We start from the raw sequence: 72,089 nt of genomic DNA on the forward strand, positions 1-72,089 counted from the left end.
GCCCAAAAAAATCATTTTAAAAATTACGATGAGCGATTTCGAACGTCTCCCTTCAGATGTAGAACTTGCCGCAGTACGTGCCACGGAATCATTATTGCCGGAAAAGTTAATATATTTAGATGTTCGTAGTTGTTTTTCATTATTATAGCAACTAGTTGTGTTATAGATTCATAACACCACTAGTTGTGTTATGAATCTCATAACGTAACTGAAATACTAAAAAAATAGTGATGTAAAAACGTTATAACTGAACGGTTGTAGATAAAATTTATTAATATTTACTAAAGATTTGTGAATTTATAAGAGTAACTGTAAATTTACTATAATAAAATATTTTAATTTTTTAATAAAATATTTTAATTGGTACTCTATAGTACTATTACAAGAAGTTGGCGATTTTAAAAAATAAATTTACAATGAATAAGTTAAATTTACTATGAGATACACATTTTTTAAATAAAAAAAAAATAAAAAAAAATATTTACATACATGCCAAAAATCATCCATACAGCGATTTAACAAACGAGTTGTAAAAATAAAGAACGGATGGTAAATTTACTACGATAATCTGTGGCAAGAAATAACGATCAATATTAGGGAGTTTTCGTTGCCTTAAAAAAATTCAACGGTACGGTTAACGGATACGTAACCATAACCGCTATTTTGACAGATAAAAAAAACAGTTTTCGGACTTTCGGTTCATCGGTTCGGAGCCGATATACGATACGATAACCGAAAACTGACAGCTAAGCACAGCCCGTAGCCTAGTGTTTTGATTTTTGGTTTTTGTATTGTTGTTTGATTTGAAAGTGCTTTATATGACTTTATTGGGTATCGCTATATAGGATGGACAATTTAATTTTATTGGACTCTAGTGATGAATCGGATTTGGAGGATGCTATGATGTTGGAAGGGTTTGAAAACAACATCGAATATCGAGCAGAACTTTATGGGGAGTTCAACCTAGAAATGTTATCTGACCAAGACTGCAAAGCTAACTTCAGCTTTGAAAAAAAAGACATTCCTCGATTAGTTGAAGCACTAAGAATTCCCAACGAGTTTAACACAGATAAAATAAATAATCAAAACATAAACAAAATAGAATGATGTTAGGTTAGATCTGTATTTTTTAGCGATGGGAACTATCGAATGAATTAGACTATCGAATGGTTACTGAATGAATGATTTCAACTATCGAATGGTTTTATTCGAATAAAATCATTCATTCATTTGTATACTAAAGCATAAGTGACAAACCTCGCCGTGCGACTAAATGGTTATCGTTGCGCCACGAGCCACGACTATCGAATGTTTTTGATAAATGAAATTTAGTATTCGTTTGATTTTTGTGTGCGTCAGTACATTATTAGTTCTTCCAAATTTTTATAACTTCGCCTTGTAAATACTATGCTATTTTTGCGTTTATTAAAATATTTAAAATACTAAAATAGTAGTTTTTTTTAATTGACTATTGTGTGCGAAGTGATCAAAATTTTTCCGAAAATTTGTGTGATTTTCCGTAGCCCGATCTTTCAATTATTTCATTTTATATGGTATATTATGGTTAGGTTAGATTGCATTTTTTAATGGGAAATTTTGAGAAGTAACAATTTTTAAGAGATGAACTTACAATTAATTTTAAAAATACATATTTGTATTTTGGATGTTTTAATAATATGAATTAGTTGAACTTAATAATCATATTTAAGTAATGTGGTTAAGTAAATGGTTATTGAACTCAAATTTTGGGGTGAGAAAATTAAATTGAAAGTTTTACACGTGCCAATTTAAAAAAAGTTAACAATGTTTGTATTTTGTTTATGCTAATTCTCTTACATGAAGTTTTTTGCGAAGAAATATTTCATTTATTTTTTAAAGTAAATGCCAGTAAAAGTAAATATTATTTTTAAATAGTAATATAAAGTAATAAAAAGTAATATAAATAATTTTGATTTTTAATTTTTTATTTATATTTTCCTTCCATTACACTGCATGCTTAGAAAATTAATAAATGTTTATATTTTATGATTTTAAAATTTGTTGTTAATATAACAAATTAGTTCTGTAACTATTATTATTAATTAAACCAACGTTGCCATTTAGAGACTATATTATTTTTAAATAGGATCTAATATAAATACTTTTGACTTCTATTTGTTGTTTATATTTTGCTACTACTTAAAAAAAATGTTTATATTATTAAATGATTTTAAATTTTGTTGTTAATAGGTATAACAAATTATTACTGTTATTATTATTTATTAAACCAGTCTTTGCTTAAAAACATTAAAAATCATTTTTCTACATCCAAAATAAAAAGTATTATTGCAGTGTAATAACAGAATATTAATAAAAAAAATACAAAACATTAAACATACTATCCCTAACTAACTAATCCTAAAGAATAATATTCTTTGCTAATACCAACTAATACGAATATATGGCAACAGCGCCCTTCATAATGTATTTTCTGTGTAAATACTAGCACCTCAATAAAAAAAATAATGTGTCCTTATCTTTATTTGACTCCGCAAAAAATCAAAGATGCCGGCTTCTTTCATACCATTGCCACCGACCGCTGTCGGGTTTCTAGGAAAGAAACCTACGTCGCCGGACGACAACTAAAATCCAGTTTATATTTCATTAAAATCGATCCTGACGAATAAATGAATTTCATAAATGAATGAATTTTATAAATGAATGGTTTTTGCTGCCGAATTACTAGAATACAATATTTCAAGGCAGATGACGCATCTATTCGATAATTTTTATTCGAATAGTTTTCGACGAATGTTTTCTTACTAGCTATCGAATTATTCGAATGAATTGCAACTATCGAATGTTTCGATAGTATTCATTCGATAGTTCCCACTACTAGTATTTTTCAATGTTGTGTTTCTACTGCGCTAGTGCGCATGCGTACCGCTATGTTAACGGCTTTGGCTAACGTCCGTAAAATATCGGCAGCTAGCGGTTACGATATACGATAATCGAAATTGAAATGTCAAAGTTGTCAATTAGCGTTAACCGGAATTGCAATTTGTAAGCAACGAAAACTCCCTATTGTTATTAAATTCACAAATTATTTTTTTCAGTGTATTATACTATATAATTTAATATACATAACGGTAATATAATAATAGTAGAATTGTATATAAATGGTAAAATTAATAAATAATGGTTGAAATTATATGAAATTGCGTTTTTTTTTCAAAAATGTCACCAACAACAATAAAGTCGATAAATGATATACTCTTATAAGGGAATAGGTATTAAATCAAAATATCTGTCTAAAGCAGAACATTTTTAAGTGTTGCTATAAACCCAGTCTTTAATATTTTTGTTGACTAGTGCTCAAGTCTAGTTATCAACTAAATGTTAAAACATAATATTTATTAATAAATCTATTCCATTATTTGTCTGTTACAAAATAACTCGATTAACCATAACCATATCGAGACAATTTATTATTTTGTTGTCAAGCCGTAAACTTAGGCTTAAAACATCAATGTGGTACACGTATAGTCTATTAAAATTATGATATTATTGACAATAATAATTAAATTCCAGTTGATCTTTATCAGATCGTTGGGATAAATAATCCCTTATACTCAAGTCAGTCGCTGTAAGCATAGAGTAAATAATCTGGTTATAATTTACACCAACGTGTTAACCTATTGTTAAAAAAATCAACATTTTAGATATCATTTATAAAATGAAATATTTGCACTTAACCAACTAAATGCACATATTTCGAGTTCGTGCGTTGTCGTTGTCGTCGTCTTAATTATATAAAATTAAATATAACAAAAATTTGATTTTCGTTTGGAATCTAATCCACTTATAACTTATAGCGTCATGTAACAGAAATAAGTATTTTTAAATTTCTGTTTCAGTGGCAAAATCTCCCAACGTTTCCCAAAAATGGACGCCCATTGTGACGGCCGTCGTCGTTATGCCGGGTCCAGACCAAGGTGACAAAAAGTAAACACGTTTTTGAGACAAAAACAAGACAACCTTGCGACAAAAAATGGGAAATTCTGGCAAGACAAACTTGAGACAAATTGTCCACACCGCAAGGACAAAAGTACAACAAAGTCAAAAGTTTAGTTGTTGCGAATGAGTTTTATTAACCATGTGTGATTTCACTGGTCTCCTACTGTTGGTAGCACACGCCATTTACACTACGACTACGCCGACAACTTGTCGTAAAATATACGAACAAAACATAGACACTTTGATCTTACCGACTCGAGACGAGACATTGAAAAGTCTCCGAATTTTGAAACAAAACAAAAATGAGACAAAAATGTCACAAAAATGTGTTGGATTTGTCGCAGTTTTGTCGTAAAACATGAATGTTTCTATCTTGTCGTTGTTTTGTATGCTTGGTCTGGACCCGGCATTGGAAAGGTACAAAAAATATTAGTTGCAAAATGATAATTTTGTATTACATAATAATATTATGTGACATGATTAATATATTTTTGATCAGCAGCATTTCCCAAACTTTGCCAAGCTCGCATGATTCACTCAATTGTTTTAATGAAATAAATGTATTTAGTAGAGTGAATCTATGCAAGCAATGCAAAAGACAACAAAAAATACTAACCTAAAAGTCCAGTCGATATAAAATCTTTCATATGCAATACTATGTTTAGAAATTTGGGGTAATTAGATAATTCTAAAATTGAAAAAAGCAAAATTACCAGGACGTAAGAGATACTGCAAATGTAAAGATTTTATTTTTGGTGAAAAATTCGCATTCTCCACCGCAATGCTCCTCTTTTCAGTCTAAGTTCCAATTATTAGTCTAAATATATTTATAGATAAATACATATCTAAATAATTAAATGTCGAATTAAATAATTATTACAATAAAATTCAAAAATATTTCAATATGTATTGAAATTATGTATCATTTATTCAATATGTATTGTCCTCGTCATCGTTAAAAAATATGACAACAATACATAATATAAATAAATACTGGCATTCGACCACCAAAATGCCAATATTTTATTGAAGAAAATTTAAACTATTCAAATATATTACAATTACATAATATGTGTAAAGATTAAAAAAAAAGCAAATACTAATAACTAAAATGAATTCAATGTTAAAAATGCGAGAGCAACAGTAATTATTGTAATATAATTAGTATAATAAATAACAATAATTAACAATATTCACAATAATCATAAAAATGATAATTATAGAGAAAGCAATACATATTGTAGTGATAATAAATGGGTCGCAATCGGGATTAATGTAGATATTAAAAGTCAGTTTGGGATTCGTGATTGTCAAGTTCGGTAATAGAGTCGCAGATGTAGTTGAAAATCTGAAACTAAACGCTTTATCTGAATGTATGTGTATGGAGCAGTAGCAAGAGTGTATAGAGCTTACTTATTAAGGTAATTAGTATAAAAAGGTGTCCTAAAGGTAGCCTAAAAAAAGTATCCAATTGTATAATATAAATATAAAAAAACCAGATATAATATAAAGTTAAGATAAATTGTAAAAAGAAAATATAATTAATTCTCAAGTTATAAAAAAATGTAAATACTTTTTTGATTGGTTTATGTGACCATTGAATTTAATGGATAAAAATACGAATAGGCCACTAAAATTATATCTATTATAGGGGTCACTTGGAAAAAAGTGTTGGAAAGTTAATTATGGTTTTGATTTGTTTAGTTGACATGAAAGATAAGTATCCTAGTTTTGCACGGATCCTCGACCGCCCGCGCCGCTCGCCTAGGAGGACCAGAAGATAAAATTCTTTCATGAATTTTATCCCAGCAGCATCTATCTCATCAACACAAGCATTATTATTATTGAAGATATGCGCAGCATCTTGTAAGTCTATGTGTCTGTCCAAAGTTTTGTCAAACTTCATTTTCCCATGCTGATACAATGATGACGTGGTATCACATCCACTGAAAGCATGCAAGAACGAATGTTTGATTTTGAATTTTTTGAACTCTGAGTATTTGAAGCGTCTGGGATAGTACAAATGATTTTCTTTTGAACCCTTCCCAGGCTTCATTAGCGCAATCTTAGAGATGTTAGGTGCTAATACTGTGAGTAGGACCAACAGATCTGTTCCTCTCCAACAATTATTACTGATGGATAACTCAGTAATAAGTCAATTACAGTCGTAACAATGAGTCTATCAGCATCTTCCTCTGCTAGTTTTACAATAAATCCTTCATCATCTAGCTTTTTATGGAGCATGCTAATTAGTCGTTTCTTATTAAGGTTGTTGGATAAGAAATACTCTTTTGAAGTGACAAAACTGGCAAGAAATAGTAAGAATAACTATTTTTAAGCATCAGTTTATCAAGCTATACTGCTGAACCGAATTGAATGAATTGATACTCATTCTACGCAGAACTGTTGGACGACGGAACGCGAAAATTTTCATTTTCTCGGTATGTATTACTTGATATAAAACTCTAATTTGATGCTCTGTAACTTTTATTGTATGGTTTATTATTTAGAAAGATCGTTTCCTTGTGACGAATATTTGAATATCATTTTAATGCGTTTTTCAGGAAAATTGGTAAATATCACCATTCTTCATGTTTCGATTTCTGCCATACTACTGGACAGAATTAAACGAATTGTTCATTATATGCAGAATTTAATGGTCTTTAATTTTTGTAATAGTGAAATATTGGCTAGAACGCAACGTTTCTGAACTATAGGCGAAAATATGAAAAAAGTCCAAGAATTTTACCATCTTTTGGTCCTCCTGAGTCGAGCAACCGTGCAAAACTAGGATACTTATCTTTCATGTCAACTGAATCAATCAAGACCATGATTAGCTTTCCAGCATTTTTTCAATGTAAAGTAGTAAAGTAGTTTTTTTAAGTAACGTAAAAAGATAATTAGAAATAAAAGAGAAATAAAAATATCAGTGCGAATGTAGTATAAATTTTGTGTGTATTCTTATTCAGATATAACATTTGATCTCAGATTTCTAGGGCAGTAGGGACAAACTACTCGGATACTAAACGTTAGACGAGAATTTAGATTCGTGTAGCAAAACGGCTTGAAATTTGTGAGATAAAACTGAAGTTAATTATGACGATTAATAAATACAGCCCGGTTGACACCGTGCAAGTGTACTTGGGTCAGGCACACCTGGACGTTGCGTGCATCTCATATGGATGCGGTTTGAATCGTATCAACTGATTTAAAATCGTTTGGTACGATCCAAGCGGCGCTGGAGTCCAGGTGTACATGATCCGAGTACACTTGTACGGTCGCGATCTGGCTTAAAAAAAACAAATAAGAAGAAATAAATACATATACAAAAATATCGGCAATTATTTGGTAAAGTTAATTTTAAAAATTTCGCAAATACGATTTATCTGTTGGTAGATAAATATTTTAATATTTGCCACACAAAATAATTCAATAAAAAATCGTACATAAATTAATTTTGAATTCAATAAAATTTAATAAATAAAAGAGCTTTTTTAATCTTGAAATAAATTGCAAATAATATACGTGCACGTATATAATTTAGGGCATAGTCATAGAAATTGCTCTAAAATAATAACAATAATGTCAAATCCTCCATCAACCCACAATTACCTATTGAAAAAGCTATATTCCTACACGCAATAATCAGGAAAAGTGTCAGTGTTTTTTGTCGGTGGCTAAATGCCACGTTAGAACACATACAACAAACCGAAAAATGTAACACGGGATGTGACGCTCATTCTGGGTACGACACCCACTCGTCGTTTGAACGATGAGATCTGGTCAGAATGGGCGTTGCATCCGGTATCGCTTGGTTCGGTTTGCTGTGTGCACTCTAAGGTGCGTATTCATTATCCGAACGAACGAACGAACGAACGAACGAACGAATGAAAGTGCGGTATATTTAGACTGGGATCGAACGCATGCGGCCGTTCGTTCGTTCGTTCGCTCGACCATCCGTTTCGAGTCGGTACATCAAAGGCGTTCGCCAACAAATGCCTCAGGTCTTCTCGTGCGGTCCCCGTCCATACCACTAGCGAACATTCGTTCGTTCGTTCGGATAATGAATACGCACCTCGTGGCTTTATGTTAAGGTGCGTATTCATTATCCGAACGAACGAACGAATGAAAGTGCGGTATATTTAGACGGGGACCGAACGCATGCGGCCGTTCGTTCGTTCGTTCGATCGACCATCCGTTTCGAGTCGGTACATCAAAGGCGTTCGCGTCCGGTCTTCTCGTGCGGTTCTATCGTACGGTCCCCGTCCATACCACTAGCGAACATTCGTTCGTTCGTTCGTTCCTTCGGATAATGAATACGCATCTTTAGATCGGCCCATAATATAATCGAAGATGTCTTTATCGCTGACGAGGTTGAATTTAAATTTAATATGTGTTAAAATATTAAAAAAAAGTAAAATTAGCCCGTTCAGTCATAGAAATGATTTCTAGACGTTCCGGGTCTATCAAAGACCGACACTCGAGCCTCCAATTGATTGATAGACATCCGCGGTAGATCTGGATTGTCTATTGGTGGTCGTTCCGGAGGGGAAGGCGGCGATAGTGTGTATTGTGATTGAGATCGTGTCGGTGGTGTATTGATAATTATGCCGCCGAGATTTGGCCTTCGGCATGATGGTGTATTATTGTGTAGCGATTGTTGTCGTGTTCTTTTTGGGCTTGTCGGTGGAGTTGTTGGTATAGTGTGCCGCTGTAAAGGCTCGACTGTTTCACCTTCGATCATATTATCCGCGTCGAGACCGTTGAAAAGTCTCTCTTCGTAGATGGCGTTAACGGCCTCGGTAATTTCTTGCGCCTCGCGTACGGCAGCTGTTTGAAACATGTCTTTAATGACCACATTTCTCGTTAACTTCGCCCCACCTTGGCGACGGATGTTAAAAGCTCCTTGTACCGTACTGTTGTCAATATTGACACGCATGGCTTCTGGAGCTCCGACCCGAGAAAAAGCCACATATAGTTGCCCGTGGGCAAAGCAGGGCGTAGGCAAGTGCAAACCAACCCGTTTCAATGTCTGGCCCTGACTCTTATTTATGGTCATCGCGAAGGCCAGTCGAACGGGAAATTGCAATCGCTTAATACCTCGGGGTAGTGCTGGCACCGTGGCACGTATTAATACGCGCGGCACCATCACCGTTGTACCGCGACGAACGCCAGTGATGGCCAACAGTTCGAGCACTTCTTTGTGGCAGGCGCTAACGACGAATCGACAGCCGTTACATAATCCGGTGCCCAGATCCAGGTTGCGTAGTAACATGACAACAGCTCCAACTTTCACTTTCAATTCGTGAGGCGGCAAATTGGATGCTTTTACTGAATGTAATAAATCCGCGGGCACGTGAAAATCGTCCCCGTCTTCACCTAGGTATTCGTCACACGAGTAATAGTAGAACGTTTCTCCTCTCAATTTATTCAATAAAATTTCGTTAATATCATCTACGCCACCATTTGTCGGGCACAAAATCGCGTGATTACCTAATTCGAGACGTTCTTCTACGCTGTTGTGTCGACGACTTAGAGCATCCGTGTCGTACACATAGTCTATCAGATGGGCGATATTATTGACAATTATATTGCCGTTAATCATTACCAGATCGTTTGGAGCGTTCGGCGCCCGTATAGACACCGCGGGTAATCGACCCTCGCCCATACTCAACAACCAGTCGGCGTAAGCTTGAGCGCGCTCCGATCCGCTATTAATCGCACGCAAGTTAATTTTCAACGCTTGGCAATGCACCTGCCGCCACAAAGGAGACGCTTTCACCGAATTGTTAAAAACGGATCCGCGTTCGCCCCTTGTGATTATGGGTAAAGTTTGCCTGAAATCGCCCCCGAATAGTACTACTTTGCCCCCGAATGGCAAGTACGACAAATTGGTCAAGTCGTCCGGCAAATCACGCAAATACCTATCGACTGATTGCATGGCATGTTTCGATGCCATACTGATCTCGTCCCACACGATCAATCGCACACGAGAAATCGTGTGCGATTTATCGTGCTCGACGGGCCAGCCAACGGTAGTCGTCCCCTCAATGTTCAAGGGCAAACGGAATGCACGATGGCACGTTTTGCCCTCAATCATTAAGGAAGCGGCGATTCCGGTCCAAGCTACCGCGAGAACCGGAATCGGTACGGGACTGCTTTTAAACTTGGAAATGATGGCATTAAAGAGGAAGGTCTTGCCGGTGCCTCCCGGACCGTCTACGAACAGTAAGTTCTTGTCGACGATTTTGGCCGATAGACGTTGAGTCGGATCTCTGAGATAGGCGAGAACGTGTTCGTTGTTATTAGACGATTGTTCTAGGGACGCGAACAACCGTGTCCACACGTAATCTTCTATCTCAAAATGTGTTAAAATTTCCTGATTATTAAGCCATCCGTTCAAAGCCAGAACACGAAACACCACGTCCTGATACACGGTCAATTGATCCGCGTTTAATTTGGAAATTCCGTATTCTGCTTCGGTACATTGGCGCAAATCTCGCTCGTCTACATCGTTTTCGTTGTCTAAAAGTTGTCGATCCGGTCGCGCAGCGTCAGCTTCGTCTCTGGACGCAGCTTCAATATCGCTTATACCGATTAGATCGAGCGTGAGATCATCTCGGTTGGCTATGATTACACGTTCGATCACATCCATAGCTTTCCGGATTGCTGCGGATCGGGAAAAACCTTGACCTATCAAATCCGCGATCAGATGAGGCTCCCTAAACTCCTGCCACAAAAACGGCAACTGTGCCCCGTACGTGTCGTCAATACATACGAGACACAATAAGCCGAAGAAGCGCCGTAAACGGTATGGAGGCATGTGAAGAGCCGCATCTGACATTGTCGATCGATAAACGGTGCCATCATGCAGTAGTCTCAATTTGCGGCACGCCTCCTGAAATGTCTCACATAGGACACCGTCGACAGACCTTAAGGAATCGAAGCTGATGGCTCCTCGGACGTGCTGCAGTAAGAGCCTTAGGTGAAACTGTTCGACGTTAGTAGGGGACACCTCGCAAATTGCACCAACAACTTTAGTCCGTCTCCCGGTGCGCGCGACCCAAGATGCGTTCCGGGTCTGCCAGACAAAATGTTCCGGAATATCGACATATTTGTACTGACGAGCCTCAACCGATGTCACATTTAGATCGAAATATGCCATCAGTTTAGACCGACGGGCTAAAAATTGTTCGTCGAGTTCATCCAAATCTGGATCAAAAATGATATCCTGTTCCAGAGGCAAATGAACTGGTAGACACACGACCGAATGGGACCTTCGAGTCAATGGGAATTCGAACAGCCTCCAAGCCGCTTCCATTGAGCTCATGTACCTGCAGTCTTGGTAATTGCGGATTTCGTTCCATTCCGCTACGCGACTTCCCCCGTGCACTTTAATGGTGACGCTATCAACTTCTTTATGCACGTATTTAAAGAGGTACTTCATGGAGGATAAAGACCCGCACACTTCAAAGTTGATATGACACCGGTACTTGAGGGCGGCGTATCGGTTGTAAGGCACGATTCGACTGTTATTATAAATTTTGCCGTCGATAGTGGTTGTTCGACCATCGTCCGGTCGCCGATAAATGGGTATCCCGTTTATCGGAAACGAAGAGGTCTCGCAGAGAGCTTTTGGGTAGAATTTCGAACACACGCCCTCCCGCATACAAGTCGCACCTGGATTGTCTCTGCCGCAGATACGATGAATTTGATTGTCAGAGACGACCGCGTATAATATCGGTTCGAGCACCGGATCCGGTATTCGGGCCGATATCACGCGATCGACTTTGGCAATCGTATCCACCTTATCTTCTGGCCGGAAACAGACCATAATGTGGGCATGCGGAAGCCCCCGTTTTTGGAATTCTACGACATAAAAAAAATAGGTAATGATGCCGAAAACTTGTTTATCTACGATGTCGTCGATAAACTCGCGTAATTTATTCTGAAACACTCTCACCACTAAATCCGGTCGGTTTTGCCACTTTTGTTTGTAATCCAGATTTAGACGAATCTCGTCCCAATGTGGATTACATGTAAAAGTGATAAAAAGATCCGGTTTACCGCATCTTGCAACTACGCTCATGGCGTCCAAATACAGTCGGTTTTGACTGCGAGCTGAACCGGAATAGGAGGAAGGTAGAATAACTATCTTCCCCACTCGACAGTTCTCCTCCTGGGCTCGGCGACGGATCATACTTAAAATGGACGCGTACGAGGCCGATCTCTGATATTGTTGATGTGTTACGTAATACCAAAGCCTATTGGCTTCGATTTTAAGCCACACATCAACAATATACTGTTGGAAGAGTTTTCCTGCGTTGTGAATGATCGAAAAATGGTCTCGACACATCATCCTGAATCTGTAAAATTCACTGAAAGTAATCGTCTTCCGAGGATTACTTAATCGCGGCATGCCAGTATTATATCCCCTGTCGCCGTAAGGAAACAGTAAAGGATAAACCATGGGGTCCGCGAAACAGTTGAGATTTTTGATTTCATTTTGATGCGGTACGCCATCGCGACGAGGATAAATCTTCAGATTGACCTCTCTAGGTACCTCACCCACAAAGACAGCCGCGATTTCGGAACTACTTTCAGGTAAAGCGTACTGTCGACGCACTTCATTAATATTGTCCCGAAACCCTATTACCAAGTTATCTAACGGCTCATTTCGTTGTGACATTCTCGAAATCACCTCTCCCATTTTTACGTAAGCCCGGATTAGCTCGTTGTCCCTACGCAGCATGATTTCGACGTTCCTAATAATGTCGTCTGGCACGCGGTTGTCAGTAAACTGACAACGACGTTCAATTGCTTCAGCACAATCGATAAAATAATATTGATTGTGTCTCAGCAATCGATCGGCCGTGATTTCACCGATAGGAATATCGTTGGCGTGATGATAAACCTGACCGCAGACAGTAAAACACCAGTGAGCTTGTTCACCGAGTGGGTTAGCCGTATACGGAACAGACGTTTTAAAAGAGGCCATGGCGAAAAGCGAATTCGCAAGACGGATATTCTCACGAAACTGTGAATAACCCTCTTGGATAAGAAGGTTTTTCAAATATGCCGGACAACGATTTAGAAGTTGAACGCGTATATCTCCCTTGTCGCAACAGTTCAAATACGCGGTATTGAAATGTCCCATGGCTCTCTTCAATTCGCGCGAGAAAAATAGACTTTTGCAAAACGGACATATATGCGAAAAAGTTCCGCATCGATCCATTTGAATAACCTCCTCTGCTTGTTCTTGATTTCCCACGGTATAAGCGATATTGTAGGTGCGTTTTATAGGTATTAAAGCGTGGCGTCGCGCAGCCTGATTTGCAACAGTTTGAATAGCTTGTCGCCCTTCAACTACATTGTCAGTATTTTGTCGATTGTCGTTGATGACATTATTTAAAGCAACCAAGTTCAACCTATCTAATTGGATAATTAGATTCGGTTGAAGTTTTCCGCCAGGACGCAAACTTACATTACTGGCCTCCTCAGTTCGTATTTCCCCGATCAGGTTCACAACCTACAATATTTAAAAACAATATAGTATTATACGTAAATACAGGATTTATCATAGTATCTTCTATTTATATATGTCGTAGTCGCATAGTGTATTCCGTCTTTTCATGAAGAGCCTAGTCACTTAATGAAAAAAACTAACCTAATAACATAACTAGATTGCTAACCTAACCGACGCTTCATGAAGTAACTAGGATCTTCACGAAAAGACGAAATACACTATGTGACTACGACATATACATATTTAAAAAATTAAATGATTATACTTATATAATGACATTATAAAAAGCTACAAATAGATAAATTGCTCGTCATCACATATCATCATCATATAACTCCAAAAAATGCTTTTTCCAAATATGCTAATGAGCCACCTTCGTTCCGTTTGAAAAAATTGAGATATGATTAAAAATACGATTTGGGCATCTTTTAACCGGCCAGGACAAGACACTAAAAACTTTAGACGGTCAAATCTATTTTTCCAAGGCTCCTTGATTAAAAATTAGTGTTTTTAACCCAAATAACATGCATGCTTTTTTTGACAATACAACTTTCACGTTGAATGGCCAGGGAAATCGACAGAATTATCGTTTTGAGCAAACAAAAGCAAACACTGAATAATGGGGGACATACTCAATGAACAGAGAAACGACTTCAACGTTTGAGCGGACTTATTCCAAATAATTTAAAGACTCACATTGCCGTACCAACATTGCAAAGAAATATATCGTTCCAAATTTTTATGCACAGCGAAGTGGGCACGCATCAGCTAGTAATATATGCTTATATAAAATATCTATAAAAATTTTAATTGTAGATATAAGATGATTACATCAATTTTTTTCAGATTTTAGAACAATAACATGCAATTTATACCAACAATGCTCAAACGATTCAAAGAAATATGTCGTTCCAGCTGTTGTTTCAATTAAGTGGGTAATTTTTATTTTTCTGTAATATTTTTAATATTAATAATAATATTTTAATAATATTTATTGTTCCAAAAAAAAAACACCTTACAGTAACAATCGTAAAATCATCTGCAGGAGCAAAAGCTGTGTACAGGGTGGGTCAAATTCGACGCTTTTAAATGGAAACACCCTTTTCTATAGGAGATAGACGAAAACTAATATCGGTGTCTGGAGCCCAATTTGCATCAAAAACATGATGGTGAAATCCACACGTCAATATCTGTTACCGTTTTGGAGTTACGGGGTGTTTTTCAAAAATGTGCATTATTAACAAAACGCTGTAACTTTTTTGCTATGGAAAATTTTGTATTTCTATGCACTGTAACTTTGACATTTCCAAAGCACCTTTTTACGTAGAATTTAATGGTATAAGTATAATTTTTTTAAAATTAATAATTTAAGAGTTATCAACAGAAAAATTGATTTTTTATTTGGGACACCCTATATATTTTTAATTAACTGAAGAGAATTTAAAATTACCTTTTCAAAAATATCATACACTTGATATTTTGTTATAATTCCCTTCGAAATACAGAATTTTTAAAAGCTCGCCACTTTTAACTAGTAGGCTTTGGATCCCTTATCAAATTTTCTGTTGATGCCTTTAATGGAACTCGAAAACATATTTTTCCAGCAAGACGACGCATTGCCTCTGAACGCTGAAGTTATCAGCAAATTTTTGCAGCCAATTTCAAGAATAATTGGATAGCTAACCAAGATCTCAGCCGTTAGCCGTCGAGGCCGCCTGACTTAGTACCCATGGATCTAATCCTATGGATATATTTGCTTAAGAATAAAGGTTCCTTATTCTTCCGTATAATCTAGACAAGAATTAAAAATACTTAGCAGTTATGAGAGGGTATCTTTCACCCCCACTGAGTTAATGAATACCGCGAGAAATGTTCAAAATGCCCCGTCTGCCCATTACAGAACACGGTTGATATGTCAAACAACTGTAGCAAAATCCCATGTCTTGGTTTGCTACTTATTTTTATTGTTATTAGATATAGTTTAAATGTGTTGATGTTGGATAAATATATGTTAAATTCTTATAAAATTCTGCATCTCTCATAGCAAATATTATTTTCGTTTTAATTGATGCTCACAGCTAGACTTTTTTTGCATTACAGCCGGTGCCGTTCAAAGCCTACTTATTTAAAGCGGGCGAATTTTTATATACTCTATATCTCGAAGAGGAATCGAGCAAAATATCAAGTGTGTTATATTTCTGAAAAGACAATTTTAAATTATTTTCAATAAAGTAAAAATATACAGGGTGTCCCATATAAAAAATCAAATTTTCTGTTGATAATTCTTAAATTATTAATTTTAAAAAAATTATACTTAAACCATTAAATTCTACGTAAAAAGGTGCTTTGGAAATGTTTTCATAAAAATACAAAATTTTCCATAGCAAAAAAGTTACAGCGATTTGTTAAAAATGCATATTTTTGAAAAACACCCCGTAACTCCGAAACGGTAACAGATATCGATATGCGGTTTTCACCATCTTGTTTTTGACAAAAATTGAGCTCCAGACACCGATAATAGTTTTTGTCTATCTCCTACAGAAAAGGGTGTTTCCATTTAAAAGCGTCGAATTTGACCCACTCTGTACAGATGGTCTACATCATTCGCATATGTTTCAACAATTCTAAATATTAAATTAATTTCTATAATAATCATATTCAAATATCCTAATCACTAAAACATTTACTTTAGACAACAAAACAGCCTATTAAAATACTCAAACCATAATAATAATTTTATGTAAAAAAACCCTATATAATATATACTTTACAAAATATTTATATACATTTTTTTAAATCAACACAGTAACGTCCACAATAAACAATGAACCAGACCATACATTTAGTTATGAACATTCAAGAGTCTATCAACTGTTTCTCTATTGGATTCTGGCAGAAACAATTTTAGATGCTTTTTGAATAGAGTTCTGGAATTCGAAGTTATTAGAATATTTTTTAATATAAATTATAAATTATATAAATTTATTATATAAATTATATATTTTTTTTAATATTTGTATAACCATTAAATGCTATATAAGTTTTAATATTATTATTACTAATAATTCTAATAATATTCTATGAAGAAGGCCATGTTTAAACAGAGCCCATATCAAAAGAGGGATATTTCAGGGAGACTCCCTCTCCCCACTGCTGTTCTGCATGGCGTTAATTCCGCTTACCAATATGTTAAATAGTCAAAATATAGGATTTAAGCTAGACGATAGTACCGAAATAAGTCACCTGTTCTACATGGACGACCTGAAGTTGTTCACAAAAGATGAAAGCCAATTACGACTAGCACTCTCAACAGTCAAAGAAATCACTGATGACATCAGAATGGCGTTCGGACTCGATAAGTGTGCCACCCCAATATACAGGGTGTCCCACTTAAGATGGATACAAGCCAATATCTTGATTGTTTGTTGAGCGATCTTTTTCATTTTTGGCAGGAGGCTGTATGGCTATAAGACGTACATTTTGCTCAGGGTAAGAAATGCAATACCTCATAGACGTATGTTTTAATGGGGTTTGATATTTTTCGAGTCAAGAGTAAACTATCCTTAGGACAGTATTTACTTCAAATCTGATAAATTATATTGAATCCTCCTTACCCATGATACTTAAGTTCTAATTTTGATAAATATTGATACAGGGTGTGTTATTAAAATAAGACATTTTTATTTTTATTATTATTTTTTTAAGTACTTACGACGCCACTGGATAAACAACTGGTTTATTATCAATAACCAATTATAACCAATTATCAATAATAATCGATTTAAGTTTTCAGATAGCTTCCATAATAATTAAGATACGATACAAAAAAACTAAATATTTTCAATTTATTTTGTTTACTTTTACCCAGTTTTCAATGGAATCTGAAATATAATTTTTATTCGTTTTATTGAGGAATATTTAAAAAAATCCAAACAGTTATTTAAAACAATCACTATTAACTTTGAAAAATATGCTCTAAACAAAGATTTCGACCAAACTTAAATCGATTATTAATTGATAATTGGGTATAATTGGTTATTGATAATAAACCAGTTGTTTATCCAGTCGCGTCGTAAGTACTTAACAAAATAATAATAAAAATAAAAATGTCTTATTTTAGTGAGATACCCTGTATCAATATTTATAAAAATTAGAACTTAAATATCTTAGGTAAGGAGGATTCAATATAATTTATCAAGTTTGAAATAAATACTGTCCTAAGGGTAGTTTACTCTTGACTCGAAAAATATCAAACCCCATTAAAACGTACGTCTATGAGGAATCGCATTTCTTACCCTGGGCAAAATGTACGTCTTATAGCCATACAGCTTCCTGCCAAAAATGAAAAAGATCGCTCAACAAACAATCAAGATATTGGATTGTATCCATCTTAAGTGGGACACCCTGTATAAACGTGGCAAGCCAATTAAGATAGATAATGTAAAATTAGACGAACAGACATCGATAAGAAATCTAGATATTGGTGAGTCTTACAAGTACCTATGTTGAAGAAATGGACGGGATAGATAACAATAAAATCCAAAAAAAAAAAATCAAAAGAGTACCACCAGCGAGTAAGGAAAATATTAGGTACAGAATTAAACGCAAGGAATAAAATAAAAGCGATCAACACAATAGCTGTTCCGCTCATGACTTATAGTTTTGGTTTTATTGATTGGCTAAGAAGCAAACTTGAAAAAGTGGATTGCAAAACTGGGAAGCTTTTCACCATGGGTGCATAGCTTACATCGTCCAAAGGCCGATATACATAGGCTGTATATTAAACGACGAAATGGTGGACCAGGGTTAATAGAAATAATTGAGCCGGCTGTCAACTCTGCTATCACAAGTCTGAGCAACTATGTCGCTCTTAACAGGGATAAATACTGTAAGGCATTAGCAACCCACGACGAAAAGAAGGCCAAATAATCCATTCAAAAAGAAGCTATCAATATCCTAGCCAAATTCTCTAAACAAGAAACAACTACATAAAATATTGAACATTTAAAATCTAGTATAGAACGAAATAAAATAGCGAGTTTCGAGTTTAGAACAAAAGTGTTTGCATGGACAATTCTACCGAAATCTGAATAAACCGACAGTTGATCGGGAAGGAAGCACAGCATGGTTAAGCAGTTCTGGACTTAAAGGAGAAACAGAGAGTCTCATCATCGCTGCACAAGATCAAGCACTTAAGACCAGATATTATCAAAAAAAAGCAATGTAGAATGTGCAATAGAGCAAAAGAACATATCATCCATCTGGTAGTGGTTGCTCAACACTTGCTCCGACAGAATACACTCATATAGACAGGTTGCAGCATACATACATTGGATTATTATATCCAGAGAGTTGGGTGTACAGGTGCAGGACAAGTATTATATACACGTTCCCGAGAAAGTCCTAAATATAAGAGACAAGGTAGTCCTATGGGATTTGCCATAGGACTACAGCTAAGATCAGATTGCTAATATCAGCAAGTATAAAGATCTTAAAATTGAAATCAGCAGAATGTGGAACACGAAGACGAAAATAGTCCCAGTAGTAATTGGTGCACTCGGTATGCTTATTAAAGGGCATAGTAATTTCATCAAATTTATACCTGGCCACCGAAGTACAGAAGAAAGCTTTGCTGGGAACAGCACACATACTCCGAAAGGTGTTAGGGCGAATACCTTAGGTCTTTTCTTGAGATCCGGATTCACCAATTACGGTCAATTAAGAAAGCGAGAAGAGAAGGGAATGAAAATAATAGTAATATTCATTTATTCTTCTTTTAATAATAACGTCAATATTCCAACTCCGAAAACTAGTTATGCAAGGACAGTACAGGGACAGTACAGAAGGTTGTTCTAGTAAAACCAACAGCGGCATGCGACAGCAAGGAAGCAAAATGAATTTTAAAACAGAAGGTAAATCCAGCTGAACTCGGGATAGAAATTGAAAAAATAAGGGAAGATAGAGATGGCGCAGTCGTTATACATTGCAGAAATGAGAATGAAGCAAATAAATTGAAGGATAGTCTGGAACCAAAGATTGCATAAACCAATTTTACAACTGTTCCAAATAAGAAGAACCCTCGAATAAAAATTGTTGATATTGAATATGTATACAACAAGGGAGAACTTTTACAAACTCCGAAGTAGCAAAATTCCGAAGTCTTTACATCAGAGAGTAAAATTAAACTGATTGTTTAAAAAAATGGTTAAATCATATCTTGCTATCCTGGAGTGTGATAATTATACGTTTCAGAGAGTGGGGAATGATTGTAGAGTTTATTTAGGCTGTAGATCATGTAGATGTTACGAATACATTAGTATAATAAGATGCTATAACTGCAACTAGTACAATCATGTTTCAAGAGAATGTAAAAATCCAAGATTATGAGGAAAATGTGGAGAAGCAAATCACGACACCAAAACTTGCAACAAAAATAAAATGGAGAGTGCAGCAACTGTCTATCTTGTAACAAAAATTTTAACCTAAATCTAGATGTAAATCATGGGATATATGATATAAGATGTCAAACATATTTGAAAGTACAGGAAAAAACAAGACAGAAAATAAACTTCTAAATTAAAAAAATCACTCTAATGACAAATAGGTGCAACAGCCTAAAATATTGATTACTAACTGCCTAAATGTTGGTGTATCTATCCTTCATCAAAACACACAATAATTGTGAAATAGTGTCTGAAATCGAGATCATACTTGAACCAAGAGAAAAAATGAAACATGGAGGAGTATGTATATATTGTCAGGAGGCTGGGATGTTTGAGGATGAGAAGGCCCTCTGTGAGTTAAGTGTGTAAGGTACAGTTGAACTGGCGGCTGTAGTAGATAAGACACAAAAATTAGTAGTAGTGTGTTTATATCGACGTGGTATAAGTTCGTTTAATGTCTTTATGGATACACTAGAACAGGTTTGGTTTGGTTGACTTGAATTAATAAATCAACATTATCCTAAATTTAATATAGTAGTAGCAAGTGATTTCAATTTGAACTTTTTTGAAAACAACACAACACTCTTGTTAAAAGACTAATAAACTTATTCTCTAGTTATAACTTAAGCCAGAAAATATACGGAGCAACCCGTGTAGCCAAAAATACGTCAACTTTGTTAGATAATTTTCTTTATGATGCATCTTTGAATGTTCGGAGCTTTGTTAAAGATTTGGCGCTTTCTGACCACTGTGCCCAGATTATAAGTGTACATTGTCATATTAATGTTAACAAAAGGCCTATAGCGTACAATTATAAAAGAATTTTTCCAAAAAGTAAAATACTTTCGTTTAAGAAAGAAATAGAAACTGTTGATTGGTCTATGGTATAGACATGCAGCACAGTGAATGACGCTTATTGTGCTTTTGCTTCTCTATTTCAAAACTATTTTAAATGTATTTTTCCAGTTAAAAATGTATTCAGCACAATAAATCAAAGTCTTGGATAACAAAGGGGATAAGACTGTCGTGTAAGCGAAAACGTGTGCTGAACTCTTACCGAATAAAAAATTTGGTAACTGATAATTTCTATAAGACATATTGTAAACTTACTGGAAGCTAAAAAACTATCAAATAGACAATTTATATGTAACGCTGAAAATAGAGTGGAAGCTGCATGGCATTTGGTAAAAAGTATAACAAGGGTATAACCAACAAAGATAAACAAAATAAAACAACACTGGAAAATTTCAAACTTAAATATAATGATCCTGTCAAAATAGTAAGTTAAATCACTACTTTGCAAACTCATGTTTAAATTTAGAATCTATTGTAATCGAGGAGGACTTTTCTCATATCCATGTCGATCGGACGTTGTTTTTAGGGTTTACAACTGGTCAAGAAATTAGCACAATTATAAAAAAAAAACAAAAAATTTGTTGGTGATGACGAGATACTTGTAAAGATACTGAAAGAAGTTGTTGACTGTAATATCATCGCCAATATCTCATATTATGATTATTTGTTTTTTGACTGGCACATAACCAGATCTCTTGAAGAATGAATCTCTTATTATAGTTCGGAAGTTTTGAAATTTTGCAGGTTTATAGGTTTTGGGGTCCCTAACTAAAATCAATAAAATGCACATTTCCAGACTTGCCGCTGGCACCGCCATCTTGCCAAGATGGCGCCCAAAATCGGTATTCTGTAAATATCTCGAAAACTATGCGTTTTTCGAGTCGAGTGGTTGATTGGTCAGTGATGTTTTTACTGTGGAGTTTTCAATGTATATCTCAAGCCTATTTTTTAATGTAGTTTTTATGAAGGTCTTTTACCACATTGATGTCCTGAGGATGGAATAAATAAATTGCGAAAGCTTGACAATTAACAAAGTGTATTAACTCTAGTCCAAAATCTTCCGACTGCAACCCCACTAGTTCCTAGATTTTCTTTTGTGTTAAAATATACAACAGTTTTTCAGAAAGCGTCAGAAATCTTCCAAAATAAAATGGCAAAGAGCATCGTTCAGAATTATCTATTAAAAAAGGCGTTCTACTCTATTAATGAATTTTTTGATGACTGTGATAGACTTTACATTTGTATGGAATAACTTAATATGATAATTTTTTTTATTTTCATTTTCGATCATCTTTTGCATATATTTTTGTTTTCGAAAATGTTAACATTTTTAAATATTGTAATGTGACCTAGTTTGTTTTTGGGCTGTTTTTTTTTTCAATGTTCCATGCTGCTGTGGCGGCTTACTTTTTTGCATTTGTGTGATTATTTTATATTATACTTCTGTATATTTATATTATATTGCACTGTGTAATTAATTGGAACAAATAAACTATATACTACTACTACTACTACTACTACTACTACTACTACTTCTACTACTATTATAACTTAAATATTAGATTTTTTTTGTAGCGGTGAATTGCTATATAAATATTATGGATATTTTATTTATGGAAATAAAATCATCCAATACTTACTTCAATCGACCGCCCGCTGGCAATTTCCCCCCTCTGTTGTCCTAAATTGTTATCCTCCCCTCTACCATCATCCATCACGTTCCCCTAAAATATATTAAAAATTATTTAGTAAATTTACTAGCTATAATTGTTTTGTTTAATTGCCACCGGCACTTATTCCTGCAAAAAGGAGCATTAGTTACATATTTAATATATTATTTGTTTTATATTTGCTTGTAAATTTAAATTATGAACCTGACGAGGTAAATTATGAAATAATCGGTTAATAAATGATTAAATTTTTATAGAAAGGTACCTACAATTTCCTGAAAAATCGTTACACATTTAGGTACCAATAAAAAAATAATATTTCCGAGTCTTAAAGAAACAAATATAAAGAAATTTACATAAACAAATATTAAGAAATTGCTATACAGGGTCCGGCAATAGTGCGTCGGGCATCTGTAGCTCATAGAATAAAAAAACTTGAGAATTGTGGCTTAAAAAAGTGCGAGTGGATCGGAATTATTTTTTTAAATGGAGCACCCTGTATATTACTGCATTTTTTACTTCCTTTCAGATCACTTTACATAATCCTAAGATATGAGTAAACATATTTCGATAATTTCAAAGATATTAAATAAATAAAAAATATATATTTTTCAACCTTCCTCAAAAAAATTATTACAAATACAAGAACCTGTCTTAAAATCAAAACTACATTATGTATTTACTTTAGATGGTCTATACTTACGTTGTTATAAATATCGTAATGTTAAATCATACAGAGTGTTCAAAATTCTAAGAACCAAAATTTCTAAAATCAAAAATAAATTTTCTTTGTTATTTTAAATGGAACACCCTGAATATTATTTTTTTATTAGATGGAGAGTTAAAAATTAAATATTTTTTGTATTTAAAGTATTTCAAAATTTTTAATGGTTTTTTCAGATACACGGACTATTATTTCGTATGGCTCTTTCAATGGTAAAGTACGAGAGAAAAATCATTGGGTGGCCTTGATAAAAATTTACTATGGGAAATGCCATATCGTCAGTGAAACGTGATAACCTGCTAACTCCATTTTTTACGTTAATATATTTTTATGCCATTAGAAAGAGAAAAAAATACTCTATAAGTAGAGGAAGCAAATACATTTTTTCCCATTAAAGAAAATTTGTTATTTTAATTCAATAATATCTGCTAATTCCCAGTGATCTGAAATAGCCACCGAAATGCGGCTATCTCCGTAATTTTCGTTACGATCACGCTAAAGCCAACACACGGGCTCTTACTCCTATGTTTCTTTAGTACAGTCACAGGTACAGTACGTCGATCCAGGGTCGCACTAGGTCAAAGGGGCCCGGGGGGGAATGTAAGGAGGGCGCGAGTGGATTTTTTTGCGTATTTTTTCGCTTTACGTTTTGGTCAATTTTTCCCTGTTATATACAGGTAGAGCCTTAGATATGTGCAAATATTTTTAGGAGTAGTATATTTCGACCCAGGAAACACGATCATGAGGTTTTTGCGCGAAATTTTTTTTTCATGAAAATTTGGAATTTAAAATAAAATTGGAAATTTTTTTAATTTTTAGTTTAAAAACATACTTTGTAATATGGCAACATAGGTAGTAGATTAAATTTACAAAAAAGAAAATCTAATGATTCTCAAAATTATAGCAAAAAATTGGAAATTTTAAGATAGAAATAACTCGGTTGTTTTGGATTTATTTGACAAAACGGTAAAGAGAAAATATTATGTTTCTTTTATGGAGATTTATCAGCCTTGAAAATATTTGCACTTATTTAAGATTCACCCTGTATAGAAATCAGGGAACTACCCTAATGCAAGGTAAACCAATGCAATGCAAATGCCATAATGCAATGCAAAAGCAAATATTGTTAAGAATAAATAATGAAGTACAAAGGGGGGCCCGCGAAGGCCCCATAAAATATGGCCAGGGTCCATAAAATATGGCAGGGTCGGACTGCGTCGATCCGTTCTGTAAATACGGGGTATCCGTAAAGGGTAAGTACGTTTTTTGTCAATTTTACAAGCTTTTATTTAACTTGCTTTGTATGTAACTACTCGTATGTATGTTTGTTCAGGGTAAATCTTGTAAGCTAAATTAGAACCACTTCCTTTTATTGTAGGAAATTGAAATTTGGCATGTAGGTTCAATCCCAATGACAATACATTTTTTTGCCAGGCATGACCCGAATTTTTGACAGCATTTTTGAGGTTTTTGATTTTTTAAAATTCTATGTATGAATGGATCGGGCTCAAATTATTTTATATTATTATATATATATATATATATATATATATATATATATATATATATATATATAGACAGATGTCCCAGAAATGAGTGCAGATATTTTAACTGGTAGTATAGTTCAAACCCAAAACACGCCTATGAGGTTTTTTTTGCGAAAAAAAAATGTTGAAAATTTTATATTTTTCTTGACATTTTCCGGAAAATGTTGAAAAACTTTTGAGTGCCACTGTTCACTCCCCGGGAAATTCGTTTAACGGGCATAGAGAGTGTCGGAGAGAATGCAACGTTGCCATCTCCTACCATACCCACATTCTGCATGTTTATCTATAAATTCAATTATTTTAAGTTGCTACAGAAAAAAATACGAAAATTAATTTTATTCATATTAGTGTAGATTGCTCTACTAATTCTAGTGAAACGCGCAATATTTTAAATACTTTTTACAGTGGAGTAAACTGAAAAAAATAAATCTTAACAATTATAGCTTCTTTTTTCGCCATATTAGAAAATATTTTCAATCGTTTCAATAAACAAGTATAACCTTTAATGTTTAGTTAGAGCTTACCCTTTTAATGAAAGTGTTTTTATCCAGCACACATATACGCAAACACATACACACCAAATATCTATTAAACTGAAAATCACAAACCTATCACATGCCTATCACTTTTAAAATATTATTTAAATTTTTTCACATGATAATAATCAAACACTAAACTCATAAATACAATAAAAAATGTTAAAAAAAACTTGCTTTAATAACTACTTATATCCGGAGGCTGATGGTAGACAGTCCGGGGTTTTCTTCGACATTTCTTCAAAACCGACGCAACCCCGACAACGATTTCGAAAACACTGAAGGAATTACAAATTTTTAGAGGTGGGTTGTGAAATCGCAGTCCGCTACTTTGTCACAGCTCCACCAACGTCGCAGTATGTGACTGCTCCAGTTCCAAGAAAATCGCAGTGACATTTCGGAGCAGTTTACAAGTTTAGGACATCTGCGCTCGTGAGTAGCAATAGGAGCAATAGCAGGCAATAGTGTAAATTCTGAAAATGCTCCTAGCCCCGTCGCCCGGTCAGACTGTTCCAGTCACAGTCGTCGCAGGTCGCAGTCGACTGGAGCATAGTATATTGAGTATATTCTGTGTACTGGAGCTGTTGGGAGTTTGGGAACGGGAAACGTAGCAGCGTTCGCTTTTTCTTTCATGAATCTAAATAAGATATTTATGTATTATATATTAATCACAAACAGATGTTTTTGACAAAGGTAATTTTTAACTTGTTAGTATGTTTATTTGTTAGTTAATTTTGTATCTGTGTTTTGTTGTATATCCTAAATCTTTTATTTGATCTTATACATTCATATAAGTTTTATTATTTATATCTATTTTTAAGGTCTGATGATGGCTAAATAGCCGAAACCGGTCACTAATAAAGATTTTTTTGACAGTTTCGACTTTGAATTGAATATAACATTAAGTTTTTACCATGGGCCACCACTCTGTGAAAATGAACAGACTCTTTAAGATATTTATAGCAAAGTGCTTGGTACTTAGAAACACTCAAATTCTTCTGAATAGACTAAAAAAATATAGCAACATCTATCAAACTAAGACATCAGTATAGTACCGTACAGCCGCGATTTTAAGAGCTCTAGGGGCCCGTAGTTCGGAAAAGTTCGAATCTTGTTCGCAAGGGCCCGGGAGGCTTGGGGCCCGTCGGTGACTTACCCCGATTGCACAGACGTTAAAATCGCCACTACTGATCGAAATAAAAAACGGCGTCCAGTTGGCTTGGAAATGACAATCGATAACATTCCCCATAAATTTTACATATAAAATGCCAGCAATCTTCATTTCATAGCTATCGCTGACGCCGTTTTTTTCTCGATCATACGATATAAATAAATAAAAACTAGACGATGATGTTGCCTATCATAATCACACCTATAGTCCTGTACTTTTTAGTAAATGCAACGAACGGTGCCGAACAGCCGAACATGAGTGCGATTTTTCGGAGCAATTAACCTATAAAACTACATTTTTAATTTATAGGTTAATTGCTCCGAAAAATCGCTGCTACTTGTCGCAGTGCTTTTATTGGAGCAGTCGCAGAGCGTAGCAGCTCCACAAAAATCGCAGACTGGCCCACCCCTACAAATTTTTATTTAGAAATTTTTTACCTTAGCGTCCTCTACTGGACTGATGTATTACTATTATGGGTCAACGTTTTGGTGGTTGTATAAAGATAGATAAATCAATTTTCTAAATGTTTAATGTACGGAGTAGGGATATCCCAAAAATAAAATAAAAGTACAAGAAAGGGTATACCCAAGAAAGAATTAAGGTAAAATCAAAGAGTATTCTACGTTATCTAAAATATAAAAATATGGGAAGCCCCGACAACAATCTGACACCTGTTATCAAAGTGATAAACAAACATCGGCGCATGCGGCAGCGAGCACTTACACTTAATTTTTCAGTTCATTGCTAGATGGCCTTTTACTAGGGATGCACTGCAAACAAATATTCCAGCAAAACTAAAGTGTTTTTTCTTATTCTAAATTCTAACCAATAAATAAACCTGTAAAACTGTATAAATAAAATCGGTCTTCGATTTAAAAAAAAAGATCGATTATACCAAAAAATCGTTTGATAAAAATCACGTCGATTTGATAATAATCGATTCGAATCGTACATCCCTAGTATGGTGTGTAGTTTAAGGTTATGTTTAAGGTTAATCGTGGGTTATTAAACTCGCACAAAAACAAAACAGAAAACAACAAAAAACAATGCAAACAATGCCAAATAAACCTGTAAAAAAGTACTTTTATTATTCAAAATGAAATATCATATAATTCAGTTGGTATACGAATATTTTTTGATTTATTTATAATGTTTGGTGTCAAAAATATGTGAGAAATGAGGTAAACAGTTTAAATGTCTTAATAAATTCGTTTTTAATTTATTAACCTTTCAGGTATCTACCTAATGGTAGGAAGAAATTAATTATGTAATGGTAGGAAAAATAATTTCACTTTAATTATGTATTAGAAAATCAGTAATCTTAAATTAGGAGCATCAATGGAGAAGAAGGCAATTGTAATCACAATACAATAACAGATCTACAAATACCAAGCAATACATTAAATCAAAAATCTCAGTAACACTGTTGTAATAATGTACTCCCTGTGGTCTTATTAAGTATAAAGTTTTGTTTTACATGAAAATAATTATCCCATTTAATTATTCATTAAATTTTAGTGTCAGCTTATTGATAGCTCGATTACCAGTCAAATAGTTTCGATGTTTTCTATACTATGAAGAAAATTTGATCTGATTAGATTAATTCAGATGTAAATTTATGTTATACGGTAAGATATTTTTAAACAAACCAAGAAAGTTCTCTTCAGACAAGTTCTGGTCTGAAATTGCAAATATTAATGAAAAAGTTATACATGTAGTTTTCTATTCATAAATGATATTATTGATTTTATTCTAGGTGAATGTATCGAGTCATATTATATTCTGCAGAATATATTGAGAAAAATGGTAAACTAACTAAAAGTGCTAACAAAATTTCTTAGGAAGTTATCGATATACCTAATTATTAGAAGCTGTAACAAATGTTCAAAGAGTCAGAGTATACTTTATTAGAAGTGTGTTAGATAGAATTATACACTTTAAAGAAAATATCTTTTATTATTGCAGGTAATGCATATTGTGTAATGCATATAATATGTGAAATCTATTATTACATACAAAGATTGAAAATTATTTAAACAGCTACCTGTATGTTGTCTCACAATCTCATTTAGTGAATGGGTTATTAAAAATTGAACATATTTACACACAGAATATTGTGGATATGGATATCTGGAAAGCATGTTATAACCATTTTTATTTTTAGGATTTATGAAATGATTACATAAATATACTAACAACAAATTGCAATGCATCTGTATATTAGAGACAAAGATGAAAGAGAGTAACAAGAATATATGTATTCAAAAGAAAAATATCAAGACCATTTGTAGTAATTAAAATTAAAGAATAAAATACATAAAATGTACCATATGATCGAAAAAAAAACGGCGTCCAGTTGGCTGGGAAATGACGATCAATGACATTTCCTATATAAATTTACATATAAAATGACAGCGACCTTCATTTCATAGCCATCGTTGACGCCGTTTTTTCTCGATCATACGGTAGTTTATGTGTGAACAAATTCTCATTTCATATAAAAATTGGAGCTCTATCTAGAGTATATTTGAATATAAATGTTTTTATGTATTGGAAGGGGGACTGTAGTTTTCAAATATAATAAAGAAAATAGACTAAAAAAACATGTGTGTAAGTTCTTTTTTAAACTATTCTGTGTTACGTAAATGTGTTTCAAATAGGTTGCTTTTCACAATAAAGTCAATACACAGTAATTATGCTTTACTTTTTCAAAACACACTCTTGTTTTTTATTATCAGAGAGTTATTAATATTAGAAAATTTAGTTACATGAATATAATAGGAGCAAATATTATGTTTCAAGTTTCAAGTAATTAGAATATGATATGAGTCATAATAGCTTAAATATGATTGCTCATAAAATACCTAGTATATACACATTTAGATATATCTCTTTAAATATAAATTAGTATTGCCACCATGCGATTAATGGGAAATACAATATGGTCGTGAAAAAAAAAACGGCGTCAGCGATGGCTATGAAATAAAGATCGCTGTCAATCTATGTGTAAAATTTTATGGAGAATTTCACCGACCGTTATTTTCAAGCCATTCTGGACGCCGTTTTTTCCGACCATACGGTATTTCTAGGTATGGAATTATGTCTCTAATATGTAGTTAGGTAATTTTTTCCATTTGCCTATTGTTAATTATAACGTCGTCAAACTATAAAATTTGCTATATTTTTTAGTTAATTTTTTTTAGTAATATCAAAACATGTTTTGAATAGTTTAATTAGTAATAAAGCTACTAACATATTCAGTTATTCTTTTTTCTATAAAGCTTTTTTGATAAAAAATAAGTATACCTGCTAAGACGTTAAATTGCCTGAGAAATTACGATCGATGCCATTTACCATCCACTTTTACACAATAAAATGCCATCGATCGTAATTTCAAAAGCAGAAAACTTGCCGCCGTTTTTTCCAATGAAATGGGCGGTGGGGAGAAAATTACAGATTCCTGTATTATATTAACGACTAACGACATTATTAATCGCATGTACACAAAGCATGTACACTATTAGAAATCGATCTAATTTCTAATATTATCGAGCTTTTAAAATTCGAGAAAGTGATCGGAGATTGTGTTTAAAGTGTTGTGAAATGTTCGTTAGTGCATATTTTTGTGTCGGTAATCGGTATCGGTATAGGCAAATCACGATGGAGTATAGAAATCCGGAGAAGGTGGATATGCTAAGAGCATAGGTACTTTCTGGCAGGGGAAAGCGCTGTAGAAGCTCGGAGACTTTATTCCGAAGAGTATCCGAATAGATAAATCCCTAATGCTCGAACCTTTGTAAGTATGGTTCAGCATTTGAGGGATTCGGGAAAAGCAACGAAGAATTGCTGCAAAACGTTAAAAATTCCATGCTCAGAAGAAGGAGAGCATGTATTGGAAATGGAGGTCGTCATTTTGAACAATTATTATAATAGCATGCAGTCAAGAAGCAAGGGTATACCGGGTGGTGCATCATCGTTGGAAATATAGGATATCCCATGCAAATTTTGAACTGTCGAGATATTGGATCCCCTTGTGCAAATTTGTAATGTATCTTTAAAAACCATTTACGATTTAGCTCTAAAATTAATAGGGGAGCCAATATTTCCACAGTTGAAAATTTGCATAGTGTTGTTAAGAATTGTAGTGAAGTGATGTTATTAAGTGTAGTGTTATGTGCAGTTTTAAGAGTGGTAAAATGGAAAAAAAGAAAGCTCTGCAGTTGTATCTCTCTGCTATAGGGATATCTTTTTTTATTGTTTGGTAAGTTTTTTTTCTTTTAGTTTATTTTGTGTAATGTGAAAAGTAGGGCTACTGGCGATCACCCACTTAAAAAAAGTAACGCACCTCTGCAGAACCTCTTGGATGGTGTGGGATTTTGCAAGTACTTTTTAAGTCTTTCTAGTCGATGTGGCAACAGCGGGCGGCGAACAAGCTGAGATCCGCGAGATCTCTCCCCCGCGCCGGGGGATCCGCGAGATTCCCCGGCGGCTCTCAAAATGTCGCAATTTTTTTTTTAAACTTTCAAAGTTAAATAACTCGGTTATTTTCAATCTATTTTAAAAATGGTAAAGAGAAAATATGTTTCTTTTGGCCAGATCTACCACCCCTTAAAATATCTGCACTCATTTCTGGGACACCCTGTATATATATATATATATATATATTTTTTTTTTTTTTGTTTTCACTCTTGGCTTTAGGTCGTTGGGGTTGCAAAGATGTTTCTAGATTTTGTTCATTATTTTCACCATCCACAAAAACTAATAAACAAAATATTCAAAGATAGACTCCAAAAATTCTTAAACACAAAAAACAATCAAAATCAAATAGAAAATAAAAACATTAAAAAAGATACACGATATATTGCGCTCCCCTTCGTAAATGGGTTGTCTCAACAATTACAAGGGTTACATAAAAAGTATAATATAACGATTTGTTATAAAGCACATAACTTGTTAGCTAATAATTTCTCTAAACTAAAATCTGTAACACCGTTAAACAAACGAAGCAATGTTATATATGAAATTCCATGTTCGAACTGCGCCCAAGTTTACATAGGACAAACTTCTCAATGGTTAGAAAATAGACTGAAAGGGCACAAGTATGATAAAAAAATGTAACCGCCCTCACAAATCATGTGTCAACAGAAAATCATACATTCGATTTTAATAAAACTAAAATTTTAAAAACAGAAAATCACCAAAAAAAGAGAGAATTTTATGAAATGGTGGAGATACAAAAAAACAAAAACGCGGTAAATGATAAAAAAGACCTAAAAAATCTAAGCAAAATATATCTGTCGATCCTCTAACGCACTAAGAACAGTAGACATTAGACATCGGATATTGAAACGATAAATATGTACGTGCTCTATAGTAAAGTGTAATGTCCAAAAACAATTAAAAACAATAGTTAATATGTGTTATTGTGTTGTCCAGTTTAACAAATTTTAACTCTGTAAGAATCTACGTTCAAGGTAAGACCTTTTAGTTTGACATTTTATCTTATTGATTTTAACTGACTGTTTTATGTACTTAAAGAGGCTTGAAAAAGACATATACTATCGAAACGTCGTCACAAAATAAAAAATAATGAACAAAATCTAGAAACATCTTTGCAACCCCAACGACCTAAGGCCAAGAGTGAAAACAAAAAAAAAAATATAGTATACAGGTCAAAGAAACAGGGAAACAAATATATATATATATATATATATATATATATATATATATATATATATATATATATATATATATATATATATATATATATATATATATATATATATATATATATATATATATATATATATATATATATATATATATATAGATATATTATGGGTATATGCATATGAAAAAAAAAATATATGGGCGGCCATCTTGAAAAAATGACAGTTTAATGACATGTCAAAATTTCAAAGTCAACCGATTTTGATAAAAATGGTTTGGTTAAAAATAAAATGAAAGAAAAAAAATTGAGCTGTCAAAAAAATTTCAAAGTTATCCGATTTTGAAAAAAATCGATATATTGGATGCCCCCTACCCCTTAGTCGGTTTTCATTTTATTTGTCTCACATTTGAACTGTCAAATTTGACTTGTTTTTTTGTCTCACATTTGAACTGTCAAATTTGAAGTCTTTCTTTTTAAGTTCTCCTTTTTTAATGAAAATCGATATACATATTATTAGGATGCCCACAGGAAGTTATTTAAGAAAAAAAAAATTGAGTTTAAGGCCCGTATTTATAGTTGCGTCTCGAGACGCCAAGACGGTCTTGGGCTCTTGAGAGCGGAATCCACAGAATACACGAGCAAACGTCATTTTGGAGATTGCGATTTTCATTTTGGAGATTGTCATTTTGGATAGTTTATGTGATCTGTGGATAGTTTCTTAACCTAACTTTTTAGTAAACAAAATAAATCCCTTGTAAATCCGTTTTGTCTGATTAAACAGTTTTGAATATGTTAGATGAGTTTGAGGATATTTTGGACCATGTGGAAGAAGAAAATCGTCTTCGAGTTCCAAAACGATATATAAGGGATGCAGGAAATCCAATAGAAATGTTTAGCGAGGGTGAATTTAAATACCGATATAGGTTTGGTTTGGTTTGGTTTGTTACAATTACAGAAACTATTTTACCTCTTGTAATTGAAGACTTGCAAAAACCTACCAATCGTGGTTTACCTATTCCCCCCGTTATTCAATTATTAATTTGTTTACGGTTTTATGCGACTTCTAATTTTCAGATAGTAAAACCTACAATAAGCCAGATTATCAAGAGGGTGTCCATTTTAATAGCAGAACATTTGAGTGAATTTGTGTGATACAACCATAAATGATATTTATTGTTGTTATTAGTTATTATATATGATTATTGACAGTAGAGAATGAAAAGAGAAGAGGTCAAAGAACATATAGAAATGGAACAAAGAAAGTATAAAAAAATTTATAGGCTAGCAGACTAGCAAAAAAAGGAGAGAAGAATGTCATCTAGACGACAAGAAATAAGGAAGCAGTAAAAACGCAATAATCATAGAATGTGTATTGTGAAATATTATTTGAAATAAAATTATAAAACATGGAGTATCGACTTTATATAGAGTGGTCAACTCAATAAGAATACAGAATTTACACCAAGCAATAAAATCTTGAAAATTATAGGTATACAGTGTATACATCCAATATTGTATATTATGTGATATGATATTTATGTAAATATTGATGATGAAAATAAAAAGATAATTTTTTTAGTTTTAATGTATTAGTGGGAAAATTCTGTGTGACCAGTTAAAACAAGCTCTTAGCTGTCTGGTCATAGTGAGCGTAAAACTACTAAGAAATCATATATTATTTAAGTATAGAAAAACAGTATTTTTAAGATAACTAATAAAAGACTATAAGGAATTACTTACAATTATATTACATGTAAATATATAAATACTAACTTAACCACTAATAGAAAAGTAAATAAAATTATTATATAGGTACTAGTTACCTTGGAACATTACTTAACATATTACATAATTACTAGATATACATATATTAATACAATAAATACATTAATTTGCAAAATGTTGAATAAGATTTCTTCAAAAATCTAACCCTCTTCCTTTTTTATTTATAATTGGAATGTGTAAATTAGCATCTTCAAAATTATCTAAATTTTCCCTTAAACCAATATTACGAAGAACAGCAGCTGCACAAATAATAGCAACAGTTGTTTTGTAAACCTCGGAGAGATGGAAGACGTTTTTTCCAAGTCTCAAATAGCCTTTCAACATTTCGCGTTCTTCTATGGGCAAAGTTATATAGTCTATAAAATGAATAACTTTGAATTTTGATCGTTATTTTTTACCAACATGGCAAATATAAAATCCCTCTATCAAAAAAGTTACTGATATTCTTTAAATTGAGTGCCTGAACGAATCAGATAGGTAACTTTTTTTACTTTCGTGAGTCGTGAGATAGAAAAGGAAAATAATAAAACAAGTGACAGTTCTTCCTCTTCTTGGAAAAATCAACTCGAAATGACATAATTGTCAAAAGTAAAATGTCATCAGCTTTTGACATTTCTAAATATCAGACCAATGCCGTCTCTAATCGGAGCGAGATTTATGACGTCAAGCTAATTAGATATTACGGATTAATAAATATGTTGTAGAATACATGGAAAACCTAATTATTCCTCGTATTTTTGGTTTGTATTTTAAAAACGATATAGTTTACATGAAATATACATAATATACAGTTAATAAATACAATATACTATTTATAGTAATAAATACTTTGGCAAATAAACTATGAACCATACAAATGCAGCAAATGTTTTACAATATACAAATAATGAATAGGTATATAAGATATTGGGCAAAATGTAAAATATATTTTAAATTTGGGGGTTTGAAAATCGATCTAATTTAACAAAAAACATTCAACATCTACTAATAGTGAAGTATTATTATTTACATTCACAAAATTTATATGTATATTTTGAAAGTATCAATGTTCGAAAAATTATATTTGCAAATAATACAATATCATAGAAAAAAAGGCGTCAGCGATGGCTATGAAATAAAGAACGCTGTCATTTTATATATAAAATTATTCTAAAATTTTGATTTTCTTGGGATTTAGGTTCGGGAAAAACGCTGATTAAGTTTTCATTTGGTTTTTCATTTTTTTTCATTTGGTTTCGGTTAACATATTATAGCCCTTATCAGTGTTGTGTCATATGAAAAAAAATAGTGTCGAATATAATCCAAAAATTACATATAAAATATACTAAATATATATGTTACTGTAAATGTCCGAAATGCGGTAAAACCTAGAATCTACCAAAAGCAAGTGGTAGTAAAAAACCAACCCACGCCACCAAATAACCACCTAACCAATGCATTAACACCCTCCAAATAACCAGGCTAACCAACGCATTAACACCCTCCAAATAACCAGGCTAACCTAATTAGTTAATGTTTTTGTAAATCCTAGGTTTAGCGCGCTTATCCTAGGTTTTTTTGCCGCATTTCGGACATTTGCAGTAACATATATATTTATTAATTAATACATATTTATTAATCCGTAGTAGCTAACTAGCGTGACGTCATAAATCTCGCTCCGAGGCTGTTCTATTAGAGACGGCATTGCGTCAGCATGGCCGCAAGCTGCTAGCCTAATAAAATTAACACTAGAAAAGCCCGCGGGAACTGTCAAATTCAAAGTTATTCGTTTCACCTTTGAATAAGAAGACTAAGGAAGGAGCATAATGCTATCCATGTATTCATGCATGGTGGGCGGAAAAAGCACCATAAAAGCACTCTAGGGTGGGGATCCCTGACAGTTCTGTTTGACGATTTATTTGACACATTTGAATTTGATTTGAAAATTTGTGGATTTGTCAGTCTTTACGGAGCTTATTTTATGTTATTTATTATTTATTCTACTACTGATAGTTGTATAAAGGTAGTAAATCTAGATGGAAATTGTGGCAGCACTTAAATTAACAGTGACACTATCGCGATTTATCGAAAAGACTCTAAAATAGTTGGTTGTGTAGCGTGCGGTAGATCTCGGCAAAAATTGAGTGAAATAATGGAACAACTTTTCGCTAGTAAGTGACTATATAATATACATACGTGTAGTAAACCGATCATTTATGAAATTCACTTAAATTAACTAAATTATATATTTTCTTGCATTTTAGCTTTTATTTATTACTTGTCAAAGATTAGATGTCAAAGAATTTAGATACGTTAATTTGACTTACCTGCTTCACTAGCGTATCGGATGTTTGTGGTAATAAATACTTATTATAACTTATCTATTTTTATTAGAATTATATATTTTTATAACAATTTTAATAACTACCAACATTTATTCACAACGTAAAATAAAACAACAAATTATTGAGTCTACGCCACGTCTACCCTACATCATAGTTTTACATTTTTTAAATAAAATTAGAACGACACTGATAAACCGGAATTTAAGTCGGCCATATTTGAGGCCCATCGCGGTGTACCTAAGATTTTTGATATGCTCCTTCCTTAGTCTTCTTATTCAAAGCGTTTCACAGACTATACCTGGTTTCTTGTTGATTACCTAGCTGTAGAACAGAGTCAATAGAAATGGCCTACATCTATATGCATTGTCTCCAATAAGTAAACCAGGAATATCACTCCTTTCCATTAGCATTCTTAAATTACTTGGATGGAATATAACATTATCATGACTTGATCCTGGATATCCAACTATAATATCCATAATTTCCCTTTTGGGACCTAACATTTAGACTAAAAAAACTTTTGCAATTTTGAAATACTTCCACACTATTGCATTATTCTTGATTATCTGGCTTATTGTAGGTTGGCTAACACCACGCAAGTCTCCATTTACCATCTGAAAATTACAAGTCGCATAAAACTGTAAACAAATTAGTAATTGAATAACGGTGAGAATGGGTAAACCGCGATTGGTAGGTTTTTGCAAGTCTTCAATTTATAAGAGGTAAAGTAGTTTCTGTAATTGTAGCCTTGTTAAACCTATATCGGCATAAATCCCCCCTCGCTAAACATTTCTATTGGATTTCCTGCATCCAGTATATATCTTTTTGGAACTCGAAGACGATTTTCTTCTTCCACATGGTCCAAAATATCCTCAAACTCTTCTAACATATTCAAAACTGTTTAATCAGACAAAACGGATTTCAAGGGATTTACTTTGTTTACAAAAAAAGTTGGGTTCAGTTGGGTTAAGATGTTAAGTGTAATCTGTGGTGATAGGAAAAATGAAAAGAAGACTTGACAGTTCTTAGACAGTTAAGATAGACAGTTGGTAGAGACGCTTCGAGAATATGGCGCGAATGAAAACTACTAAATTTTTGTTTAAAGTATTTGTAACTTTATTATTAATATATTAAGTTTAGTATTAGTAGATACACTTTTGATTACTAAACACGACCCAAATCCAATAGGTTATGGGCCCAGATTCACGCAAGACGTAAAGCAAATAAGGCATAGAGAAAAGTGTGTTTAGTGATAGAGGTTATAATTAAAAGAATTGTTCAGAAAATAAGGAAGATGAATATTACAACAGTGTTTCCGCAGTTAAATTCCATTAATTTTCACAATTGGAAATTCAGGGTATCTGCTTTGCTAGAAGAGAGAAAGATTAGAAGAAACATTAACCAAAGAGGAGTCTGATTTTGAAGTTGAAAGAGATAAGATAAATTTCAAAATAAACGATGCCAAAGCTAAGTCTATTATTATTCAGTGTGTTACTGATAAGCACTTGGATATTATTAAAGATTCTGCAACAGCGAAGAACATGATGAAATCTTTAGAGGGTGTTTTTCAAAGAAAAAGTGTGTTCTCAAAGTTAACCTCGAAGAAAAAATTGTTGACAATGAAATGTGGGAAGGAACGAGAAACTTGAAGATCATTTTCAAAAATTTGATAATGTTATGAAGAAAACTAGAGAGTGTCGGGTCCAAAGGTTGATGAGTCAGACAAGGTTTGTCATTTATTATTATCATTGAATGAAGATTATGGTCCGGTTATAACAGCTATAGAAACCTTGAATAGTGAAGTTACAATGGAGTTTGTTAAATCTCGTTTACTTGATGAGGAGTTGAAAATTAAATCAAAAGTAAAGTTAGCCACAACTGAGTCGGCCTTCAAAACAAATAACCAATATGTTTGTTTTAAATGTGGCAAGCCAGGACATAGGATAGCAAATTGTACAGAAAAAGGTGATAGAAGAAGACAGAATTTCACCAACAGAGGAAGAGGAAGAGGATTTGCCAGTCAGACAAATGGACGTCAACAAGCAAATGAAGCAGCTAACTCTAAAATAGCATTTTTTGCGTTAAATTGTGTATTAAAAAAAGACAAAAATAGTTTTATTTTAGATTCTGGTGCATCAGAGCACTTAATAAGTAGTAAGTTAGAAGAGTTTATGATAAATGTAGTAGAACTAGATAAAGAAATTAATATTGGAACTGCATGTACTAAAAATATATTAAAAGCTAAGAAAAAAGGTATGTTGGTAGGTATATGTCAAGGTAAGGAAATTACAATAGAAGCATTAATAGTAGAAGGGTTATCCCATAATTTAATATCAGTTACTCAACTATTAAAGAAACAATTTAAAGTAATATTTGAAAATAAAGAATTAGGGGTTAATAAAGCAATGATTATTAAAGATAAAAATATTTTCTATTGTGAGTCTATTAATGATTTATTTGTAATAAAATAGATTTTAAGAATGAAATGTGTTATGAAGCATGTAATAATAAATCAGAAAATAATTCAGATATTTGGCATAGAAGGTTAGGACATATTAATAGATATAATTTAAAATTGTTAGGATTACCATTTAGTAAAAAGATTTGTAAATACTGTATTGAAGGAAAGAGTATAAGAAAACATTTTGATTCATGTACTAAAAGAACTAAAAATGTGGGGGAACTTATTCACACAGACATTGCTGGTCCTGTTGTAACACCAACAGTTGGAGGTTATAAATATTTTCAGGTTATAATTGATGACTATTCTCACTTTTTAATCATAAAGTTGTTAAAAAATAAAGGTGAAGCGGAACAAAATTTAATTGATTATATTAAAATGTTAAAACCTCAATTTGGTCACAAAACAAAAAGAATACGTTGTGATAATGGAGGTGAATTCTCGTCAAATTTTTTAAAACAATTGCAATAATAAAGGTATTAAAATAGAATATACTTTAGCTTACAGTCCCCAACAGAATGGGACAGCAGAGAGGATGAATAGAACACTGTTAGATAAGGTGCGAACGAAATTTGCAGAGACAAATCTTCCACGTGAGCTTTGGGGTGAAGCTATATTGTGTTCAGCATATGAACTCAATAGATCACCAACGAAATCTAACAATGGTAAATCACCATCAGAGTTATTTTATGGAAAGAATGATATATCAAAATTGAGAGTATTTGGATGTCGAGCATGGTCAGTAGAACTTCCAAGGTCAGATAAATTGACAAAACGAGCAGAATTACAAATTATGGTAGGGTATAATACTAATGGGTATAGATTATGGAATTTTGAGAAAAATGAAATCAATTGTTCACGAGATGTAACATTTGATGAAGAACAAACAGACTACAATGTAATTGTTAAGAATAAAGATAGTAGTAAAACTGAATGTAAAATTTAAACAGAGGAAAATAAAGGTACAGAAACTTTTAATGATATTAGAGAAGATAATTTAAATACTTTACAATCTGAAGCTGATGATAGCTCAGAAGATGAAGATGAAGATATTGAAGCAGAAAGAACAAGGACAGGTAGAATAGTAAAACAACCAAAGTATTTGACAGAGTATGAAGTATATACAGCGTATTGTTTAATAGCAAATGAAAATGACCCTCATAATTTTAAAGAGGCAATAAAGGAAGAGCAATGGAGCAATGCTATTCAGAAAGAAATAGAATCTCACAAGAAATTACAAACATGGACAGAAACAGTGTTACCACAAGGCAAAAAAGGTATTGAAACAAAATGGGTATTTCGCACTAAAGAAGATGGCACAAAGAAAGCAAGAATTGTTGCAAAAGGGTTTCAAATTAAGGAGGAGAACTTTAGTCAAGCAATGTATGCTCCAGTAGCAAGAATTTCGACAATCAGAGTAATGTTATCAGTTTCATTGCAAAAGAATTATGAAATACGGCAACTAGATATACCCACTGCATTTCTAAATGGAGAACTGAACAGTGAAGTATACATAAAACCACCAGAAGGATTGAAAACAAAGTCACAAGTACTAAAGCTAAACAGAGCTTTGTATGGATTGAAAGAGTCTCCCAGAGTGTGGAATGATACATTTAGTAATTTTGCAATAAATAATAAATTAAAAAGATCAAGATTTGATTGCTGTCTATATTACAATAAAGATATTTGGCTATTGTTGTATGTAGATGACATACTAATAACAGGAGAAAAAGAAAAAATACAAAACATATCTTTGTTACTCCAAGAACACTTTAAGGCAAAAAATTTAGGTGAAATAAAAGAATTTCTTTCAATGTCAATAGAAAGAGAGGAACAGACATGATATATAAATCAAACAAAATTTATAGAGAAGTTATTAAAATATTACAATATGCAATACTGCAAAGGAAAAAGTACACCAATGGAAAGGGGATTTCAATTTAACAAAGATAATGAAATAATTTTATTGATGTACCATATAGACAATTAATCGGAAGTCTAATGTATGTATCAACCATTAGTCGTCCTGACATCACTTATGCAGTTTCATATTTAAGTAGATTTTTAGATACTCCAACACAAGAGACATGGAATGCATCAAAAAGAATATTAAGGTATTTAAAAGAGACGAAAGAAAAAGGATTGGTTTTCAAGAAAAATGATATTCAAGATAAAACACTAAATGCATTTTCAGATTCAGACTGGGGATCGGACAAAACTGACAGGAAAAGTGTAAGTGGAAGTATAATTATGTATGGACAAAACGTAATATCATGGTTTTCGAAAAAACAAAACTGTGTCGCATTATCTACCGCAGAGGCAGAGTTCATAGCAGCTGCAACTAATTCTCAAGATTTAGTGAACATAAAAGGTGTATTAAGTGACTTTAATATTACAGCTAGAGCAATACTTTATTGTGATAATATGAGTGCTATTCAAATATCTCGTAATAATGAAAATTCAAAACGAACCAAACACATCGACATTAAAGTTCATTATCTTAAAGATCTAGTATTAAAAAAGGTAATGAATGTTGAATATGTTCCAACACATAAAAATATAGCAGACATGTTAACTAAGCCATTATGTAAAGACAATTTTGTTAAATTAAGAGTTAAAGCTCAAATTTTATAGTAAAGAATAGCGATAATAAAAATTTAGAATTGTTGTTATCGAGGAGGAGTGTTAAGTGTAATTTGTGGTGATAGGAAAAATGAAAAGAAGACTTGACAGTTCTTAGACAGTTAAGATAGACAGTTGGTAGAGACGCTTCGAAAATATGGCGCGAATGCAAACTACTAAATTTTTGTTTAAAGTATTTGTAACTTTATTATTAGGGAGTTTTCGTTGCTTTAAAAAAATTCAACGGTACTGTTAACGGATACGTAACCATAACCGCTATTTTGACAGATAAAAAAACAGTTTTCGGACTTTCGCTTCATCGGTTCGGAGCCGACATACGATACGATAACCGAAAACTGACAGATGAGCACAGTCCGTAGCGTAGTGTTTTGATTTTTGGTTTTTGTATTGTTGTTTGATTTGAAAGTGCTTTATATGACTTTATTGGGTATCGCTATATAGGATGGACAATTTAATTTTATTGGACTCTAGTGATGAATCGGATTTGGATGATGCTATGCTGTTGGAAGGGTTTGAAAACAATATCGAATATCGAGCAGAATTTTATGGGGAGTTCAACCTAGAAATATTATCTGACCAAGAGTGCAAAGCTAACTTCCGCTTTGAAAAAAAAGACATTCCTCGATTAGTTGAAGCACTAAGAATTCCCAACGAGTTTAACACAGATAAAATAAATAATCAAAACATAAACAAAATAGAATGAGGTTAGGTTAGATCAGTATTTTTCAATGTTGTGTTTCTACTGCGCTAGTGCGCATGCGTACCGCTATGTTAACGGCTTTGGCTAACGTCCGTAAAATATCGGCAGCTAGCGGTTACGATATACGATAATCGAAATTGAAATGTCAAAGTTGTCAATTAGCGTTAACCGGAATTGCAATTTGTAAGCAACGAAAACTCCCTAGTAATATATTAAGTTTAGTATTAGTAGATACACTTTTGATTACTAAACACGACCCAAATCCAATATAAGAAACTATCCACAGATCACATAAACTATCCAAAATGACAATCTCCAAAATGAAAATCGCAATCTCCAAAATGACGTTTGCTCGTGTATTCTGTGGATTCCGCTCTCAAGAGCCCAAGACCGTCTTGGCGTCTCGAGACGCAACTATAAATACGGGCCTAAGTGTGTGGCACTGAGAAACCAGCATAACTAAAAAGTAAAAAATAAATTTTAAGAAAATAACTTTTTTAACAACAAGCTTTTATTTAAATACATTAAAAAGAAAAAAATTAACTTTTTCCTTAAAATTTTTATTATGAACTTATAACGTCATTAGACAATTTTAATATTATCTAAAAGCTTGTCGCGAGATTTCTCTACATTGATAAACAAGTAAATTAAATTACTGTATCTATTTGATTTTAATTGTAAAATTTTTCCAGCTAAATAAATACATACGAGTAAGTACAAATTTTGACATACCATATTTTAAATGCATTAAATTGTCTGAGTTGTTAATGCTTGTCAGTGTACCAAGCTAAAAAATACTCATCTCCTAGACTATTAGATGTGTTTTGATTGATGGGTGACATAAATAATATACCTGAAGTATATACAATATACATGACAATCTAAAACCTGTGTCTACCCTGTCTCATTTTGAAAGTTTGTGTTATGATAGACCACTAGACCAGGAATTACAAGATAAAGTTGTCGTACCAGATTTTAATGAGTGCAACTGTACACTCAAATCTCGCGACAAGCTTTTATATAATATTAAAATTGTGCAATGACGTTATAAGTTCATAATAAAAGTTTTAAGGAAAAAGTTTTCTTTTTTTCTTTTTAGTCTATTATTTAAATTATTAAAAAAGTTTTTTTTCTTAAAATTTATTTTTTCCTGCTGATTTGTTGTTAGTGTTTAAAATCAGGGAATTACCCGTAATACAATGCAAAACAAAATGCAATGCAAATGTAAATATTGTAAATCGAAAAGAAATTTTGTGGATAACATCAGAATATTACCGTCACTTTTTTCTGTTTCATTTAAGAATATATAATGAACTATTTTACATGTAGGTTCTAAGACAGGGAGGTCTGCGAAGGCTGGGGATGGTCACTTTTTTATATAAGTAAAAATAATGAACTATTTTACATGTAAATAGTAAGACAGGGGGGCTCGCGAAATCTGGGACCCGGCTGGCAACCGCCACCTTGATTATATTGGCCTATCCGACCCTGCATTAATATTAGGTAAAATAATATTCATTTGACACTTACCTCATCCATCCTCTCCAATCGTACAGTTAACATTTTGCCCCTGTTTTCAAAATTGTCTACATTCACCGTGCTCCCCTAAAAAATATTAAACGCTGTTTACTAAATTTATAAATTACTACAAAAAAGAGCATATACATATTATTATTTGATATTATTGTTTGTTTTATATTTTTTAATTATAAACTTATGTAAATTATGAAATAATGTGCTTAAGATGACTAAATTTTAATAGAAAAATACCCATTATTTAATGAAAAGTTGTTCTTTCAATCAACGATTATACCTTTACCATTAAAAAAGCAATTAAAATTTTAATATACCGGGTGTGTCTCAAAAGTGGCTCACCCCTATAACTTTTTTATTTTTACAGATAAAACAACGATATTTGGTATGTTAGTGTACGACATAAATTGGGATTGATTGACATATTCAATTGTTTTCGGTCACTTGTCAAATGAATACAACTGTTGATTTTTAAATGGCATCCTCTGCATTTTTTCACTTAATTCGATAGAAAATGACACTATGAATAGAATGACATATCATATGTCAACTTATGACATTTTCGCATATGGTTTACTTGAAATTGTAACATGTGGTTCATAACGACAATTTGACTCGAAATACCAAGTGTCAAGTGTATGGTATCAAATTATTCGTAAAAAATGTTTTTTCCAAATATGCTAATGAGACACCCTAGTTCCATTTGAAAAAATTGAGATATTATATCGAATAATTCCATCCTTGACAATATGATTAAAAATACGATTTGGTTTGGTTTCTAAGCCATCTACGATGCCGTTTTTTTCAGTTTTGTTATATAAATTATTTTGTCTCTTGATCTGTACTTAAGGACGTAACATTATTCTTTTAATTTTATATTTTTTTTGTGGAGAAATTATATTTCTGTTGTATGTTCAATATTGACATTAAAGATATCTTTAAAAAAATGTGTATTTTTCGTGTTTTTATGAATGTCATAATTAAAAATAACTAAAGAATTAAAATTTTTATTTTTTTAAACTTCCCGCCATACGTGACAATATAGTCCGTAGTTCTTACAAGCGATATTGGGGGCGCTAGTAGCAGTAGGCTTGTCAACAGTGTCAAATTTAAACGTCAATTTTACTTTCCAATATTTAACAGGGCGCTTACACTTCTCCTGTATATGTGTTTTGTGAGGTACCTATTATTTAAAAATAAAAGATTATGTAAAGTACTTCGAAAATACTTCGTATAAAAGCATTTTTTATTTGTATATTTCTATATTTTGGATTATATCAGGTTTTAGGTTAGTAGGTACCTATTATTTAAAAATACAAGATTATGCTGATTATGTAAAGTACTTTGAAAATACTTCGTATAAAGGTATTTTTTATTTGTATATTGCTACATTTTGGAGCCTAATAAACTTTTGCTGGTACTGTTTATGTTTCATTTCATTTTAGATTTTCATAAAAACTAATCAACAACTATGATATGGTAAATTATCTGGCCCACCCTGGAAAAAAATATCTGGCGACGCCACTGGGTAGGCTTTGAAAAAAGTTGCTTTTGACGTAATAGTATAAACGTCAAAGTGTTATTAGATCAACATTTTGATAGTCTTAGCAACGTTTTTTCTCTTGCGAAGAAAGGCAAAATCGGAAAAACGGTATAAACAAATTAGCTGCTGACGAAAATACAGAAAACTAAATCGATCAAGAACACGCCACTGGGGGATTATTATTAGTCTAGTGGACCCCTATAATCCCTGAAATTTTGATCTTGTTAGTATACGTAGTTTTCGAGAAAATCGGAAAAACGTTATAAACAAATTGGCTGCTGACGAAAATACCGAAAACTAAATCGATCAAGAACACGCCACTGGGGGATTATTATTAGTCTAGTGGGCTTCTATAATCCCTAAAATTTTGATCTTGTTAGTATACGCAGTTTTCGAGAAAATCGGAAAAACGGTATAAACAAATTAGCTGCTGACGAAAATATCAAAAACTAAATCGATCAAGAACACGCCACTGGGTGATTATTATTAGTCTAGTGGACCCCTATAATCCCTGAAATTTTGATCTTGTTAGTATACGTAGTTTTCGAGAAAATCGGAAAACGTTATAAACAAATTGGCTGCTGACGAAAATACCGAAAACTAAATCGATCAAGAACACGCAACTGGGAGATTATTATTAGCCTGGTGGGCCTCTATAATCCCTGAAATTTTGATCTTGTTAGTATACGCAGTTTTCGAGAAAATCGGAAAAACGGTATAAACAAATTAGCTGCTGACGAAAATATCAAAACTAAATCGATCAAGAACACGCCACTGGGTAATTATTATTAGTCTAGCGGACCCCTATAATCCCTGAAATTTTGATCTTGTTAGCACACGTAGTTTTCGAGAAAATCGGAAAAACGGTATAAACAAATTGGCTGCTGACGAAAATACTGAAAACTAAATCGATCAAGAACACGCCACTTGGTTATTATTATTAGTCTAGCGGACCCCTATAATCCCTGAAATTTTGATCTTGTTAGTATACGTAGTTTTCGAGAAAATCGGAAAAACGTTATAAACAAATTGGCTGCTGACGAAAATACCGAAAACTAAATCGATCAAGAACACGCTACTGGGGGATTATTATTAGTCTAGTGGGCCTCTATAATCCCTGAAATTTTGATCTTGTTAGTATACGCAGTTTTCGAGAAAATCGGAAAAACGTTATAAACAAAGTGGCTGCTGACGAAAATACCGAAAACTAAATCGATCAAGAACACGCCACTGGGTTATTATTATTATTAGTCTAGTGGACCACTATAATGCCTGAAATTTTGATCTTGTTAGTGTAGGTAGTTTTCGAGAAAATCGGAAAAACGATATAAACAAATTAGCTGCTGACGAAAATACAGAAAACTAAATCGATCAAAAACACGCCACTGGGGATTATTATTAGTCTAGTGGTCCTCTATAATCCCTGAAATTTTGATCTTGTTAGTATACGCAGTTTTCGAGAAAATCGGAAAAACTGTATAAACAAATTAGCTGCTGACGAAAATACCGAAAACTAAATCGATCAAGAACACGCCACTGGGTAATTATTATTAGTCTAGCGGACCCCTATAATCCCTGAAATTTTGATCTTGTTAGCACACGTAGTTTTCGAGAAAATCGGAAAAACGGTATAAACAAATTGGCTGCTGACGAAAATACTGAAAACTAAATCGATCAAGAACACGCCACTTGGTTATTATTATTATTAGTCTAGTGGACCACTATAATGCCTGAAATTTTGATCTTGTTAGTGTAGGTAGTTTTCGAGAAAATCGGAAAAACGGTATAAACAAATTAGCTGCTGACGAAAATACAGAAAACTAAATCGATCAAAAACACACCACTGGGGGATTATTATTAGTCTAGTGGGCCTCTATAATCCCTGAAATTTTGATCTTGTTAGTATACGTAGTTTTCGAGAAAATCGGAAAAACTGTATAAACAAATTAGCTGCTGACGAAAATACCGAAAACTAAATTGATCAAGAACACGCCACTTTGTAATTATTATTAGTCTAGCGGACCCCTATAATCCCTGAAATTTTGATCTTGTTAGTACACGTAGTTTTCGAGAAAATCGGAAAAACGGTATAAACAAATTGGCTGCTGACGAAAATACTGAAAACTAAATTGATCAACACGCCACTGGGTGATTATTATTAGTCTAGTGGACCCCTATAATCCCTGAAATTTTGATCTTGTTAGTATACGCAGTTTTCGAGAAAATCGGAAAAACGATACAAACAAATTAGCTGCTGACGAAAATACCGAAAACTAAATTGATCAAGAACACGCCACTGGGTGATTATTATTAGTCTAGTGGACCCATATAATCCCTGAAATTTTGATCTTGTTAGTATACTTACTTAGTGTACTTAATTAGCTGCTGACGAAAATACCGAAAACTAAGTCCATCAATAACACGAAACTGTGTGCTTCTAGTTAGTAGTGATATAAATCATGACCTTTTTTTTGTTGTTTCTGTCGATATGATAGTAACCAATTGTTGATAAAGGTAGTAGTACTAGTACTATCATAAATGAATTAGTTTTTTATTTTTTTTAAATTTTGGTTACATTAGTATAATGTATACATATTTTATAAAATTACACTAGGCGTGTCAATTTGAAATTATAATAATTAATCCGATATAAAAATATCGGTAATAATATATTAACATAATGAAGCATACTTCGTTTTAGTACTATTTAAATATTAATAAAATTCTCCTGCAAGAAATTGTATGATTATTTCATATTAAGTTAAGTCGCCCGACGCCACTGGCCCTTCGGCTATGTTCGGCAAATCGGCCGCTATATTTTGGCTGCTAAGTTCACATCAGTTTTTTAGAAAAGCAATCTAAAGATAAAAAAAACGCTGCTGAGACTATCAAAATGCTGATATAATAATATTTTGATGTTTAAACTATGCCTTTAAAAGAAACTTTTTTCTTGTCCACTGTCATTGATATCTTAATTATTAGATATTAATACACCTCTATATAGTATTATCGTATTCTGGTACGTTGTCGATTTTTTAAATAGAATACTTCTAATAAATTTTTTATCTTATTTTTATTAGAATGGTCATAATCAAGAGGGCTAGTGATACCGTGTTATAAAAATAAGGTAATTTAGGGCTTATTTTTTCGTATTTATTACAATTTTGCTAATAACTTTGGTTTGAAACAAGATATCAAGATGCGGTTTTCGCTGACTTTTTAAGCTTTTATTACACTTTAGTATCAGCTAAAATTACATATACTATCGCATTTAAATTTTTTGAAAAGTCACGTAATGTTTGTTAAATTGTAAGACAGCGCCCCCTAGCGTCTACTTTCAAAAGCTTATTTTTATTGTTTATATGGTATAATATCGAGTAAAAGGTACGCGAATTATATCCACGTAGCTGGGTACGTCACCCGCCTTTGACGTCACTGCTACCTCAGCAGTAGAAGCCTATAAATATAAGTTACATTTATATTTTCTCATCTTTTTGTTAGTACTGTTCAACCAAACATATTAATAAACTGATCAAGTCTCTGTGTTGTTTTTTAAAAAGTAATTGTCCCGGTCACGAAAGAAAACTGGCGCAGTCGGTAGGATTTGCCAAGCCATCTAACAAAAATCGTAGTTGGTGCCCATCACGCGGATTAAATTGGTAAAACCCAAAAAACGGATTCACACAAATCGAGACAGTGAAAAGCAAAAAACAGCCCAAAGACACCGTTGGAACAGAGGACAAGCATCGCCGAAAGTCCAACACCTGGCAGAGGACAAGCATCGCCGAAACCAGCTTAGAATAAGGACCTGGTCGAGGACAAACATAGCCAACACCAGTTAGGTTAAGAAGAAACGAAAAACGAAGCAACGAAAAACGAAAAACCACCCGAAAAACCGAAATCATCACCCGAAAACCGAAATCATCACCCGAAAAACGAAATCATCAACGAAAATCATCCCCGAAAACATCGCACTCAATGAACATCGTAGCTAGACTCACCCTGTACATCTCTCTACTGTAAGTCGTATTTTTCTATTCTGCTTATTAGTATCGTATTTTGCATTTACTTTTATTTTTATTTTTAAATCTATTTTCGTATTTTGCTTTTTTTCCATATATATCCATTTTCCATTTTATTTTTATTTTTTAATTTTTATTCGTAAAAAACGATTTGATTAAGTTTATTTTATGTCCGATTCAGATAGTGAAATCGAAGAAATAACTAATAAATTTAGGCTTCAAAATTTAAGTTCTAGACATTTTGAAAAAGATAGTTTTGAACAAAGTCTCAGATATAGAACTATTTCTGATTCAATTATTAACTCTGAACTAGAAAATATTTTAGATCAAGTAATGGCTACTTCAAATCAATCTCAAAATCAATCTGAAAATCCCTCTCAAATAAATTATTCATTTTTAAGATTATATATTGATACAATTCCTGTGTATGATGGCAATCCACACACTTTAAATATTTTTATTGATACGTGTCAAAGCTTAATAACAAACTTTTATAGAGAAGGAAACGATGGACATAATAATTTTATAATGCGTGCAATAATCGGAAGATTATCAGGCAGAGCATTGAGTTTAATTGGTTCACGTATTCATGAATTAAATTCATGGGATCAAATTAAAAACTTATTAAATCTTAGCTTTGGTGACCAACGAAATCTAGATTGTCTTGTTCAAGATTTGATTATCCTAAAACCTAATCGTAACGAAACTCCATATAATTTTGGAATGAGGTGTCAAGACGCACGTTCCTTAGTATTTTCAAAATTAAATATGTTAAGTCTAAACCCAGCTGAACACACTATAAAAATAGCAAATTATGAAGAACTAGCATTAAAAACTTTTATTAGAGGTTTAAGTGGTCAATTGCAAAATAATATTCGATTAAGAGACCCAAAAACTTTAGAAAAAGCTATGAGTTTGGTTATTGAAGAAGAAAATTTTCTTTATAGCCAAAATAAACAAAATTTGGTAAATAACAATCAAACTTTTCAACTGAATCAAAGATTTACACCTGTAGATAATCCTTTCAGTAAACCAATTAATTTCCAAAATAATAATTCCAATCTCTCTTTCCCAAAATTACAGAATAATAATCCTTTTCAGAATAATCCTTTTCTGAATAATCCTTTTCAGAATAATCCATTTCTACAGAATAGTCAAAAACCTTTATTTTCACCTTATAATAATTTTAAAAATAATTATCAACAAAATTTATTTAGACCTAATAATCAATCATTTAATAACAGACCAAATTCTAACCAATTTCCAATGAGATCAAATGTATTTCCAAGACCAACTTTTCAACCTTTTAATAGACAAATGAATTATCCTCAAAGGAGTAATTTCCAACAGAATTTTAATCAAAATCCAAAACCATTTTTCAAATCTAGTCAAGTTATAAAAAATCAAAATTTACAAAAACCAGAACCCATGGAAGTATCATCCGGTAGAAATGCAGTTATGCATCCCAAGCAAAATTTATTATTTTCTCAAAACATTAACCCAGTGACTCAGAATGATTATCCTAATGAAACCTTTGATTGTTCTCAACATTATTGCGAAGAATATCCAGACTATGCTGACCAAGAATATTATAATTATTATTTTAACAATGAAAATGCAAGTTCTAATAATTATATCTCGACGACATATGACACACAAGAATATAATGAACAATTGAATAATGAACAATTTAATAATGAGTGTTTGTTTCCCAATAATAACACAGACACAGATAATGTAAATTTTCCTTTGACTCCACCTATGAAGGAAATAACTTAATTAATATCAATGCACTTAATAGAAAAAATCTACCTCATATTTTTATTCCTGAACTTAATGCTAATTTCTTAATAGATACAGGTAGTTCAAAAAGTTTAATTTCTCCTAAATTAGTAAAACAATTTTATCCTAATTCTATATTTTTTGAAGATTTTCAAATTCAATCAGCTCATATGATATCCTATCATAATGAAGTTATTGTCATACCTATTTTTAATATTTTTAATGAAAATCAAAAACACAAATTTTATGTTTTTAAATTTAGTGACAAATATGATGGTATTATTGGTACAAATCTATTAGAGCAAATTAAAGCTATAATTGATATGAACCGTAAATTATTGATAACACCCCGTATAAAAATACCTATTATTTATGAATGTGACGATAGTACATATAATATAACAATTAATCCAAGATCGAAACAAATCGTTAAAATTCCCGTTAATATTGAAAAAGGTACAGTATTATTAAATTACACAAATTTTGGAAAATCTGTGGAAACACCAGAAGCAATTGTCAACGTAGAAAATTATTTTGCTTTAACAACAGTAACCAACAGCAACATAGTTCCTATCGAAATAACTTTTAACGAGCCTATGGAATGTGAAATATTGAATATCCAAGAAATAAACTGCTTAGAAAAAATGGAAATTGATGAACCACTATCCAATAATCAAGATAACATTTTAAAATCAAATTTAAAACAGTTACGCCTAGAACATTGTAACCAAGAAGAAAAAAAAGCAATTAGAGAACTTTGCTTTGAATACAGAGATATATTTTATTGTGAAAAAATACCCTTAACTTTTACGAACCAAATCCAGCACAAAATAAATCTAAAAAATGAAACACCAATATATACGAAGACATACAGATATCCAGAAGTCCATAAAGAAGAAGTACGTAACCAAATCAATAAAATGATGGATCAAGGTATTATTCAAGATTCTATATCACCATGGTCCAGCCCAATTTGGATAGTCCCGAAAAAACTGGACGCATCAGGAAAAAGAAAATGGCGATTAGTAGTGGACTACAGAAAATTAAATGAAGAAACAATAGATGACAAATATCCGCTACCTAATATATCTGATATATTAGACAAGTTAGGACGCAGCCAATATTTTACAACATTGGACTTAGCAAATGGATTTCACCAGATAGAAATGTGTTCCGAAGATATATGTAAAACGGCGTTTTCAACCGAAAATGGGCATTATGAATTTAAAAGAATGCCCTTTGGACTCAAAAATGCGCCCTCGACGTTTCAAAGAGTTATGGATAACGTCTTGAGAGGAATACAAAACGAAGAATGCCTAGTTTACCTAGATGACATCGTAATATTTAGTACATCATTACAAGAACACCTAGAAAGACTAAGAAAAGTGTTTGAACGATTAAGAAAAGCCAATTTCAAAGTACAGTTAGATAAAAGCGAATTTTTACGTAAAGAAGTAAATTATTTAGGACATGTCATAACGTCTCAAGGAGTAAAACCCAACCCTGACAAGATAGAAGCAATTAAAAAATTTCCAATACCTACTACACCTAAAGAAATAAAAAGTTTTCTCGGATTAGTGGGATATTATCGAAAATTTATTCAAAACTTTGCTAAAATTACGAAACCCTTAACAAAATGCCTAAAGAAAAATTCGAAGATTATTCATAATCAAGAATTTATTTCAGCTTTTAATACTTGTAAAAATTTATTAATTAACGCACCTATTTTACAATATCCAGATTTCAAAAAACCATTTATATTGACAACAGACGCTTCAAATGTGGCCTTAGGAGCAGTCTTATCTCAAGGACAAATAGGTTCTGATAACCAATAGCTTTCGCTTCAAGGACATTAAATGAGACAGAAACACGGTATAGTACAATCGAAAAAGAATTACTTGCGATTGTATGGGCATGTAAATATTTCCGACCATATTTATTTGGACGAAAATTCACCATTTACACTGACCACCGACCATTGATATGGCTATTTAACTTGAAAGAACCAAATAATAAACTAGTAAGATGGCGCTTAAAATTAGAAGAATTTGACTATGACATAATGTACAAAAAAGGAAAAATAAATACCAATGCAGACGCACTTTCAAGAATTCAAATAAATGCTCTAGAAAATGAATCGATGATAAATCACCCTGGAGATACAGAAGAACAAGGATTCGACCCTATTGATTATCTGAGAGACCTAGCAGAAAATGTTGACCGTGAAGAACAACCCTCAACAAGCCAAAAGAACACAGATAAAACTAAAGAAAAAGAAAAGATAAAAATTCTCCAAGATATACAAATTAGATCACCAAGAACTAGGAAAGAAGTTCAGAAAAAAGAGTTACAACAAAAAGAAGAACAAGAGCAAAAACATGAAGATATACAAGAAAAAGAACAAGAGGATTTAACTACACAACATTCTAACGTCATGGAAACTACCAATGATGGAATTTCAATATTGGAAGAGATTATAAACAACAAAACAAATCAAATATTAGTTTTTCCACATCTTCATAATAAATTAATTGTTAATCAAGAAAACTATCAACATCATAAAATAATTAATGTCAAAATTCCCAAAACTAATAACTATAATTTAATATTTGAATTTTTAAGGGATTATACAGTGGAAAGTAAAACTTATCACATGTATTTTCATTTAGATGAATTTTATAAACAATTTAATAAAGTTTATCTTGAACGCTTTCGGAGAAGGGACCAAAATTAATACGTTGCACTAAATTAATAAATACAGTAATAGATAAAGAAGAACAAATTTTACTAATCAAAAATCATCATGAAGGGAAAACAAATCATAGGGGCATAAGTGAAACTCTCGAATATTTAAAAAGAAATTATTTTTGGATAGGCATGAAAAAAGAAATTACAAATTATATTAATTGTTGCGACATCTGTCAACGCGCAAAATATTGTAGGAAAAAACCTTATTCACCTTTAATGTTAACTGAAACAGCTTCTAAGCCTTTTCAAAATGTTCATATTGACGTATTCTATTATAATTCAAAAATGTATTTAACTCTAGTTGACGCATTTTCAAAATATGCACAAGCAATTGAAATACCTGGAAAAAATGCAATAAACATCGCAAATGCCTTAATTAAATATATTGCTTTTGCGGGAATACCAGAAAAAATAATTTTAGACAATGGGGCAGAATTTAAGAACGAAACTGTCAAAGAACTTTTAAATTTACATAAAATTAAAGTACATTTTACCACCCCCTTACATCACGAATCAAACAGTGTAGTTGAAAGATTTCACTCCACAATTATAGAACACCTAAGATTACTGAAAGAAAGTTTCCCTACTGAAACTGAAGGATTGATGGATTATGCTATTATTGCCTATAATAATACAATACATAGCTCAACAAAATATACACCATTTGAACTAACTTTTGGTCATACGAACTCAAGAGAGCCAAATGAGATATTTAATCTAAAAGAATATTTTACAGATTATACCCAAAATCATAAACAAAAACTAGAAAAAGTTTATGAAAAAGTAAAGGAAGATCTAAATAAACAAAAAGAGAAAGTTGTTTCTAAACACAATGTAAAAGGAAACACAAATGATGAATTTAAATTAGGACAGACGGTATATAAATTAAACCCTTTAAAAAGGAATAAATCAAAAAATAAATTCTTGGGACCATATACTATAACAAAAATGTTAGAAAGGAATCGAGTGGAAATAACTCGGAAAAAAGATCCGAATAAAAAAGAAATACTACATATTCAAGAATTGAGGAAACCACCTGTTGTTTCAGATTCGCCACCACCTATGGAGAACCAAAATACCACCGAATGAATGATAACCCAGGAATACTACCCTTAAAATTAGGCAACGCCCAAAATAAAATCGACACTTGGAAATTTATACAAGTATTTGATATAACTAATTTAATTCAACAATTTAATGAAATTCAAAATCAATATTTTAGAATAAAAATAGCTTTTGAAAATAATACCAATATTTCAAAAACATACAAATATAATTTTTATAACTCTTATAATTTAGCAAATTTATTGCAAACTAAAATAAATGTTCAAATTAAACAAATTAATCCTTTATATTATAGTGCTAATAATAATAGATATAAACGTGGTTTAATTGATGGACTGGGATCGATAATAAAATCAATAACTGGTAATTTAGATCAGTATGATGCTGAAAAATATAATAAAGCCATTGAAAATCTTTCTGACAATCAGTTAAAAATAAACACTATTATTAAAAATCAAATTTCAATGTTTGACAAATCAATTGAAAATTTCCAAAATAATATTAAAAATCTATCTAATAATCAAATAATAATTAAACATCGTATTGACATGTTAGAAACAATTCTTTATAATACTGAAGCATATTTTCTTGACACATATCAATATTTACTATTACAAATTACTCTTTCACAAATAATCAATGAATATCAGATTATTTACGATATATTAGAAAAAATCGAAACTGCCATAAGTTTTGCTAAGATAAACGTATTTCGCAATTCTATTGTTCAGAGTGACGAATTGTTCAAGGAAATAAATTCTGTTTCACAGTATTTAAAGAACTTTAAATTACCTTTTAAACCTGAACTTATAAATTTAATACTTTTTGAAAAAACTATAAATATTAAAAGTTATAGTGAGACAAATAAAATAATTTTTATTTTAGAAATACCTATTGTGGAAAATGATAGTTATAATTTATATCATCTTTACCCATTTCCTGTAAAAAATAATAATTCCCTAAATGTAATAATACCTAATGCAAAATACTTAATATTTAATGAACAGAATTACGCGTTTCTGGACAATAAATGTGAAGAAGTGACTCAAGTGAATTTATTTGCAAAGACTCTAATATAGTTAAGATATCTAAAAATAATCCATGTGAAATTGAACTTTAAAATATAATAAATTTATTTCTAATTGTCATTTAACACCTGTTGAAATTTTAGAAAATAAAGTTCAAAAAAATTGAACAAAATAAATGGATAGTTATATGTCCTAAACAAACTATTGCAGTTCAGTATTGTCAAAGTAATCATGAAAATATACCTTTACTAGGAAGTTACATTATTGAATTAAATTCTGATTGCGAAATAAAAATCAATGATGTAATGATTAAAAATTTAGGTGATACGAAATTTAATTATAAAAATATTCAATTGCCAAAATTAAATTTTACAAAGATGTCAGAAAATCTATAAATAAATTAAAACCATTAAATCTAGATTCTATTGATTTAAATAATATACATCCTATTAGAAATATCATAGAAAATGATTTAGAATCGATTAAACCATTTATTTTTGAAATTAGTATTAATATTTGGGTTATTATAATGTATGTTTTATTTATATTTGTTTTAATTTATATATTGTATAAATGTCAGATATTTAACAAATTTAAAAGAAGAATTTTAGAAGAAAAAGAAGAAATTCCACTCCAGGAAAATCCTGCACCGAACCCCAGAATTTTCCACTTGTGAGGGAGGAATTATATCCACGTAGCCTGGGTACGTCACCCGCCTTTGACGTCACTGCTACCTCAGCAGTAGAAGCCTATAAATATAAGTTACATTTATATTTTCTCATCTTTTTGTTAGTACTGTTCAACCAAACATATTAATAAACTGATCAAGTCTCTGTGTTGTTTTTTAAAAAGTAATTGTCCCGGTCACGAAAGAAAACTCGCGCACACTGACCAGAGCCGCACGAATTGCACTTTTTTTTCTTGTCGCGCACACTAACTCGTACCAAACGGGCAGCACGCACCGCATTATTGGCTCTTTTTTTCTTTTTACCCTTACTACACCCGTATTTGCCAATCGAAATTCTCATCAATCGCTTCCGGAGTCATGTCTGCAGTGATAAGCGTGTTTTTTTAATATTTCTCGACAATGAATGACAACGAACAAGAAATAATTATGAGCTCCTTGCTAATAGAAGAAAAAGAAATTACGAGAAAGTATCAGAAGTTATGGGTTCACAATATTTCCAAAAATGTTACCTTTAGGAGAGGAATTCTCCACACATTATTTCCATATTTAATTGAGGACGAACTAAAACTTTTTCAATATTTTAAAATGAGCCATGAAAAATTTGCGAACATTCTTAGCATATTGAATTTCTAACCTCCTCTTCAGCTAGTTCGATTCGGCTACCCACGTAGAGTGGAAGGAATTGCGTGTGACGTCAGCAGCACTAGCCGCACTGACCGAAAATCATTCTGGCCCAACAATGCTGGCCGCATTTTCGTCGATGCGATTCGTGCGGCTCTGGCTAGTGTGCGCACCTTCCCACCAAGCGAGAAACCTCACATTACATTTGCAACATTGCAGACAATCCCCAAACAGCTTGCTTTGTAATGTTGATTTGTAAACGTTTTGCCGTGATTGATGAAACTTTGCTATAGAAATATTGTTTTTGAAAGGCGATAAAAACGTTTTTTCTGCAACATTGCAACAAAGATTCAAATGAAAGATCCGCGCAAATTTATGTTTATACCGTATGATCGAAAAAATACGGCGTCCAGCTGTAATTACCCATATAATTTTACATATAAAATGACAGCGATCTTCAATTCATAGCCATCGCCGACGCCGTTTTTTTTATCGTAAAGTCATAAATAAAGTTAGGTTAGGTTAACAGGTTAACGTTAAACTTGTTTTTGACGTGTTTTGTATCACGTTCTATGCTTTTTGAATGAGATTTTGATGAATATAAATGTAAGTAAACAAACCAAGAGTACAGATATATAAAACAACCCCAGAGTTAGTAAATAAACAAAGCAAAACCGAAGCAAGAGAAATGATATATAAAACAACCCCAGAGTTTCCAACTGGCCAAGGAGTACGATAAGGAGACGCGATATCCCCAAAGCTATTTACAGCAACACTAGAAGAAATCTTCTGTCAACTAGACTGGACTAACAAAGGATTAAAAACAAATGGAGAATATCTTAATCTTCAATGGAACAAAATATGCTGGGAATAACATTGGAATAACCAAGAAAGACCATAAAAAAAAAGTGAATACGACAAAAGACCCAGGTAATAGATGTCATCCACAAAATCATATCCCTCAAATGGCAATGAGCAGGATACCTGGCAATATGGAGGAACAACAGATTATGGACCAAAAAAATTACAGCATGGTACCACAGTTTAAAGAATACATACATTATACTACCGTATGATCGAATAAAAACGGCGTCAACGATGGCTATGAAATGAAGATCGCTGTAATTTTATATGCAAAATTATATGGGAAATGTCATCGATCGTCATTTCCAAGCCAACTGGACGCCGTTTTTTTTCGATCATACGGTACATATATTTATATTCTTTAAACTGTGATGGTACCCACAAGGAATTAAGAGACCTAGAAGTAGACTGAACCTGAGATGGGACCATAAAATTAGGAAATTAGCAAGGATAAATTGGCCTTATACATAGCCAACAATAGACAAAGAATGATGATGAGACGACAAGTGTAAGTATAATTTTATTATTATGTGTGCATTAATAACCCTTAGCTATGAATAAGTATAACAAATTGTGTTGTTTGTTTTTAAAGGAAATTTTATATTTTAGTTTAGCTTTTAACCAACTGAAAACTGAAGTAGATAAAACATGGATAAAACCAGGGTAAACCTATATATTCTTAATCTAATGATAAAATCACGAACAATATTCAGTATTCATTATTGTCAATGTTGGATTGGTTAATCATCTGAGATTTTTAAAATAAGGACTTAAAATAAGGAACATCACAAGAGGTAAGTTTCTCATGCTATATTTATTACAACTGATTGTTTTTTATTTTTACTACTTTAGAAACGATTGGATATAGATTGGAAAACTTTACCGAAGAGGAATTTGAAACCATGAACAAGACAATTCAACATGCGAAGACAAAATATGAAACATCCAAAAAATCAATCAAAATATAAGTTTGCTTTTCCTTGTACATATATTTAATGTTATACTTTCCTTTTGTATTTTTGAATAAGAAATATATAATAATGTTTATACTGTACCTACATATACATATACTTAACTATACATATACTACCTATATATATTTTGTATTTCAGACCTTCAACTTTTAAGATTTTTTTTAGAAATTCGATTCAAGAGGTCAGAGTTGAGTAATTCCTTATTTGATGAGCAGCCGAAAAGATCAGTAAGTTCTCAGTACTCAGTACTAAACAGTAATTTTGAAACAAGTAAGTGATAAATTTCTAGTTTTTATTTGTTTTTTTTTAATTTGTTTGACAAATTCGACTTTCTTTTTCTAACTCAGTGGATATAGAGATATGTATATTTTTATTAATATTGTTTATGTTTTTCGTCAATACAATATTAGTAAAAGTAGGTACAGTATTGGCCAAAAGTGGATGAACCAATACCAATAATTGCGAAGAAAATCAGATTTGAGGTGTTAAATATCAAAATTATTTTATGTACCTTTGTATGTTAAAAGTTTAATACATTCTCACCAAAATACTACAAACAAATATAAATTCTTCTGTTAGTCTTATCATTTATAGATAAGAATTGGCAAATATTGCTTTTTTGTCTTGGACAAAAGTAGATGAACCAAATATTTTAAAAAATCGTTAGTTTGATTTGTTCTGCTTTTATGAACAATTGCGATTTAAAAACATTTGAGCTCTTGTGATATATCATGCCACGTGGAATTAACTTGTCTGCAGATCTTAAGTTGCGAGTAGTGAATGCTTTTAAGGACGGTTTGAAGCAATCGGAAATCGCTAAGCAATTACGCCTTGGAAAATCAGCGGTACATTATATTTTAAAGAGATATAATGAGAGAGGAGATGTCTCTATAAAAAGAAAACCAGGACGACCTAAAAAAGTTGGTCCCAATATGATAAAAGCCATAAAACGAATTTCTTCAAAAGATCCATTTTTGCCGTCAACAAAGATAAAAGCAAAACTTGAAGAAATGGGCTATCCACCAGTGAGTACAAGGACGATCCGACGTAAATTAGTTGACCAGAAGTTGTTTTCCCGAAGACCAGAAAAAAAAAGACCAGTGCCAAGAAACCACTGCTATCAAAAAAAAATTGAAGGCCCGATTAGCATTTGCCAAGGAATATCAAAACTGGACTGTGGCACAATGGAAAAAAGTTTGTTTTAGTGATGAATCAAAGTTTAATTTGGTGTCATCAGATGGAATTCAACATGTAAGAAGACCTCCCAACACAAGATTGCTACCAAAGTACACGCGACCCACTGTAAAACATGGTGGGGGCTCAATCATGGTATGGGGGTGTTTTTCTGGGTATGGGATGGGGCCTCTCCATTAAATTGAGGGCATAATGGATCGGTTTGGCTACAGAGACATTTTACAAAACCTTTTAGTGTCTTATTTGGAGGAAAAAATGCCAGTTGTACACTACTTCCAACATGATAACCACCCGAAACATGCCTCACAATTGGTTAAAAGGTTTTTGGAAGATGAAATGGTGACTGTTCTCAAATGGCCATCGCAATCCCCAGACCTGAATCCAATAGAAAATTTATGGGAAATTTTGGATCAACACATTAGGACCAAATTCTACAAAAGTAAGCAAGAATTATTTGCAGCTTTGGAGCCGGTCAAGTTGCAAGCCGGCTGCAATATTTTATCTTTAGCAATAAGTCAGTTAATAAGTTAAAACGAAATAGAAAGTTTAATGGATAATAAGTTTTGAAACATAGGTACAATATAATTTTACCAATATTGTATTGACGTAAAATTAACAATATTACTAATACATCTCAAATTAGAACTTTCCTGAACGTTACATTAGCAACGTTTCAATAATATTGTGTTTTTCAACCTTGCACTGCAATGTAATTTGGCGGAAGATTAAGCTACCCTGCCACCTTGCATAAACCTCCCTACAATGAAAAAAGCAATGTTACACCTTGCTTTGCGAAGTTTTGACAATGTTCCAGCAATAAATTTTGCTTGTTGCTTGGTTCATTGAAAGTAACACAAACAATATTTTTCTTCGGTCTATGCGGCGCGTGCGGCGAGTGCGGTGCTGGTCAGTGTGCGCGTACCTTAAGAAACGCTCTTTTAAACGAGCTCTAACTTGTTGGATTCCGATCATCCAGTCCGGAGTTATTAACATTTAAATAAAAACAGATCTAACCTTCCCCCACCACTGTATTTTAGCAGATAGTATCTAGGCAAAATTTCTTAAAAATTCCATTTTTATATTTCCAACAGTTACGCCCTCTAGCGGCCGTTCTACAAACTTGAAAATAATTTCCAGCAATTGCTCATGGTCTCTCTAGTTATAAATATTTTTTTCCGCAAGCCCTACGTCTAAAGGAGGGCGCGCACTGCATCGGATCGGACCGACCAACAAAAGCGACTGTGACCATCGTACATATAGACGGCGCCGGCGTCCACTAAAATATTTCGGCCTGTAGAGGCCAGATTCCTACCTCTACCTATCTACGATAGTCGAGTCACCGCCTTCGCCGTTTCTCGCCGGACTGGTACCGATTCAGTGCGCGTACACCTTAATACTTCCGAGATACAGCCGAGATCTATTTTTAGTGGGACACCCTCTACAACAAAGCTTAATAGCTGTAAAAAAACTCATCGCAACTTTATTAGAATATTTTGTACGGGAAAGCGGTAGTAATGGCCCATTATGTCCCTTAAGTGCTGTTAAGAAGGTGAGTTTTTTTGATATAAATAATAACTGTTTATACTATATTTATAATTCATTTTTTTTCCTAAAATATTTTGATTATGATTAAAAGAAAATATATAAAAGTGGGCAACGCTGTGCCGGTCAAGTTTAATTACGTGTCTAAAAGTTTATTCGGTATGAACGTATGAACTGTGTATAAAGATTATTAATTATATTTACATTAATATTAGGTCAAATAATAATCATTTGACAGTTACCTGATCCATCCTCTCCACCCGTACATATAAAATATTGCTCCTGTTTTCCGGATTATCTATATTATTCACCGTTTCCTAAAAAACATTGGGAAATTTTTAAAGATGTTGTTCTTTACTTTAAATTTCTAAAATATTTTTGCTCCTTAATAATTCGTTTCTGCATTACTTTTTGATACGTGATTGGGACGATGTAGGTTCTGTATATTTTATTCTGTAAACTTTGGTTCTGTGCAAGTTCTTTAAAACATGTATGTTAAGACATCGAAACTTTTAAGATAATCAGTAAGTGTACAAAATTAAGTTCAATATCGAAATTTCAGTGAAAAAACCGAGGAAAAAACGTTATATGTATGAAAATTACAACCTTATTTCACTGAAATCTCCATTTTGAAACAAATGTCGGTTACAACGTTTTTCGGGGAAGCCATTCAATAATTACAGTGTCCGCCATAAAGTTGGACCCATACCTATGGACGTTTTTTTTTGGTATTAGAGTTTAAAAAAAACTTTTTGTGGAAATCAATTCTGCTTTAAAAACAACTTAAAATGCACCAAGTCAAAGTTGAAACATAATTTTGTTTGTCACCTTTTTTGAAATAATAATAATTTAACCAATTTTTAAAAATTTCTTTTAAATATTTTGTATTTTTTGACAGCTCCCAGATGTTAGCTGTCAACTTTGACGTGCATTTTAAGTTGTTTTCAAAGCAGAAGTGATTGCCACAAAAAGATTTTTTAAAACTCTAATGTAAAAAAAACGTCCATATTGATCCAACTTTATGGTGGACACTGTATATAATGTTTATTATGAGTATTGAAGTCATGATTACAAAGTCCCAATTTTTCAAACAATAATTTAAAAAATGTTGACAAAATGGTGAATGCGCCAAAAAAATTTTCGCTTGCGGTGCCGGCGGAATTTAGAAAAAAAAATCTTCACCTATTTTTTTACCCACGAGCCGCCACTGCTTGTATGGGGATATTAATCGCGATAAGAGACTAAAGTTTTCTGAACAAATGATGCATTTACTTGACAATATTACCGTGAATCGTGAACACAAAGAACAAGACATACTCAATGACCAGTGAAATGACTTCAACGTTTGGGCGGGCATTATTAATTGCTGTTGTTACCAAACCAAATGTTGAATGTCAAATATTCATCAATCATAATCTAAATGGCCAGACGTACTTGCGCTTTTTAGAAGTAGGAAAGGATTTATTCCAAATAATTTAAAGACTCACACTGTATGCCAACATGGCAAGATTTATAAAGAAATATATCGTTCCAAATTTTTATGCACAGCTATATAGTAATGTAACGTTTTTAGTTCGTTACATGTCTTTTTTATATATAATATATGATGTCTGGCCTATCATCACCGGATTCCCTCTCGTTCAGGCCGGATAGTTTATTTGACGCGTAATTTTTACGTTCCCTGGTCGCCAACCCTGTTATCGTTCGACACAACCCTGTTACTATTCTGTGGAGGCGCGCGCTGTCAACATCGCTTCTGTCAACTCTCCGTGCTTAACCAGGGCCATGTAAGTGAAATATTAAAAATGGTTCCAGCAAAAGTTTCCCAATTATGACGGATGATGGCGCTGATCGTCAAATTTTTGGACAGGGATTTTGCTTACCGACAATACGACGTGAGCTACGACCGGACCAGGACCAATCAAAATGATCAGTCTTTCTTGGACATTTGCCGCGGAAGTGTGTGTTAATTTCTGTTGTGATAAGTGTGGTTGTGTTTGCAGTTTGATTTTTCGGTTTTGATATTATGTTAAAATTAATTTTGAAGTATTGTATCACCTGTTTTTATGTAATAGTACTTTTTTTAGTTCTATGATTGTTTCTATGTTATGATTTGTTAATGTTTGTTTAACAATGTTATACCAAAGAGGTTATACTTAATATACTTATCAATTTGCATAGCCTAACTTTTTTATCAATAAACTTTGTAGATTTTGAGATTATTTAATTCCTTTTGTTTCCGTTTGTAATTTTATTTTTAAGACATATTATGTGATTGTTTCACATAATATGTTTTAAAAATAAAATTGCAAATAGCGAATAAAAATAATTAAAATAAAAAAGTGTATTTTACAATTCCCCCCGGCCCCGCACCCCTTTGGCTAACCTATAATGTCAGCTATGTCGAGAGATGGCGTTACGAAAATGGAACCGATTTATTACAAGGAACTTGGGCTTCTTTTTCGTTAGTATATTCTGTGTGCTTAACCTCACTTCGTTTTGACGCTTGACGCTCTGTTGTATCCCAGCTTTTAGAAATGGTGATTATTTAAATCTTGCTGTATAATTTGAATCAGCTGCTATTTCGAAGCAACAGGTAAAGATGAAATATTATCCTTTTAGATTCGATATTATTATTGAATATTTTTAGGGTAGAGTTACGGATGTCCCAACTTGTATTTGTATTTTGCTGGCACGTTGGCGTCCCTTTTCTTTTGTCCTCCAAAATGTCACATGGAAGAAAGGACATGTTGTTTATTATTTATTGAGCCCTCGGAAGTATTTCGAGGTAGGTTTATTTTGTTTATTAGACCTTGTTTGGTTTTAAACAAGAGTTTCATATTTTTAGGGTCCAAGATACGGACTGTGTCCAAGGTACGGGTAGTGCCTTATGTACAGACATTATCTTATGTACAGATGTCCTGTGGACGAGTGTCCCCAGTAAGAACGATTTTTTCTTACATCTAAGTGCCACAGCGTCCATGTAGCTTGAGTCCCATGCTGCTTCACTCCCATTTCTAAGCCTAGTCAGTAGCTACGGCTGTAAGGATTCATGGTGTCCTCAATCTAGCCCCTTTTGTTGTTTTGACCAACAGGATCGCCGACAGACAGTACAGAGATGCTAGACCACCTCACGCTGCTACTGTTTGAAGCAAGGTTACATAAAAGAACAGCTAAGTGTATATTTAAGTTCTAGTTTTACATTTAGGTTAGGTTAGGTTAGGTTGCTGGGGTTTGGGATCATATTTGATCCCTCACTCGGAGGCCTTGGGCCCATTGCGATACCCCTGTATTGTTTTACCAAACCTTCCTCTCATTCTTTCTTTGCGTTAAAGCACTTCCAGCTCTTTGCAAAGTTCCCGATGTCGCTGATGTTGGCTTCTGCTGCTTCCTCTAGTCCCTCCAAAAAACCTTGCCCTAAAGTTTTAATGCGTCGGTATTCCAGTGCCGGACAGTGGCACAGCAGGTGCTCTATGGTTTCTTCTTCCTCTCCGCATTCTCTGCAGTAGTCGTCGTCGGAAACTTTCCATCTTACGAGGTTTACCCCCGTGGAACAGTTTCCAGTGACGACACCTACAATTATGCGTACTAGGTCCTTTTTATGCTCTAGTAGCTGTTTTGTCTTTTTGCTATCTACCACTGGCCATAGTCTTCGAGCTGTAGCACAGTCCTCACGGTGTTGCCACGTCTCTTGCTGCTTGGCCTTGATGGCAGTTCCTATAGCCTCCTTCAGTGTGTTGATCGTCAAAAGTGGTGGGTCATCTGCCACGGCCTCTCCCCTGGCCCCGTCTTTGGCGAGTCTGTCTGCTTCCTGATTGCCCACCACATTGCTGTGGCCTGGCACCCAGCACAGAGTAGCCCCACCCCGACGCAGCCAGGACAGTGCTTCTCGGCATTCCATCACAGTTTTCGATCTCACTGATTGCATGGTGATGCTTCTTAATGCGGGCAAGCTGTCAGAGTATATCACTATATCCCCTATTGGTCTATCAGCAATTTTCTCTCGTATACAACTAGCCGCTTCCTTTATGGCGTAAACCTCTGCTTGTAGAACATTACAGCCATCCGATAGCCTCAAAGATCGTCGGATGTCTAGTTTCTCTGAGAAGATGCCCACACCTGTGCCCCCTGAATTTGCGGAAGCATCTGTGTAGACTGCTATCTCTTGAGTGTTCATTACTCGGTTGCTTTCCCATTCTTCTCTTGTCGGAATGCGAATTCTTATCTTTTCTCCAAAATCATGTTTGGTGAGCATATAGTCCGTTTTCTGGTCTAGCAGATGTGGACTCGTGTTCACCATGATTTTCCCTATCACTGGCAATATCCTCGAGTGACCGTAGTTGGTCTGGTTCCACAGATTGGATTCCCTTAATCTTAGGGCACCCTTAGCGGCCAGATCCTTTACGAGCCAGTCGATTGATTGCAAGTCCAGAATTGCTTCTAGCGCAGCTTGCGCTGTGTTGTTCCTTGCTCCAGTTGTACCTAGAGCTGCTAATCGCTGTACTTTTGTGAGGCTTTTTCTATTAGTCTCTTTAAGTACCGCTTCCCACCATACTAGTGCTCCATAAGTGATGATTGGTCGAACTATAGCAGTGTACATCCAGTGTATAATGTACGGTTGCAGACCCCATCTCCAGTTTTACATTTAACATCTAAAATATTTTCAGTCTTAAACAATAACGTACATCTTAAGTAATATCGTACAGACTATGTTCAGTGGTTAGATTGTTAAGAACATTCATGTCAATATAATCTTTAAAATATAATTTAGATCTTAGGTTTCATTGCATTACATCTTGTAATGTTATTACTTTTATAGATATTATTGCACTATTTTAATAGATGGATAATCAAACATAGATTCTAGAATCTACAGGTTGTAACATCTTCGATTTAGCATCATATGGAATATATCAAATTAATTAAAGTAATGCTACATTTCATATTTTCTCTTAAACTTTACATGTCCTGTATTTTATCGTAGTTGTTTTCATTGATATTTAGTACGACTCTTACCACCACTTTCTTTGACATATAACCACTATATATTTACTAGAACTCTACAATGTCATGTATCAGCAAAGAACGTCATGAATAAATATAGTCATTAGTTTTAAGTATTATACAACTGTGTTTTCTTTCTCTGTACATGCCTGGCGCCCAATATCTATATATCTTTTGTTAATTATTACTGATTAATTTTCTCTCTAGTGAAATACCTTATCCACGACTGCTCTCCGATGAAAAGCTGCCGTTCGCAGTGGTAGTTGTTTAAAAAACGCTACACTTAATTTGGCACCCATAAGCGTGGGGCCTCGAGAAAATAAAACAACCTTTAATTTGACACTTTATTGTTTTTAGTTTGACAGTCAGTCTGTTTTATTTTTTACTCGTAATGTATTTCACTGGAGTCTGACAATTTTCCTGATTAATTTTCTTAAATTAATTTTTGTAGTTTAATTTTTTTTGGCATGATACAGAGGAGGAAACAGTTGTTGTTTTCTTGGTACGATTTAAGACAGAAGTTTTGATTCTCTTTCTTATTTTTGATATTTCTATTTATTATTATTTGGGTCTATGGAATTGGGACAATTTCATATAACGGAGATGTGTCAGCTGTGTGTTTTGATATATTTTTGAACCTGGTATACAGGGCGGTCAAGATTTAATGCTTGGACCTGAATTTTCTTTGGGGTTAAATTTTTTTTTAATAGTTGTTTAAATTTTTTTCTTGGTAGATAAACTTGAAAGTTTATCTATTGTTGGGACTTCCTTATACAGGGTGGTCAATACTTTTTTGTGACTTTGAAATTTTTTAAATTTCAAGGTGTTTGACATTTGATAAAGTTTGAAACTTTATATATACGGACATTTTGGTTTGTATTTTCCCCATACAGGGTGGACAAGCATTAAATTTTCGACTTTAATTTTGTTTATATCTCTAGGTGTTTGAAATTTGATATAAATTTTGAATGTTATACTTAGTTGAGATTATTTTGATAATTTTACAATACTGGGTGGTCACAACTTGACCATTTTGATTTTGTTTGTGTTGATTAATTGATTGCAATTAATTTTACAAGTTTTTGTGATTATCGATAACTGTTAGGGCGAGCTGCTAAACTGACATTTAGGGTTATTTTTTTGCTTATAGAAGTACGTTAGAGTTAATCTCATCTCGTTTATTGTTTAGTTTACCTTCAGGTTTCTATGCCAATGTTTTTTATGCCAATTTTTTATTATTTAGTATCCGATTCACTATATTTCATCATCTGAAGCTTCAGTGTTGTCAGTTGCTATCGACAGTTGTTAGACTGTCCTGTTTAGTACTTTAGGTACATTTTGAGTTTTTTTTGGTTATGACAGTTATACTAGGACTGTTATGTTGATACAGGAAGTGTATCCTTTGAGTTTTTTGAGTGTATGACGAGGGGACTTCTCATATTTGATACGTGAGGTATCGTTTTGTTTTCTTTTGACAGCTGTGTCAAAGGAATGTTTGGTACTTGTTCTGTTATGATAGCTGCCGAATAACTTTTCATACAGACATTTACCGTTTAGTGATTTAATGTCAGGAGGACATTAAATTTTTTGCAGTGTTGCAGACGACACATGCGGGAGCATTTGTCGTATTTATGGTTTACAGTTAGCAGGATGCTACTGTGAACATTTTGGTTGTTAATGATTTTTTTTGGAGACGTCCAAGATCATTAACGTGTTGTCATCATTTGATATGATGAGTTTTTGAGTTATTTGAGCGATTTAGCGCTTGTGACTCAAGTTTATGGAGGATTGACGTTTGACATTTCTGTTCTTGGATTCTGTTGCCTGGTTTTAATAGTTTTTACTAGATCTGATAGCCAATGCAATGTTTCCGAAGAACTATATCTGTGTCAAAACGCGTCAATAGGTTGAGTTTAGTTGGAGTTCTAGTTTTCTCGTTATTTGGAGAGATATTTTTTTGATGACACTTGTGTCATGTTCAGATCTTTTTGTATTGTGAGATATTTTTGTCTTGGGACATCTATATCAAGTTTAGTTTTTTTTGTGAATTTTGGCAGTGACTGTATGGAATGTGCAGATGCATTGAGTTTCTTAGTGGCGTGCATAGCGAGATGATGATTGCTCTGTTTTATTAGTTTTTCTGGTTTTTTAGTCCAGGTTTATTGTTTCGCGAGCAATTACACCACTTTTTTGGTTTAGAATAACTGTCAGTGAGATAGTTCTTGGTTTGGTTTTGCCCGATGAGTTGTCATGGAGACAATTTCATCATTTTAGTCCCTTATGTATAGTTTAGTTTATCTTTAGCTCGTTAGTTTTATTTAGCCCTACAGTTTACTTGCGTTTGGCAATTGTGATTTTTTTGAGTCTGGCTTTGAGCAGTGTCGTGTTTGACATTTTTGTGATTTTTGATTTTACAGTTTTCTGTAAGTCTTTGAGTTTGTTTGATTGTCATATGGTCATGGTTTGTGGCCTTGGGGCACCCGTATCCGCTCTACATGGTGGGCGAGTTGAGTGCTACTGGTTAGTTGCATGCTCAACAGTAAAGAATAACCATGTACGGGTTCCTCGTGACGGTAAGAGTCCGTCAAATGCCACCGTAGTATGTGGTAAGTCTCAAAACATCGAGAGTGTCGGAAATTCTTTCCGTACACCTTATCCACATACTACGTATATGGTATTGCGTGTGTGGTTTTGTATGGGTGATGTTACGTACGTGGTACTACGTGAATAGTATTACGTATGTGGTATTACCTGTATAGTATTACTTTATCGTAATACCTATTTAATAGGTTTTACTTTGGTAAGTAAAACTTATATTTATTCATTTTATTAAATCGATTTGATTGACATACCTGGTTAGGGTTCCGTCGCCATTTGCTTGACAGGGCGTTGACCTTCCGTCAACTACCCTAGGCGATGCGTATTTTGTTTTTCCTTTCTTTCTGAGCTAAGGCTCAGAAGGTTTTTAGTTGTATTTTTTTTATGTAGAGTCATTTTGGGGTATTGTTATAGATATGCTCTATTTATCCCATTTTAGTTGATGTACACTACAGTGCATCCCCTCATGCTGACAGATGTAGGCTATTATTTTTCCATATTCATTTCATTTTAACTTTTCTTTACAGTTCTGTCTCTTGGTGATTATCTCTGGTTTTTGTTGTTGTTGGTTCCAGTCACTGCGTTGGAGAGAAGGGTTGAGCTAGTGCAAATTTTGTTGAGGTGTTTAGGCTCGGTTAGCCTTCTTCAGCCTCTGTTGCTCTAGTCTGTAATTCCTTGTCTGACGTTGTTAGTATGATACATTCCGTTTGAGAGAAGGTTTGAGCTGGAACAGTATATTTGTCTGGTTGTCTTGGTCTTGTAGTACCGACCGTCGTCAACCTTTAACTGCTCTAGTTCCATATAATTCCTTGTCTGGCGTTGTTAGTATTGTTCATTCCGTCCGAGAGAAGGTTTGTACTTGCACAGTAAATTTGTTTGGTTGTTTTGGTTTTAGGTTACCGGCCGTTATATACCTCTATCTGCTCTAGTATTGTAGTGTTCCTTCTCTGGCGTAGTTGATCTGACATGAACTAGAATGTTGGTTTCAGAAACTATCACCAAGGTTATAAACCGAGACGTATCGATACCATGAATGGATCGACGTTCTCTTTAATTATTGTTGAGTCGCGTTGTTTTAGAACATAGCGTTATTAATTTTGAGTCTGCACTTGTCTAGCCTGAGTTATCGATAATTTACACCTATATCGTTATAAAACACCTAATTATAGCAGTAATTAATCTTGCGTACCATACTAGCTGATGTACCTCCATATTATTTTATTTTAGTGAACAGTGGTCGAGTATCTCTGTACTTTACGGCATATCCAGTGACTGTCATAAACTGACTTTAGTAATTTTAAACCTTTAGTTTTTTTATCTCCTGCATCATATATTCTTTACTGGTACTTTTCGTTTTTATTTTGGTTTACCGCTTCCTTTTTGAGAACCTGATCAATTTTCAAATGGGTTTCGTCTATTCTGAAATTCACGAAATAATTTTCTTCTTTTGATTTTTTTACCATCCCCAGATTTGTGAAAAAGAAAGTGTACCTTACAGGTCCATTTCTTTTCTTTTCGGAGGAGGGCAGTGTAACGTTTTTAGTTCGTTACATGTCTTTTTTATATATAATATATGATGTCTGGCCTATCATTACCGGATTCCCTCTCGTTCAGGCCGGATAGTTTATTTGACGCGTAATTTTTACGTTCCCTGGTCGCCAACCCTGTTATCGTTCGACACAACCCTGTTATCGTTCGACACAACCCTGTTACTATTCTGTGGAGGCGCGCGCTGTCAACATCGCTTCTGTCAACTCTCCGTGCTTAACCTCACTTCGTTTTGACGCTCTGTTGTATCCCAGCTTTTAGAAATGGTGATTATTTAAATCTTGCTGTATAATTTGAATCAGCTGCTATTTCGAAGCAACAGGTAAAGATGAAATATTATCCTTTTAGATTCGATATTATTATTGAATATTTTTAGGGTAGAGTTACGGATGTCCCAACTTGTATTTGTATTTTGCTGGCACGTTGGCGTCCCTTTCTTTTGTCCTCCAAAATGTCACATGGAAGAAAGGACATGTTGTTTATTATTTATTGAGCCCTCGGAAGTATTTCGAGGTAGGTTTATTTTGTTTATTAGACCTTGTTTGGTTTTAAACAAGAGTTTCATATTTTTAGGGTCCAAGATACGGACTGTGTCCAAGGTACGGACTATTTCCAAGGTACGGGTAGTGCCTTATGTACAGACATTATCTTATGTACAGATGTCCTGTGGACGAGTGTCCCCAGTAAGAACGATTTTTTCTTACATCTAATTTCTTCATTCTTGCCACAGCGTCCATGTAGCTTGAGTCCCATGCTGCTTCACTCCCATTTCTAAGTACTGTAAGGATTCATGGTGTCCTCAATCTGGCCCCTTTTGTTGTTTTGACCAACAGGATCGCCGACAGACAGTACAGAGATGCTAGACCACCTCACGCTGCTACTGTTTGAAGCAAGGTTACATAAAAGAACAGCTAAGTGTATATTTAAGTTCTAGTTTTACATTTAACATCTAAAATATTTTCAGTCTTAAACAATAACGTACATCTTAAGTAATATCGTACAGACTATGTTCAGTGGTTAGATTGTTAAGAACATTCATGTCGATATAATCTTTAAAATATAATTTAGATCTTAGGTTTCATTGTTTCAATTTAAATATATGATGTCTGGCATATCGTCACCCGATTCCGTATCGTTCGGGCCTGATGATTTATTTGACGAATTTTTACGTTCTCTAGTCCACAACCCTGTTTTCGTTTGACACAACCCTGTTATCGCTCTGTGGAGGCGCGCGCTGTCAACATCGCTTCTGTCAACTCTCTGGGATTTAACTTCACTTTTGG

General features: G+C 33.1%; 2 protein-coding genes and 1 long non-coding RNA gene across 3 annotated transcripts; 2 read left to right on the forward strand and 1 right to left on the reverse strand.

Annotated features, from left to right (window-relative positions):
* Positions 1 to 8,425: 8,425 nt before the first annotated feature.
* Positions 8,426 to 43,692, reverse strand: LOC115874142. Its single transcript, XM_030889237.1, has 3 exons — positions 43,583 to 43,692; positions 22,461 to 22,544; positions 8,426 to 13,525 (listed from the first exon to the last, which is right to left on the reverse strand). The coding sequence occupies exons 1-3, from the start codon at positions 43,613 to 43,615 to the stop codon at positions 8,426 to 8,428; spliced, it is 5,217 nt and encodes a 1,738-aa protein (XP_030745097.1). The 5' UTR covers positions 43,616 to 43,692.
* A 5,986-nt stretch (positions 43,693 to 49,678) lies between these two features.
* Positions 49,679 to 50,929, forward strand: LOC115874150 (GATA zinc finger domain-containing protein 14-like). The gene has a single exon (XM_030889249.1). The coding sequence runs from the start codon at positions 49,679 to 49,681 to the stop codon at positions 50,927 to 50,929; it is 1,251 nt and encodes a 416-aa protein (XP_030745109.1).
* Positions 50,930 to 58,366: 7,437 nt separating this feature from the next.
* Positions 58,367 to 61,630, forward strand: LOC115874175. Its single transcript, XR_004048785.1, has 4 exons — positions 58,367 to 58,454; positions 58,556 to 58,740; positions 58,799 to 59,190; positions 61,542 to 61,630. It is a non-coding gene; the product is annotated as an uncharacterized LOC115874175 (long non-coding RNA).
* Positions 61,631 to 72,089: the final 10,459 nt, after the last annotated feature.

Source organism: Sitophilus oryzae, unplaced genomic scaffold (genome assembly GCF_002938485.1).
Source record: "Sitophilus oryzae breed Bouriz unplaced genomic scaffold, Soryzae_2.0 scaffold_1011_pilon_pilon, whole genome shotgun sequence".
Lineage (NCBI taxonomy): Eukaryota > Metazoa > Arthropoda > Insecta > Coleoptera > Curculionidae > Sitophilus > Sitophilus oryzae.

Bases quoted from the DNA above. Each gene is read 5' to 3' on its own strand.
- LOC115874142 (XM_030889237.1), bottom strand. From the start codon at position 43,615: ATGTTAACTGTACGATTGGAGAGGATGGATGAG. The intron at 22,545-43,582 runs GTAAGTGTCAAA...AATATATTTTAG, and splicing joins GATTGGAGAGGATGGATGAG to GGGAACGTGATGGATGATGG. The intron at 13,526-22,460 runs GTAAGTATTGGA...TAAATATTGTAG, and splicing joins CCAGCGGGCGGTCGATTGAA to GTTGTGAACCTGATCGGGGA.
- LOC115874150 (XM_030889249.1), top strand. From the start codon at position 49,679: ATGCGTGCAATAATCGGAAGATTATCAGGCAGAGCATTGAGTTTAATT.